Source organism: Lathyrus oleraceus, chromosome 4, assembly GCF_024323335.1.
Source record: "Lathyrus oleraceus cultivar Zhongwan6 chromosome 4, CAAS_Psat_ZW6_1.0, whole genome shotgun sequence".
NCBI lineage: Eukaryota > Viridiplantae > Streptophyta > Magnoliopsida > Fabales > Fabaceae > Lathyrus > Lathyrus oleraceus.
Genome location: NC_066582.1, coordinates 488,393,926 through 488,466,014, shown reverse-complemented (window position 1 = coordinate 488,466,014; position 72,089 = coordinate 488,393,926). Strand labels below are relative to the sequence as shown.

Genomic DNA, 72,089 nt, shown 5'->3' with positions numbered 1-72,089 from the left:
GATATGATGTTCCATGGAAACTTTGATGACATGTGACTAAAAGAAAGGATGGAGAACTCCTTCACAAACCATGAATGTACCACAAAACCCACTGATTCAATCTAGAACATAGTGGTTTCGTTTTCTGGAGCGGTAATCCAACCATCTTGTTGAATAACAAATGCAATGTACCCTCCCATGGCCAGAAAAAACTTGCACAATAAGTCTGAAAACAATTCATTGAACTGCATCCTTTGAAAGACGTCATCAATATCATGGTGAGTCCCTTCGCCGGAAGTTTGACCTTTTGAGGAAGACTCTTTGGTGGTGGATTTTTCATTTCCCGGCGACTGCTCGCCGTCGTCGGAACTTTTACCTTTTTGGCAGGCTTCTCCCTTTCCCGATGACTGCCTGTCGTAAAATTTCGTGTGTTGGGGAAGACTCTTTGGTGGTGGATTTTTCATTTCCCGGCGACTGCTTGTGGTCATCGAAACTTTTACCTTTTTGGCTGGCTTCTCCCTTTCCCGATGACTGCTCGGCGTCGAAAATTTCGTATGTTGGGAAATACTCTTTGGTGGTGGATTTTTCATTTCCCGGCAACTGCTTGCCTTCGTCGGAACTTTTACCTTTTTGGCTGGCTTCTACCTTTCCCGATGACTGCCCGGCGTCGAAAATTTCGTGTGTTGGGGAATACTGTGTGGTGGTGGATTTTTCATTTCCCGGCGATAGCTTGCCGTCGTCGGAACTTTTACCTTTTTGGCTCGCTTCTCCATTTCCAGATGACTGCCCGGCGTCAAAAATTTCGTGTGTTGGGGAATACTCTTTGGTGGTGGATTTTTCATTTCCCGGCGACAGCTTGCCGTCGTCAGAACTTTTACCTTTTTGCTGGCTTCTCCATTTCCCGATGACTGCCCGGCGTCGAAAATTTCATGTGTTGGGGAATACTCTTTGGTTGTGGATTTCTCATTTCCCGGCGACTGCTTACCTCGTCGAAACTTTTACCTTTTTGGCTGGCTTCTCCCTTTCCCGATGACTGCTCGGCGTCGAAAGTTTCGTGTGTTGGGGAATACTCTTTGGTGGTGGATTTTTCATTTCCCGGCGACTGCTTGTCTTCGTCGGAACTTTTACCTTTTTGGCTGGCTTCTCCCTTTCCCGATGACTGCCTGTCGTAAAATTTCGTGTGTTGGGGAAGACTCTTTGGTGATGGATTTTTCATTTTTCGGCGACTGCTTGCTGTCGTCGGAACTTTTACCTTTTTGGTTGGCATCTCCCTTTCCCGATGACTGCTCGGCGTCGAAAATTTCGTATGTTGGGAAATACTCTTTAGGGGTGGATTTTTCATTTCCCGGCGACTGCTTGTCTTCGTCGGAACTTTTACCTTTTTGGCTGGCTTCTACCTTTCCCGATGACTGCCCGGCATCGAAAATTTCGTGTGTTGGGGAAAACTGTGTGGTGGTGGATTTTTCATTTCCCGGCGATTGCTTGCCTTCGTCGGAACTTTTACCTTTTTGGCTCGCTTCTCCCTTTCCAGATGACTGCCCGGCGTCGAAAATTTCGTGTGTTGGGGAATACTCTTTGGTGGTGGATTTTTCATTTCCCGGCGACAGCTTGCCGTCGTCAGAACTTTTACCTTTTTGGCTGGCTTCTCCATTTCCCGATGACTGCCCGGCGTCGGAAATTTCATGTGTTGGGGAATACTCTTTGGTGGTGGATTTTTCATTTCCCGGCGACTGCTTACCTCGTCGGAACTTTTACCTTTTTGGCTCTCTTCTCCCTTTCCCGATGACTGCTCGGCGTCGAAAATTTCGTGTGTCGGGGAATACTCTTTGGTGGTGGATTTTTCATTTCCCGGCGACTACTTGTCTTCGTCGGAACTTTTACCTTTTTGGCTGGCTTCTCCCTTTCCCGATGACTGCTCGGCGTCGAAAATTTCGTGTGTTGGGGAATACTCTTTGGTGGTGGATTTTTTATTTCCCGGCGACTGCTTGCCGTCGTTGGAACTTTTACCTTTTTGGCTGGCTTCTCCCTTTCCCAACGACTGCCCGACATGGAAAATTCCGTGTGTTGGGGAATACTCTTTGGTGGTGGATTTTTCATTTCCCGACGACTGCTTGCCTTCGTCGGAACTTTTACCTTTTTGGCTGGCTTCTCCCTTTCCCAATGACTGCTCGGCGTCGAAAATTTCATGTGTTGGGGAATACTCTTTGGTGGTGGATTTTTCATTTCCCGGCGACTGCTTGCCGTCGTCGGAACTTTTTATCTTTTTGGCTAGCTTCTCCCTTTCCCGATGACTATCCGGCGTCGAAAATTTCATGTGTTGGGGAAGACTCTTTGGTGGTGGATTTTTCATTTCCCGGCAACTGCTTGCCGTCGTCGGAACTTTTACCTTTTTGGCTGGCTTCTCCCTTTCCCGATGACTGCTCGGCGTCGAAAATTTCGTGTGTTGCGGAATACTCTTTGGTGGTGGATTTTTCATTTCCCGGCGACTGCTTGTCTTCGTCGGAACTTTTACCTTTTTGGCTGGCTTCTCCCTTTCCCGATGACTGCTCGGCGTCGAAAATTTCGTGTGTTGTGGAATACTCTTTGGTGGTGGATTTTTCATTTCCCGGCGACTGCTTGTCTTCGTCGGAACTTTTACCTTTTTGGCTGACTTCTCCCTTTCCCGATGACTGCCTGTCGTAAAATTTCGTGTGTTGGGGAAGACTCTTTGGTGGTGGATTTTTCATTTCCCGGCGACAGCTTGCCGTCGTCAGAACTTTTACCTTTTTGGCTGGCTTCTCCATTTCCCGATGACTGCCCGGCGTCGAAAATTTCATGTGTTGGGGAATACTCTTTGGTGGTGGATTTTTCATTTCCCGGCGACTGCTTACCTCGTCGGAACTTTTACCTTTTTGGCTCTCTTCTCCCTTTCCCGATGACTGCTCGGCGTCGAAAATTTCGTGTGTTGGGGAATACTCTTTGGTGGTGGATTTTTCATTTCCCGACGACTACTTGTCTTCATCGGAACTTTTACCTTTTTGGCTGGCTTCTCCCTTTCCCGATGACTGCTCGGCGTCGAAAATTTCGTGTGTTGGGGAATACTCTTTGGTGGTGGATTTTTTATTTTCCGGCGACTGCTTGCCGTCGTTAGAACTTTTACCTTTTTGGCTGGCTTCTCTCTTTCCCAACGACTGCCCGACATGGAAAATTCCGTGTGTTGGGGAATACTCTTTGGTGGTGGATTTTTCATTTCCCGACGACTGCTTGCCGTCGTCGAAACTTTTACCTTTTTGGCTGGCTTCTCCCTTTCCCAATGATGCTGCGGCGTCGAAAATTTCATGTGTTGGGGAATACTCTTTGGTGGTGGATTTTTCATTTCCCGGCGACTGCTTGCCGTCGTTGGAACTTTTTATCTTTTTGGCTAGCTTCTCCCTTTCCCGATGACTATCCGGCGTCGAAAATTTCATGTGTTGGGGAAGACTCTTTGTTGGTGGATTTTTCATTTCCCGGCAACTGCTTGCTGTCGTCGGAACTTTTACCTTTTTGGCTGGCTTCTCCCTTTCCCGATAACTGCTCGGCGTCGAAAATTTCGTGTGTTGGGGAATACTCTTTGGTGGTGGATTTTTCATTTCCCGACGACTGCTTGTCGTCGTCGGAACTTTTACCTTTTTGGCTGCCTTCTCCCTTTCCCAATTACTGCTCGGCGTCGGAAATTTCGTCTGTTGGGGAATACTCTTTGGTGGTGGATTTTTGATTTCCCGGCGACTGCTTGCCGTCGTTGGAACTTTTACCTTTTTGGCTGGACTGCTTGCCAGAAGTTTCACCTTTTCCCGATGACTGCCCGGCGTCGAAAATTCCGTCTGTTGAGGAAGACTCTTTTCTGGTGGGCGATGACTGTTCGGCGTCTTTTCCCAATGACTCATCTAAAGGCCACGGTCAGTCTTAGCAAAAACTGGGAATTTTGAATTTTGTTGGGATTCGCCAGTGCCATGGATGGGATTCCAATGTTTATTCTTTGATGGGTATTTCTTTAGATTGTGAATGTTGGGATGTTTCTGCGTGTGACTCGGTTCTTTTTCTTGACATTGACTTCTTGTCAATGCTGAAACCTTCTACCGGTGACTCCTCTGTGGGTCTTTCATTAGCCGCTATCTGCTCGGTTCTTTTTCTTGGCATTGACTTCTTGTCAATGCTGAAACCTTCTACCGGAGACTCCTCTGTGGGTCTTTCTTTTGCCGCTATCTGCTCGCCAGTGCCAGTGTTCAGGGTATGGGAGCTACGTGGGGAAGAGGGTGGATGGGAGCTGCGTGGGGAAGAGGGTGGGGAAAAGGGTGAGGAAGAGGGTGGATGGGAGCTACGTGGGGAAGAGGGTGGATGAGAGCTACGTGGGGAAAAGGGTGGGGAAGAGGGTGCGGTAACAGGAAGAAGAGGATCCGTGCTTTGCAAAATGCAATTTTGTTGAAAGAAAGAAGAAGAAAATTCAGAAAAGGCTAAACTAAGTAGTAGTCATAATATATACAGCTTTGCTAATTTGACACCAATTTTCAATACACCGTATGATACACCGTATATATTATCAAACCCTAAGATTGATCACGCTTTAATAACTTTATACCTGCCACTGTATATACATAAAGAAGATAAAAAGCCCTGCCCACTCAGCACCAATCAGACCTGCAAAGAAATTGCCGGAAAACATTTTCCCCGCAAATGCGGCAATAACACAGCAAAAGACCATGTTGGATATGATGTTGCAAAAGACCATGTTGGATATGATGTTGCAAAAGACCATGTTGGATATGATGTTCCATGGAAACTTTGATGACATGTGACTAAAAGAAAGGATGGAGTACTCCTTCACGAACCATGAATGTACCACAAAACCCACTGATTCAATCCAGAACATAGTGGTTTCGTTTTCTAGAGCGGTAATCCAACCATCTTGTTGAATAACAAATGCAATGTACCCTCCCATGGCCAGAAAAAACTTGCACGTTAAGTCTGAAAACAATTCATTGAACTGCATCCTTTTAAAGACGTCATCAATATCATGGTGAGTCCCTTCGCCGGAAGTTTGACCTTTTGAGGAAGACTCTTTGGTGGTGGATTTTTCATTTTCCGGCGACTGCTCGCCGTCGTCGGAACTTTTACCTTTTTGGCTGGCTTCTCCCTTTCCCGATGACTGCCTGTCGTAAAATTTCGGGTGTTGGGGAAGACTTTTTAGTGGTGGATTTTTCATTTTCCGGCGACTACTTGCCGTCGTTGGAACTTTTACCTTTTTGGCAGGCTTCTCCCTTTCCCGATGACTGCCTGTCGTAAAATTTCGTGTGTTGGGGAAGACTTTTTGGTGGTGGATTTTTCATTTTCCGGCGACTGCTTGCCGTCGTCGGAACTTTTACCTTTTTGGCTGGCTTCTCCCTTTCCCGATGACTGCTCGGCGTCGAAAATTTCGTATGTTGGGGAATACTCTTTGGTGGTGGATTTTTCATTTCCCGGCGACTGCTTGCCTTCGTCGGAACTTTTACCTTTTTGGCTGGCTTCTACCTTTCCCGATGATTGCTCGACGTCGAAAATTTTGTGTGTTGGGGAATACTCTGTGGAGGTGGATTTTTCATTTCCCGGCGATTGCTTGCCGCCGTCGGAACTTTTACCTTTTTGGCTGGCTTCTCCCTTTCCCGATGACTGCCCGGCGTCGAAAATTTCGTGTGTTGGGGAATACTCTTTGGTGGTGGATTTTTCATTTCCCGGCGACTGCTTACCGTCGTCGGAACTTTTACCTTTTTGGCTGGCTTCTCCCTTTCCCGATGACTGCCCGACATGGAAAATTTCGTATGTTGGGGAATACTCTTTGGTGTTGGATTTTTCATTTTTCGACGACTGCTTGCCTTCGTCGGAAGTTTTACCTTTTTGGTTGGCTTCTCCCTTTCTCAATGACTGCTCGGCGTCGAAAATTTCATGTGTTGGGGAATACTCTTTGGTGGTGGATTTTTCATTTCCCGGCGACTGCTTGCCGTCGTCGGAACTTTTACCTTTTTGGCTGGCTTCTCCTTTTCCCGATGACTACCCAGCGTCGAAAATCTCATGTGTTGGGGAAGACTCTTTGGTGGTGGATTTTTCATTTCCCGGCGACTGCTTGCCGTCGTCGGAACTTTTACCTTTTTGGCTGGCTTCTCCCTTTCCCAATGACTACTCGGTGTCGAAAATTTCGTGTGTATGGGAATACTCTTTGGTGGTGGATGTTTCATTTCCAAGCGACTGCTTTCCTTCGTCGGAACTTTTACCTTTTTGGCTGGCTTCTCCCTTTTTCGATGACTGCTCAGCGTCGAAAATTTCGTGTGTTGGGGAATACTCTTTGGTGGTGGATTTTTCATTTCCCGGCGACTGCTTGTCGTCGTCGGAACTTTTACCTTTTTGGCTGGCTTCTCCCTTTGATGGGTATTTCTTTAGATTGTGAATGGTGGGATGTTTCTGCGTGTGACTCGGTTCTTTTTCTTGACATTGACTTCTTGTCAATGCTGAAACCTTCTATCGGTGACTCCTCTGTGGGTCTTTCATTAGCCGCTATCTGGTCGGTTCTTTTTCTTGGCATTGACTTCTTGTCAATGCTGAACCGTTCTACCGGAGACTCCTCTGTGGGTCTTTATTTTACCGCTATCTGCTCGCCAGTGCCAGTGTTCAGGGTATGGGAGCTTTGTGGGGAAGAGGTGGATGGGAGCTGCTTGGGGAAGAGGGTGGGGAAAAGGGTGAGGAAGAGGGTGGATGGGAGCTACGTGGGGAAGAGGGTGGATGGGAGCTACATGGGGAAGAGGGTGCGGTAACAGGAAGAAGAGGATCCGTGATTTGCAAAATGAAATTTTATTGAAAGAAAGAAGAAGAAAATTCAGAAAAGACTAGACCAAACAGTAGTCATAATATATACAGCTTTGCTAATTTGACACCAATTTTCAATACACCGTATGATACATCGTATATATTATCAAACCCCAAGATTGATCACGCTTTAATAGCTTTATACCCTCCACTGTATATACATAAAGAAGATAAAAAGCCCTGCCCACTCAGCACCAACCACACCTGCAAAGAAATTGCCGGAGAATATTTTCCCCGCAAATGCGGCAATAACATAGCAAAAGACCATGTTGGATATGATGTTGCAAAAGACCATGTTGGATATGATGTTCCATGGAAACTTTGATGACATGTGACTAAAATAAAGGATGGAGTACTCCTTCACGAACCATGAATGTACCACAAAACCCATTGATTCAATCCAGAACATAGTGGTTTCGTTTTCTAGAGCGGTAATCCAACCATCTTGTTGAATAACAAATGCAATGTACCCTCCCATGGCCAGAAAAAACTTGCACGTTAAGTCTGAAAGCAATTCATTGAACTGCATCCTTTTAAAGACGTCATCAATATCATGGTGAGTCCCTTCGCCGGAAGTTTGACCTTTTGAAGAAGACTCTTTGGTGGTGGATTTTTCATTTCCCGACGACTGCTCGCCGTCGTCGGAACTTTTACCTTTTTGGCAGGCTTCTCCCTTTCCCGATGACTGCCTGTCGTAAAATTTCGTGTGTTGGGGAAAACTCTTTGGTGGTGGATTTTTCATTTTCCGGCGACTGCTTGCCGTCGTCGGAACATTTACCTTTTTGGCTGGCTTCTCCCTTTCCCGATGACTGCTCGGCGTCGAAAATTTCGTATGTTGGGGAATACTCTTTGGTGGTGGATTTTTCATTTCCCGACGACTGCTTGCCTTCGTCGGAACTTTTACCTTTTTGGCTGGCTTCTACCTTTCCCGATGATTGCCCGACGTCGAAAATTTCGTGTGTTGGGGAATACTCTTTGGTGGTGGATTTTTCATTTCCCGGCGATTGCTTGCCGTCGTCGGAACTTTTACCTTTTTGGCTAGCTTCTCCCTTTCCCGATGACTGCCCGGCGTCGAAAATTCGTGTGTTGGGAAATACTCTTTGGTGGTGGATTTTTCATTTCCCGACGACAGCTTGCCGTCGTCGGAACTTTTACTTTTTTGGCTGGCGTCTCCCTTTCCCGATGACGGCCCGGCGTCGAAAATTTCGTGTGTTGGGGAATACTCTTTGTTGGTGGTTTTTTCATTTCCCGGCGACTGCTTACCGTCGTCAGAACTTTTACCTTTTTGGCTGGCTTCTCCCTTTCCCGATGATTGCCCGGCGTCGAAAATTTTGGTTGGGGAATACTCTTTGGTGTTGGATTTTTTATTTCCCGGCGACTGCTTGCCGTCATCGGAACTTTTACCTTTTTGGTTGGCTTCTCCCTTTCTCGATGACAACCCGGCGTCAAAAAATTTGTGTGTTGTGGAATACTCTTTGGTGGTGGATTTTTCATTTCCCGACGACTGCTTGCCGTAGTCGGAACTTTTACCTTTTTGGCTGGCTTCTCCCTTTCCCGATGACTGCCCGACATGGAAAATTTCGTGTGTTGGGGAATACTCTTTGGTGGTGGATTTTTCATTTTTCGACGACTGCTTGTCGTCGTCGGAACTTTTACCTTTTTGGCTGGCTTCTCCCTTTCCCAATGACTGCTCGGCGTCGAAAATTTCATGTGTTGGGGAATACTCTTTGGTGTTGGATTTTTCATTTCCCGGCGACTGCTTGCCGTCGTCGGAACTGTTACCTTTTTGGCTGGCTTCTCCTTTTCCCGATGACTACCCGGCGTCGAAAATTTCATGTGTTGGGGAAGACTCTTTGGTTGTGGATGTTTCATTTCCAGGCGACTGCTTTCCTTCGTCGGAACTTTTACCTTTTTGGCTGGCTTCTCCCTTTTTCGATGACTGCTCGGCGTCGAAAATTTCGTGTGTTGGGGAATACTCTTTGGTGGTGGATTTTTCATTTCCCGGCGACTGCTTGTCGTCGTCGGAACTTTTACCTTTTTGGCTGGCTTCTCCCTTTGATGGGTATTTCTTTAGATTGTGAATGTTGGGATGTTTCTGCGTGTGACTCGGTTCTTTTTCTTGACATTGACTTCTTGTCAATGCTGAAACCTTCTATCGGTGACTCCTCTGTGGGGCTTTCATTAGCCGCTATCTGCTCGGTTCTTTTTCTTGGCATTGACTTCTTGTCAATGCTGAACCGTTCTACCGGAGACTCCTCTGTGGGTCTTTCTTTTACCGCTATCTCTGCTCGCCAGTGCCAGTGTTCAGGGTATGGGAGCTTTGTGGGGAAGGTGGATGGGAGCTGCTTGGGGAAGAGGGTGGGGAAAAGGGTGAGGAAGAGGGTGGATGGGAGCTACGTGGGGAAGAGGGTGGATGGAGCTACATGGGGAAGAGGGGGGGAAGAGGTGCGGTAACAGGAAGAAGAGGATCCGTGATTTGCAAAATGAATTTTTATTGAAAGAAAGAAGAAGAAAATTCAGAAAAGACTAGACCAAACAGTAGTCATAATATATACAGCTTTGCTAATTTGACACCAATTTTCAATACACCGTATGATACATCGTATATATTATCAAACCCCAAGATTGATCACGCTTTAATAGCTTTATACCCTCCACTGTATATACATAAAGAAGATAAAAAGCCCTGCCCACTCAGCACCAACCACACCTGCAAAGAAATTGCCGGAGAATATTTTCCCCGCAAATGCGGCAATAACATAGCAAAAGACCATGTTGGATATGATGTTGCAAAAGACCATGTTGGATATGATGTTCCATGGAAACTTTGATGACATGTGACTAAAAGAAAGGATGGAGTACTCCTTCACGAACCATGAATGTACCACAAAACCCATTGATTCAATCCAGAACATAGTGGTTTCGTTTTCTAGAGCGGTAATCCAACCATCTTGTTGAATAACAAATGCAATGTACCCTCCCATGGCCAGAAAAAACTTGCACGTTAAGTCTGAAAGCAATTCATTGAACTGCATCCTTTTAAAGACGTCATCAATATCATGTTGAGTCCCTTCGCCGGAAGTTTGACCTTTTGAAGAAGACTCTTTGGTGGTGGATTTTTCATTTCCCGGCGACTGCTCGCCGTCGTCGGAACTTTTACCTTTTTGGCAGGCTTCTCCCTTTCCCGATGACTGCCTGTCGTAAAATTTCGTGTGTTGGGGAAAACTCTTTGGTGGTGGATTTTTCATTTTCCGGCGACTGCTTGCCGTCGTCGGAACATTTACCTTTTTGGCTGCCTTCTCCCTTTCCCGATGACTGCTCGGCGTCGAAAATTTCGTATGTTGGGGAATACTCTTTGGTGGTGGATTTTTCATTTCCCGACGACTGCTTGCCTTCGTCGGAACTTTTACCTTTTTGGCTGGCTTCTACCTTTCCCGATGATTGCCCGACGTCGAAAATTTCGTGTGTTGGGGAATACTCTTTGGTGGTGGATTTTTCATTTCCCGGCGATTGCTTGCCGTCGTCGGAACTTTTACCTTTTTGGCTAGCTTCTCCCTTTCCCGATGACTGCCCGGCGTCGAAAATTTCGTGTGTTGGGGAATACTCTTTGGTGGTGGATTTTTCATTTCCCGGCGACTGCTTACCGTCGTCAGAACTTTTACCTTTTTGGCTGGCTTCTCCCTTTCCCATGATTGCCCGGCGTCGAAAATTTCGGTTGGGGAATACTCTTTGGTGTTGGATTTTTCATTTCCCGGCGACTGCTTGCCGTCATCGGAACTTTTACCTTTTTGGTTGGCTTCTCCCTTTCTCGATGACAACCCGGCGTCAAAAAATTTGTGTGTTGGGGAATACTCTTTGGTGGTGGATTTTTCATTTCCCGACGACTGCTTGCCGTAGTCGGAACTTTTACCTTTTTGGCTGGCTTCTCCTTTCCCGATGACTGCCCGACATGGAAAATTTCGTGTGTTGGGGAATACTCTTTGGTGGTGGATTTTTCATTTTTCGACGACTGCTTGTCGTCGTCGGAACTTTTACCTTTTTGGCTGGCTTCTCCCTTTCCCAATGACTGCTCGGCGTCGAAAATTTCATGTGTTGGGGAATACTCTTTGGTGGTGGATTTTTCATTTCCCGGCGACTGCTTGCCGTCGTCGGAACTGTTACCTTTTGGCTGGCTTCTCCTTTCCCGATGACTACCCGGCGTCGAAAATTTCATGTGTTGGGGAGACTCTTTGGGGTGGATTTTTCATTTCCCGGTGACTGCTTGTTGTCGTCGGAACTTTTACCTTTTTGGCTGGCTTCTCCCTTTCCCGATGACTGCTCGGCGTTGAAAATTTCGTGTGTTGGGGAATACTCTTTGGTGGTGGATTTTTGATTTCCCGGCGACTGCTTGCCGTCGTTGAAACTTTTACCTTTTTGGCTGGACTGCTTGCCAGAAGTTTCACCTTTTCCCGATGATTGCCCGGCGTCGAAAATTCCGTCTGTTGAGGAAGACTCTTTTCTGGTGGGCGATGACTGCTCGGCGTCTTTTCCCAATGACTCATCTAAAGGCCACGGTGAGTCTTCGCAAATACTAGGAATTTTGAATTTTGTTGGGATTCGCCAGTGCCATGGATGGGATTCCAATGTTGATTCTTTGATGGGTATTTCTTTAGATTGTGAATGTTGGGACGTTTCTACGTGTGACTCGGTTCTTTTTCTTGACATTGACTTCTTACCAATGCTGAAACCTTCTACCGGTGACTCCTCTGTGGGTCTTTCATTAGTCGCTATCTGCTCGGTTCTTTTTCTTGGCATTAACTTCTTGTCAATGCTGAAACCTTCTACCGGAGACTCCTCTGTTGGTCTTTCTTTTGCCGCTATCTGCTCGCCAGTGCCAGTGTTCAGGGTATAGGAGCTACGTGGGGAAGAGGGTGGATGGGAGCTGCGTGGGGAAGAGGGTGGGGAAAAGGGTGAGGAAGAGGGTAGATGGGAGCTACGTGGGGAAGAGGGTGGGGAAGAGGGTGCGGTAACAGGAAGAAGAGGATCCGTGATTTGCAAAATGAAATTTTGTTGAAAGAAAGAAGAAGAAAATTCAGAAAAGACTAGACTAAACAGTAGTCATAATATATCAATATCATGGTGAGTCCCTTCGCCGGAAGTTTGACCTTTTGAGGAAGACTCTTTGGTGGTGGATTTTTCATTTTCCGGCGACTGCTCGCCATCGTCGGAACTTTTACCTTTTTGGCTGGCTTCTACCTCTCCCGATGATTGCCCGGCGTCGAAAATTTCGTGTGTTGGGGAACACTCTTTGGTGGTGGATTTTTCATTTCCCGGCGATTGCTTGCCGTTGTCGGAACTTTTACCTTTTTGGCTAGCTTCTCCCTTTCCCGATGACTGCCCGGAGTCGAAAATTTCGTGTGTTGGAGAATACTCTTTAGTGGTGGATTTTTCATTTCCCGGCAACAGCTTGCCGTCGTCGGAACTTTTACCTTTTTGGCTGGCTTCTCCCTTTCCCGATGACTGCTCGGCGTCGAAAATTTCGTGTATTGGGGAATACTCTTTGGTGGTGGATTTTTCATTTCCCGGCGACTGCTTGTCGTCGTCGGAACTTTTACCTTTTTGGCTGGCTTCTCCATTTCCCGATGACTGCTCGGCGTCGAAAATTTCGTGTGTTGGGGAATACTCTTTGGTGGTGGATTTTTGATTTCCCGGCGACTGCTTGCCGTCGTTGGAACTTTTACCTTTTTGGCTGGACTGCTTGCCAGAAGTTTCACCTTTTCCCGATGACTGCCCGGCGTCGAAAATTCCGTCTGTTGAGGAAGACTCTTTTCTGGTGGGCGATGACTGCTCGGCGTCTTTTCCCAATGACTCATCTAAAGGCCACGGTGAGTCTTCGCAAATACTGGGAATTTTGAATTTTGTTGGATTCGCTAGTGCCATGGATGGGATTCCAATGTTGATTCTTTGATGGGTATTCTTTAGATTGTGAATGCTGGGACATTTCTGCGTGTGACTCGGTTTTTTTTTTTGACATTGACTTCTTGCCAATGCTGAAACCTTCTACCGGTGACTCCTCTGTGGGTCTTTCATTAGTCGCTATCTGCTCGGTTCTTTTTCTTGGCATTGACTTCTTGTCAATGCTGAAACCTTCTACCGGAGACTCCTCTGTTGGTCTTTCTTTTGCCGCTATCTGCTCGCCAGTGCCAGTGTTCAGGGAATGGGAGCTACGTGGGGAAGATGGTGGATGGGAGCTGCGTGGGGAAGAGGGTGGGGAAAAGGGTGAGGAAGAGGGTGGATGGGAGCTACGTGGGGAAGAGGGTGGGGAAGAGGGTGTGGTAACAGGAAGAAGAGGATCCGTGATTTGCAAAATGAAATTTTGTTGAAAGAAAGAAGAAGAAAATTCAGAAAAGACTAGACTAAACAGTAGTCATAATATATCAATATCATGGTGAGTCCCTTCGCCGGAAGTTTGACCTTTTGAGGAAGACTCTTTGGTGGTGGATTTTTCATTTTCCGGCGATTGCTCGCCGTCGTCGGAACTCTTACCTTTTTGGCAGGCTTCTCCCTTTCCCGATGACTGCCTGTCGTAAAATTTCGTGTGTTGGGGAAGACTCTTTGGTGGTGGATTTTTCATTTTCCGGCGACTGCTTGCCGTCGTCGGAACTTTTACCTTTTTGGCTGGCTTCTACCTTTCCCGATGATTGCCCGGCGTCGAAAATTTCGTGTGTTGGGGAATACTCTTTGGTGGTGGATTTTTCATTTCCCGACGATTGATTGCCGTCGTCGGAACTTTTCCCTTTTTGGCTGGCTTCTCCAATTCCCGATGACTACCCGGCGTCGAAAATTTCGTGTGTTGGGAAATACTCTTTGGTGGTGGATTTTTCATTTCCCGACGACTGCTTGCCGTCGTCGGAACTTTTACCTTTTTGGCTGGCTTCTCCCTTTCCCGATGACTGCTCGGCGTCGAAAATTTCGTGAATTGGGGAATACTCTTTGGTGGTGGATTTTTCATTTCCCGGCGACTGCTTGTCGTCGTCGGAACTTTTACCTTTTTGGCTGGCTTCTCCATTTCCCGATGACTGCTCGGCGTCGAAAATTTCGTGTGTTGGGGAATACTCTTTGGTGGTGGATTTTTGATTTCCCGGCGACTGCTTGCCGTCGTTGGAACTTTTACCTTTTTGGCTGGACTGCTTGCCAGAAGTTTCACCTTTTCCCGATGACTGCCCGGCGTCGAAAATTCCGTCTGTTGAGGAAGACTCTTTTCTGGTGGGCGATGACTGCTCGGCGTCTTTTCCCAATGACTCATCTAAAGGCCACGGTGAGTCTTCGCAAATACTGGGAATTTTGAATTTTGTTGGGATTCGCTAGTGCCATGGATGGGATTCCAATGTTGATTCTTTGATGGGTATTTCTTTAGATTGTGAATGCTGGGACATTTCTGCGTGTGACTCGGTTCTTTTTTTTGACATTGACTTCTTGCCAATGCTGAAACCTTCTACCGGTGACTCCTCTGTGGGTCTTTCATTAGTCGCTATCTGCTCGGTTCTTTTTCTTGGCATTGACTTCTTGTCAATGCTGAAACCTTCTACCGGAGACTCCTCTGTTGGTCTTTCTTTTGCCGCTATCTGCTCGCCAGTGCCAGTGTTCAGGGAATGGGAGCTACGTGGGGAAGATGGTGGATGGGAGCTGCGTGGGGAAGAGGGTGGGGAAAAGGGTGAGGAAGAGGGTGGATGGGAGCTACGTGGGGAAGAGGGTGGGGAAGAGGGTGTGGTAACAGGAAGAAGAGGATCCGTGATTTGCAAAATGAAATTTTGTTGAAAGAAAGAAGAAGAAAATTCAGAAAAGACTAGACTAAACAGTAGTCATAATATATCAATATCATGGTGAGTCCCTTCGCCGGAAGTTTGACCTTTTGAGGAAGACTCTTTGGTGGTGGATTTTTCATTTTCCGGCGACTGCTCGCCGTCGTCGGAACTCTTACCTTTTTGGCAGGCTTCTCCCTTTCCCGATGACTGCCTGTCGTAAAATTTCGTGTGTTGGGGAAGACTCTTTGGTGGTGGATTTTTCATTTTCCGGCGACTGCTTGCCGTCGTTGGAACTTTTACCTTTTTGGCTGGCTTCTACCTTTCCCGATGATTGCCCGGCGTCGAAAATTTCGTGTGTTGGGGAATACTCTTTGGTGGTGGATTTTTCATTTCCCGACGATTGATTGCCGTCGTCGGAACTTTTCCCTTTTTGGCTGGCTTCTCCAAATCCCGATGACTACCCGGCGTCGAAAATTTCGTGTGTTGGGAAATACTCTTTGGTGGTGGATTTTTCATTTCCCGACGACTGCTTGCCATCGTCGGAACTTTTACCTTTTTGGCTGTCTTCTCCCTTTCCCGATGACTGCTCGGCGTCGAAAAATTTGTGTGTTTGGGATGATCTTTGGTGGTGGATTTTTCATTTCTCGGCGACTGCTTGCCGTCGTCGGAACTTTTACCTTTTTGGCTGTCTTCTCCCTTTCCCGATGACTGCTCGGCGTCGAAAATTTCGTGAGTTGCGGAATACTCTTTGGTGGTGGATTTTTCATTTCCCGACGACTGCTTGCCGTCGTAGGAACTTTTACCTTTTTGGCTGTCTTCTCCCTTTCGCGATGACTGCTCGGCGTCGAAAATTTCGTGTGTTTGGGAATACTCTTTGGTGGTAGATTTTTCATTTCCCGGCGACTGCTTGCCGTCGTCGGAACTTTTACCTTTTTGTCTGGCTTCTCCCTTTCCATATGACTGCTCGGCGTTGAAAATTTCGTGTGTTGGGGAATACTCTATGATGGTGGATTTTTCATTTCCCGACGACTGCTTGCTGTCGTCGGAACTTTTACCTTTTTGGCTAGCTTCTCCCTTTCCCGATGACTGCCCGGCGTCGAAAGATTCGTGTGTTGGGGAATACTCTTTGGTGGTGGATTTTTCATTTCCCGGCGACAGCTTGCCGTCGTCGGAACTTTTACCTTTTTGGCTGGCTTCTCCCTTTCCCGATGACGGCCCGGCGTCGAAAATTTCGTGTGTTGGGGAATACTCTTTGATGGTGGTTTTTTCATTTCCCGGCGACTGCTTACCGTCGTCAGAACTTTTACCTTTTTGGTTGGCTTCTCCCTTTCCCGATGATTGCCCGGCGTCGAAAATTTCGGTTGGGGAATACTCTTTGGTGTTGGATTTTACATTTCCCGGCGACTGCTTGCCGTCATCGGAACTTTTACCTTTTTGGCTGGACTGCTTGCTAAAAGTTTCACCTTTTCCCGATGACTGCCCGACGTCGAAAATTCCGTCTGTTGGGGATGACTCTTTTCTAATGGGCGATGACTGCTCGACGTCTTTTCCCAATGACTCATCTAAAGGCCACGGTGAGTCTTCGCAAATACTGGGAATTTTGAAATTTGTTGGGATTCACCAGTGCCATGGATGGGATTCCAATGTTGATTCTTTGATGGGTATTTCTTTAGATTGTGAATGCTGGGATGTTTCTGCGTGTGACTCGGTTCTTTTTCTTGACATTGACTTCCCTTCAATGCTGAAACCTTCTACAGGTGACTCCTCTGTGGGTCTTTCAATAGCCGCTATCTGCTCGGTTCTTTTTCTTGGCATTGACTTCTTGTCAATGCTGAAACCTTCTACCGGAGACTCCTTTGTGGGTCTTTCTTTTGCCGCTATCTGCTCGCCAGTGCCAGTGTTTAGGGTATGGGAGCTACGTGGGGAAGAGGGTGGATGGGAGCTGCGTGGGGAAGAGGGTGCGGAAAAGGGTGAGGAAGAGGGTGGATGGGAGCTACGTGGGGAAGAGGGTGGATGGGAGCTACATGGGGAAGAGGGTGCGGTAACAGTAGTCATAATATATACAACTTTGCTAATTTGACACCAATTTTCAATACACCGTATATATTATCAAACCCTAAGATTGATCACGCTTTAATAACTTTATACCTGCCACTGTATATACATAAAGAAGATAAAAAGCCCTGCCCACTCAGCACCAATCAGACCTGCAAAGAAATTGCCGGAAAACATTTTCCCCGCAAATGCGGCAATAACACAGCAAAAGACCATGTTGGATATGATGTTGCAAAAGACCATGTTGGATATGATGTTGCAAAAGACCATGTTGGATATGATGTTCCATGGAAACTTTGATGACATGTGACTAAAAGAAAGGATGGAGTACTCCTTCACGAACCATGAATGTACCACAAAACCCACTGATTCAATCCAGAACATTGTGGTTTCGTTTTCTGGAGCGGTAATCCAACCATCTTGTTGAATAACAAATGCAATGTACCCTCCCATGGCCAGAAAAAACTTGCATGTTAAGTCTGAAAACAATTCATTGAACTGCATCCTTTTAAAGACGTCATCAATATCATGGTAGGTCCCTTCGCCGGAAGTTTGACCTTTTGAGGAAGACTCTTTGTTGGTGGATTTTTCATTTCCCGGCAACTGCTCGCCGTCGTCGGAACTTTTACCTTTTTTGCAAGCTTCTCACTTTCCCGATGACTGCCTGTCGTAAAATTTCGTGTGTTGGGGAAGACTCTTTGGTGGTGGATTTTTCATTTTCCGGCGACTGCTTGCCGTCGTCGAAACTTTTACCTTTTTGGCTGGCTTCTCCCTTTCCCGATGATTGCTCGGCGTCGAAAATTTCGTATGTTGGGGAATACTCTTTGGTGGTGGATTTTTCATTTCCTGGCGACTGCTTGCCTTCTTCGGAACTTTTACCTTTTTGGTTGGCTTCTACCTTTCCCGATGACTGCCCGGCATCGAAAATTTCGTGTGTTAGGGAATTCTCTTTGGTTGTGGATTTTTCATTTCCCGGCGATTGCTTGCCGTTGTCGGAACTTTTACCTTTTTGGCTGGCTTCTCCCTTTCCCGATGACTCCCCGGCGTCGAAAATTTCGTGTGTTGGGGAATACTCTTTGGTGGTGGATTTTTCATTTCCTGGCGACAGCTTGCCGTCGTCGAAACTTTTACCTCTTTCGTTGGCTTCTCCCTTTCCCGATGACTGCCCGGCGTCGAAAATTTCGTGTGTTGGGGAATACTCTTTGGAGGTGGATTTTTCATTTCCCGACGACTGCTTACCGTCGTCGGATTTTTTACCTTTTTGGCTGGCTTCTCCCTTTCCCGATGACTGCCCAGCGTCGAAAATTTCGGTTGGGGAATACTCTTTGGTGTTGGATTTTTCATTTCCCGGCGACTGCTTGCCGTCATCGGAACTTTTACCTTTTTGGCTGGCTTCTCCCTTTCTCGATGACAGCCCGTCGTCAAAAATTTTGTGTGTTAGGGAATACTCTTTGGTGGTGGATTTTTCATTTCCCGGTGACTGCTTGCCGTAGTCGGAACTTTTACCTTTTTGGCTGGCTTTTCCCTTTCCCGATGACTGCCCGACATGGAAAATTTCATGTGTTCGGGAATACTCTTTGGTTGTGGATTTTTCATTTCCCGGCGACTGCTTGCCGTCTTCGTAACTTTTACCTTTTTGGCTGGCTTCTCCCTTTCCCAATGACTGCCCGGCGTCGAAAATTTCATGTGTTGGGGAATACTCTTTGGTGGTGGATTTTTCATTTCCCGGCGACTGCTTGCTGTCGTCGGATCTTTTACCTTTTTGGCTGGCTTCTCCCTTTCCCGATGACTACCCGGCGTCGAAAATTTCATGTGTTGGGGAAGACTCTTTAGTGGTGGATTTTTCATTTCCCGGCGACTGGTTGCTGTCGTCGGAACTTTTACCTTTTTGGCTGGCTTCTCCCTTTCCCGATGACTGTTCGGCATCGAAAATTTCGTGTGTTGGGGAATACTCTTTGGTGGTGGATTTTTCATTTCCCGGCGACAGCTTGTCGTTGTCGGAACTTTTACATTTTTGACTGGCTTCTCCCTTTCCCGATGACTGCACGGCGTCGAAAATTTTGTGTGTTGGGGAATACTCTTTGGTGGTGGATTTTTCATTTCCCGGCGACTGCTTGCTGTCGTCGGAACTTTTACCTTTTTGGCCGGCTTCTCCCTTTCCCGATGACTGCCCGGCGTCGAAAATTTCGTGTATTGGGGAATACTCTTTGGTGGTGGATTTTTCATTTCCCGGCGACTGCTTACCTTCGTCGGAACTTTTACCTTTTTGGCTGGCTTCTCCCTTTCCCGATGACTGCACGGCATCGAAAATTTCATGTGTTGGGTAAGACTCTTTAGTGGTGGATTTTTCATTTCCCGGCGACTGCTTGCTGTCGTCGGAACTTTTACCTTTTTGGCTGGCTTCTCCCTTTCCCGATGACTGCTCGGCATCGAAAATTTCGTGTGTTGGGGAATACTCTTTGGTGGTGGATTTTTCATTTCCCGACGACTGCTTGCCGTCGTCGGAACTTTTACCTTTTTGATTGGCTTCTCCCATTCCCGATGACTGCACGGCGTCGAAAATTTCGTGTGTTTGGGAATACTCTTTGGTGGTGGATTTTTCATTTCCCGGCGACTGCTTGCTGTCGTCTGAACTTTTACCTTTTTGGCCGGCTTCTCCCTTTCCAGATTACTGCCCGGCATCGAAAATTTTGTGTGTTGGGGAATACTCTTTGGTGGTGGATTTTTCATTTCCCGGCGACTGCTTGCCTTCGTCGGAACTTTTACCTTTTTGGTTGGCTTCTCCCTTTCCCGATGACTGCACGGCATCGAGAATTTCGTGTGTTGGGGAATACTCTTTGGTGGTGGATTTTTCATTTCCCAGCGACTGCTTGCCGTCGTCAGAACGTTTACCTTTTTGGCTGGCTTATCCATTTCGTGATGACTACCCGGCGTCGAAAATTTCTTGTGTTGGGGAATACTCTTTGGGGGTGGATTTTTCATTTCCAGACGACTGCTTGCCGTCGTCGGAACTTTTACCTTTTTGGCTGGCTTCTCCCTTCCCCAATGACTGCTCGGCGTCGAAAATTTCGTGTGTTGGGGAATATTCTTTTGTGGTGGATTTTTCATTTCCCGGCGACTGCTTGCCGTCGTCGGAACTTTTACCTTTTTGGCTGTCTTCTCCCTTTCCCGATGACTGCTCGGCGTCGAAAATTTCGTGTGTTTGGGAATACTCTTTGGTGGTGGATTTTTCATTTCCCGGCGACTGCTTGCCGTCGTCGGAACTTTTACCTTTTTGGTTGTCTTCTCCCTTCCCGATGACTGCTCGGCGTCGAAAATTTCGTGTGTTGGGGAATACTCTTTGGTGGTGGATTTTTCATTTCCCGACGACTGCTTGCCGTCGTCGGAACTTTTACCTTTTTGGCTGTCTTCTCCCTTTCCCGATGACTGCTCGGCATCGAAAATTTCGTGTGTTTGGGAATACTCTTTGGTGGTGGATTTTTTATTTCCCGGCGACTGCTTGCCGTCGTCGGAACATTTACCTTTTTGGCTGGCTTCTCCCTTTCCCGATGACTGCTCGGAGTCGAAAATTTTGTGTGTTGGGGAATACTCTATGTTGGTGGATTTTTCATTTCCCGACGACTGCTTGCTGTCGTCGGAACTTTTACCTTTTTGGCTTGCTTCTCCCTTTCCCGATGAATGCTCGGCGTCAAAAATTTCGTGTGTTAGGGAATACTCTTTGGTGGTGGATATCATTTCCCGACGACTGCTTACCGTCGTCGGAACTTTTACCTTTTTGGCTGGCTTCTCCCTTTCCCGATGACTGCCCAGCGTCGAAAATTTCGTATGTTGGGGAATACTCTTTGGTGGTGGATTTTTCATTTCCCGGCGACTGCTTGTCGTCGTCGGAACTTTTACCTTTTTGGTCGGCTTCTCCCTTTCCCGATGACTGCTCGGCATCGAAAATTTCGTGTGTTGGGGAATACTCTTTGGTGGTGGATTTTTCATTTCCCGGTGACTGCTTGCCGTCGTCGGAACTTTTACCTTTTTGGCTGGCTTCTCCCTTTCCCGATGACTGCTCGGCTTCGAAAATTTCGTGTGTTGGGGAATACTCTTTGGTGGTGGATTTTTCATTTCCCGGCGACTGTTTGCCGTCGTCGTAACTTTTACCTTTTTGGCTGGCTTCTCCCTTTCCCGATGACTGCTCGGCGTCGAAAGTTTCGTATGTTGGGGAATACTCTTTGGTGGTGGATTTTTCATTTCCTGGCGACTGCTTGCCGTCGTCGGAACTTTTACCTTTTTGGTTGGCTTCTCCCTTTCCCGATGACTGCTCGACGTCGAAAATTTCGTGTGTTGGGGAAGACTCTTTCGTGGTGGGCGATGACTGCTCGACATCTTTTCCTAATGACTCATCTAAAGGCCACGGTGAGTCTTCGCCAATACTGGGAATTTTGAATTTTGTTGGGATTCGCCAGTGCCAGGGATGGGATTCCAGTGTTGATTCTTTGATGGGTATTTCTTTAGATTGTGAATGATGGGATGTTTCTGCGTGTGACTCGGTTCTTTTTCTTGACATTGACTTCTTGTCAATGCTGAAACCTTCTACCGGTGACTCCTCTGTGGGTCTTTCATTAGCCGTTATCTGCTCGGTTCTTTTTCTTGGCATTGACTTCTTGTCAATGCTGAAACCTTCTACCGGAGACTCCTCTGTGGGTCTTTCTTTTGCCGCTATCTGCTCGCCAGTGCGAGTGTTCAGGGTATGGGAGCTACGTGGGAAAGAGGATGGATGGGAGCTGCGTGGGGAAAAGGGTGAGGAAGAGGGTGGATGGGAGCTACGTGGGGAAGAGGGTGGACGGGAGCTACGTGGGGAAGAGGGTGCGGAAGAGGGTGCGGTAACAGGAAGAAGAGGATCCGTGATTTGCAAAATGAAATTTTGTTGAAAGAAAGAAGAAGAAAATTCAGAAAAGACTAGACTAAACAGTAGTCATAATATATACAGCTTTGGTAATTTGACACCAATTTTCAATACACCGTATGATACACCGTATATATTATCAAAAGAAATTTTTCTTGCACACAAATCAATGTAAAACAAATTATTAAAAAACAAAATTAGTATGTATTGTATAGTCAATTACGGTGTAGGTGTTAAAAATGGATGTAAACCTATCTTTTCTCTAATATATAATAAAACTTCCTCAACCTGTTCGCTTTCCGTTCGTGAGGGTATTTTAAATTGGGCCGTAATTAAACCGGTCTTTTTAGCGTGATCCCTTGCTGTAAATTACAGAGTTATGTTCGTGATATAATTCAAAAATAAAAGAAAAATGTATTTAGATGAATATTTGTTAAAAAATTTCTTCAGTTATGTACCTCATAATATTTCTGACAAAGTTATGGTATATCAGTATTGTTTTATAACTCAAACTATTTTGTCATCACAACTTAGAACTAAACTTTAACAAAATTGAGAAATTTAAATTATTGTTGTGTTAAAAGGTAAATGAGAAATTTAACAACATATTGTACTTCATAGCACCAACACGTGCATAGATCAAGTTAAAAAATCATTAGTAAGAACAAAACATTAAATAATATTTGTATATTGTGAAGTACTTAATCCTCTCTCTAAAATATAAAATACACAAAGATGCACAAATTCAACTAGGCATGAAGATTGAAGACCTTGTTATGTTTCACATGATTTATTGTTGGTAGTTGTTATTGATAAATCTTTTTCCATATTCTCTATTATTCGTGTATGTTGTTATTATGTTGATGTTATTGTTATGTATGTTGATAATTTTTTGTTTGATTATAATGTACCGCTAGTTTATGTTAACATGTTTTTTTATATGGTGTTTTTAGGATTACAATTGATTTGTGTTGCTATGAAGAAAAAATGCAAGAGAGAATGAAGTTGAAGTGAAATATGCAAACTTGTGTGATCGACCTAAAATGACATACATTCAAATTTAACACAAGTTTGCAATTTTCTACTCAATTCCATCCTCCTTTCGATTTACAAGTTTGTCTTAATTTTCTAGGAACGGTTAGTCATCATGTTCTCCCAATCTATGTTAATTAATTGAATTTTTTGTTGATAAATGTTGTTAGTGAGTTTGCTATATCATATACAATTACTTGTTTCACTAACCCCTCATTGAACTTGTATTCATTTAAATAGATTTTTGAGATAATAATCTGAAACATTAAATTATCTTTCTGAAGGCATTAAAAGCTTGACAAACTTTTGCGCCGAAAGTATTTGTTTTTCTCGACAAACATGATCATGTATTAAATCTCTGCAAAATAAAGGCAGGACATAATGTCAAATATGATAAATAACTAGTTCCTGTGACGAACATATTCTAAGCTTTTTAGAGACATTCAGAATTAGTATCGCTAATGAAATAATGTTTCAGTCTTACTTGAGCAATAGGGCTAGGTTTGCCGGTTCGCAGGATTGAAAGAGTGCTTCGGGAATAATGGCTGAATTCAAAAGAATATTGGGAAGTGACATGTATTGTATCTTGGCTTTGTACCTAATAAACCATTCAGTCAAAATATGGGCACGGTATGCCACAACACAAGGTAAACGTGCAAGTTGCAGCTCCACAGCAACTGTCCCGGATGTGGACTTGGCTAAACAAACATGTGGACTTGGCTAACTTATTGATCAAGTAACTAATTAAAATACATTTGAAATTCGAATAATTAACTAACTCTAATACTCCCCCTCAAATTTGGAGGTTGATGATTATTATTTGTTTGCTTCTTGTTGTTTGTATTGATATTTATGAGATATGAAATGACACCTTGCCAACTGAACCTACTTGGCTGTGTTGCAACCCTTTATACCATAATCAACATGTTGCTTGAGTAAAACAAAAGGTTATACAAACTTTGCCCATGACCAAGAACTCATAATTAAAGTTCAATCCTCCAAACTTATCACATTAACTAATCTGCCATTTTTTTAATAACCCCGACTAGTCTTGTTAGTGTTGTTATCTTTCCAGAGGAGGATGCAGATCAACAAATATATAATATAGATGCAATTACAGCACTATCTTGCATGTATGCATTAAACAAATTACTTTTCTGTGCCCCAAATATTAGACAAATATATATTTTAAATCCACAACAGAAACATTATCAAATATGTTATAACAAACGCATAAATCCACTAGAGTTCACTATTTTATAAACTGTAACATAAGAAGTAATGTAACCATCAAAACTGAAAATCAAAGTCATACATACTACAATAACAGAAAACAAACAAGGGTCTATATAAAGGAGTACTGGAAAATGAACCTAATATGAGATCTCCTATAAGGCTAACAACATAACTTCCGAATCCAAATACAAACCTTCCTCCCTACATATCATCTAATAGTTTTGTGAATAATCAAAGCTCAAAGGTTGACCAAATGGAGCCTGCAAAGAAAAATAAAGGTATCTTAGCAGTTGCATTATAGAACATCTAAAATCAGAGAATTTAAAAAGGAAGTGAAAAAACTATTCCATGCCCGGGAGGCAAATTCATACACAGAAAAATTAATCATCCATAAAGTGATTCCTTTAATTGGACAAGTTATTCAACTTTGTTCGAAAAGAAAGTGTTGATAGAAAGGGAAAATAACAATACAAGCCGATTCTTTATTAAATGCATATGCTTCCCCTTACAGATAACCACCAGATCATATCAAAAAATCACTAATATTTGTGATTAGAAGATAGTTAAATAAATATTTCAATTGTTTGTTTTTTTTATTAATAAAGCAAAGGTCACTAGGGGATCATCGGGTGCCCTTTTTAGGGAGTACACGCCTTAGATAGAGCGCTTGTTGTGAATATTGGCACTATGGTGGGATGATAAATCCTAATTTTCTGCATTTTGAAGCAGCGGTGGCAGCAAATCACAGTCAAATAGCAGCACAATTGCCCTTTAGAAAGGCTGTTCTGTCCTTTTCCAATTTAAATTCATGTTGCCCTACCTCTCTTCCTAGTGATTCACCAAAAACAAAGACATGGAAGAGACAACTCTATTCTACTCTGCATTTCTATAACTGGAAAGATCAAAAGTAGCATAAAAACTGTCTCTGGCGACGGTGGAGGCATTTTCTGGCATGTTCAAGTTCAGGTTCTCTACACTTTCTCGGCTTGGTTTATAGGTTCTTACATTGTTTTTGACATTTGTGAATGCCAAATGCAAAGACCAACCAGCACCCAACCAACACAATAGACACACTGCTCTGATAGTGATTTTAAAGACTCACTTGTTATTTCAAATGTTATATTGGGCTATGATTTTGAATGTAAGGGAAAAATTATAAGGTAAATTATAAGTATTGAGTATGACTACTGTTTCAATCAAAATGGTCAACCCAAAACACACAGGTAATTTAAGAAATTATTAGATTTATTGCAAGCATGTCATGGTATTTGCAGCTAATAATACAGAAATCACTCAGCAAACTCAACATGGTAAAAACATTAAGTGAAATAAATGTGGTTTACCTGGTAAACAGCATGTCTAAATTGGTCCTATGAATGTGCATACATCATTGTAGGACTTGTGCCATTTGACCCAACTGATTAAAAGTAATGTCATACTGAGCAAATGAAGGTTGAGCTTTTGGCAAATTAAAGGGCACCAAATTAACTGCGGAGGCTGAGAGACTCCTTGTATACCTGAACCAATAATTAAATTCAATCTAATTAGTAAGCCAACTAATATATTTAGACCCTTTTTGGAATCAACAACTTAAATAAGTGCTTATTTAGACCCTTAATTAAATTCAATCTAATTAGTAAGTCAAACAGTTCCCATACAAGTTATAAGTTGCTTTCATAAGCAATCGTGAAAGCTTGTGGGTGTGTCATTCGTTGTTCCCATAAGCTATCCCTATAATGCACTGACACAAACACACACACAAGACACGACACTAACACAACTACACCCGATAACAATTTAAGAAAATGAATTGATTGAATGCAACATGTGTCACTGTCGTATCTGACACCAAACACACCTTCAATCACTTGCATACAAGTTATAAGTTGTTTTCAAAGAAATCATGAGAGCTTGTGGGTGTCTCATAAGTTGTTTCCATAAGTTATCCCTATAATGCACCGACACAAACACGCACACAAGACACGAGACTAACACATCTACACTGATAATAATTAAAGAACCAAACCCTAAGATTGATCACGCTTTAATAGCTTTATACCTGCCACTGTTTATACATAAAGAAGATAAAAAGCCCTGCCCACTCAGCAGCAACCAGACCTGCAAAGAAATTGCAGGAGAATATTTTCCCCGCAAATGCGGCAATAACACAGCAAAAGACCATGTTGGATATGATGTTGCAAAAGACCATGTTGGATATGATGTTCCATGGAAACTTTGATGACATGTCACTAAAAGAAAGGATGGAGTACTCCTTCACGAACCATGAATGTACCACAAAACCCACTGATTCAATCCAGAACATAGTGGTTTCGTTTTCTGGAGCGGTAATCCAACCATCTTGTTGAATAGCAAATGCAATGTACCCTCCCATGGCCAGAAAAAACTTGCACGTTAAGTCTGAAAACAATTCATTGAACTGCATCCTTTTTAAGACGTCATCAATATCATGGTGGGTCCCTTCGCCGGAAGTTTAACCTTTTGAGAAAGACTCTTTGGTGGTGGATTTTTCATTTCCTGGCGACTGCTTGCCGTCGTCGGAACTTTTACCTTTTTGGCTGGCTTCTCCCTTACCCGATGACTGCCCGGCGTCGAAAATTTCGTGTGTTGGGGAAGACTCTTTGGTGGTGGATTTTTCATTTCCCGGCGACTGCTTGCCGTCGTCGGAACTTTTACCTTTTTGGCTGGCTTCTCCCTTTCCCGATGACTGCTCGGCGTCGAAAATTTCGTGTGTTGGGGAATACTCTTTGGTGGTGGATTTTTCATTTCCCGGCGACTGCTTGCCGTCGTCGGAACTTTTACCTTTTTGGCTGGCTTCTCCCTTTTCCCGATGACTGCTCGGCTTCGAAAATTTCGTGTGTTGGGGAATACTCTTTGGTGGTGGATTTTTCATTTTCCGGCGACTGCTTTCCGTCGTCAGAACTTTTACCTTTTTGGCTGGCTTCTCCCTTTCCCGATGACTGCCCGGCGTCGAAAATTTCGTGTGTCGGGGAAGACTCTTTGGTGGTGGATTTTTCATTTCCCGGCGACTGCATGCCGTCGTCGGAACTTTTACGTTTTTGGTTGGCTTCTCCCTTTCCCGATGACTGCTCGGCATCAAAAATTTCGTGTGTTGGGGAATACTCTTTGGTGGTGGATTTTTCATTTCCCGGCGACTGCTTGCCCTCATCGGAACTTTTACCTTTTTGGCTGGCTTCTCCCTTTCCCGATGACTGCTGGCGTCGAAAATTTCGTGTGATGGAGAATACTCTTTGGTGGTGGATTTTTCATTTCCCGGCGACTGCTTGCCGTCGTCGGAACTTTTACCTTTTTGGCTGGCTTCTCCCTTTTCCCGATGACTGCTCGGCTTCGAAAATTTCGTGTGTTGGGGAATACTCTTTGGTGGTGGATTTTTCATTTTCCGGCGACTGCTTTCCGTCGTCAGAACTTTTACCTTTTTGCTGGCTTCTCCCTTTCCCGATGACTGCCCGGCGTCGAAAATTTCGTGTGTCGGGGAAGACTCTATGGTGGTGGATTTTTCATTTCCCGGCGACTGCATGCCGTCGTCGGAACTTTTACCTTTTTGGTTGGCTTCTCCCTTTCCCGATGACTGCTCGGCATCAAAAATTTCGTGTGTTGGGGAATACTCTTTGGTGGTGGATTTTTCATTTCCCGGCGACTGCTTGCCCTCATCGGAACTTTTACCTTTTTGGCTGGCTTCTCCCTTTCCCGATGACTGCTGGCGTCGAAAATTTCGTGTGATGGAGAATACTCTTTGGTGGTGGATTTTCCATTTCCTGGCGACTGTTTGCCTTCGTCGGAACTTTTCCCTTTTTGGCTGGCTTCTCCCTTTCCCGATGACTGCTCGGCGTCGAAAATTTCGTGTGTTTGGGAATACTCTTTGGTGGTGGATTTTTCATTTCCCGGCGACTGCTTTCCGTCGTCGGAACTTTTACCTTTTTGGCTGGCTTCTCCCTTTCCCGATGACTGCTCGGCATCAAAAATTTCGTGTTTTGGGGAATACTCTTTGGTGGTGGATTTTTCATTTCCCGGCGACTGCTCGCCGTCGTCGGAACTTTTACCTTTTTGGATGGACTGCTTGCCTGAAGTTTCACCTTTTCCCGATGACTGCCCGGCGTCAAAAATTTCGTCTGTTGGGGAAGACTCTTTTCTGGTGGGCGATGATTGCTCGACATCTTTTCCCAATGACTCATCTAAAGGCCACGGTGAGTCTTCCCGAATACTGGGAATTTTTAATTTTGTTGGGATTCGCCAATGCCAGGGATGGGATTCCAGTGTTGATTCTTTGAAAGGTATTTCTTTAGATTGTGAATGCTGGGATGTTTCTGCGTGTGACTCGGTTCTTTTTCTAGACATTGACTTCTTGTCAATGCTGAAACCTTCTACCGGTGACTCCTCTGTGGGTCTTTCTTTAGCCGATATCTGTTCGGAATTTGACCTTTTGAGGAAGTCTCTTTGGTGGTGGATTTTTCATTTCCAGGCGTCTGCTCGCCGTCGTCGGAACTTTTACCTTTTTGGCTGGCTTCTCCCTTTCCCGATGACTGACCGTCGAAAATTTCGTGTGTTGGGGAAGACTCTTTGGTGGTGGATTTTTCATTTTCCGGCGACTGCTTGCCGTCGTCGGAACTTTTACCTTTTTGGCAGGCTTCTCCCTTTCCCGATTATTGCCCGGCGTCAAAAATTCCGTGTGTTGGGGAAGACTCTTTGGTGGTGGATATTTCATTTCGCGGTGACTGCTCGCCGTCGTTGGAACTTTTACCTTTTTGGCTGGCTTCTCCCTTTCCCGATGACTGTCCGTTGAAAATTTCGTGTGTTGGGGAATACTCTTTGGTGGTGGATTTTTCATTTTCCGGCGACTACTTGCCGTCGTCGGAACTTTTACCTTTTTGGCTGTCTTCTCCCTTTCCCGATGACTGCCCGACGTCGAAAATTTCGTTTGTTGGGGAAGACTCCTTGGTGATGGATTTTTCATTTCTCGGCGACTGCTTGTCGTCGTTGGAACTTTTACCTTTTTGGCTGACTTCTCCCTTTCCCGATGACTGCCCGACATCGAAAATTTCGTGTGTTTGGGAATATTCTTTAGTGGTGGATTTTTCATTTCCCGACGACGTCTTGCCGTCGTCAGAACTTTTACCTTTTTGGCTGGCTTCTCCCTTTCCCGATGACTCCCTGTTAGATACCCAAAAGTGCTTATTTGAGCTATCAATTAAGGGTATCTTTCACTCTATTTCCTTGCTAAATTGTCAAAACCACCTTTGTTTTAGATGAAATGCATTACATTGATAAACGATCTTGGTGCCTTTGATTTGTGTGTTATTGTGCAGGAAGAAGGCATGAAATAATTGAAAATGAAGACACAAGAAAGTTGGCAAAGGAACCAAAGAAAACAAGCATTCATCAGCCTGCTCGCTAGGCGAGGGCTGTGGCGAAGCACTCGCTAGGCGAGCGCCCAGCGAAAAGCTCCAGTAAAATGTCAATAAATTCGCTAGGCGAGCTGCTAGCGAAGGTGGTAGCGAGTTCGTTCAGTTTTGGTGAAAAGCGCAGCCAGCACTCACTCGCTAGGCGAGGCTCTAGCGAGTTCCCAGCGAGGATTCCAGTAGCCAAACCTTTCAACCTCGCTGGGGCGAAGGTTGAAGCGTGTCCTTCGCTAGGTGAAGTTTTGTTCGCTAGGCGAACATGACAGTCTGAGATAGACTGTGTCTCTGGGTGCAGGTGCCTCAGGTGCCTCAATGAGACCCTCGCTAGGCGAGCCATTCTGCTCGCCTAGCGAGCATGACAGCCCAGTACAGCTCTATAAGTAGCAAGTGCCACTTTTTAGAGCCATACCTTAGTTTTACCTAATTTTTGCACTTTTGTACTTTCTTAGAGATATTTTACAGCATTGTTCTTGGGAGATTTTATGCCCTAGATTTCATTTCTCTTCATCTTGTAACCATCTTCTACAAAAAGAAGGTGGATTCCCATCCAATCTCGATTATCCGACTTGGATGTTGATCAACCTTCTTCCGAAACTTGCCGACCAAGCTACCATGAAAATGAGTAGCTAAGTCATCCATTTGTCAAGGTTAGATGTAGGTGATTACTAGCTTTGTGTGTAAATGTAAGGATCTTCATGTGTAAACTCTTTAATGGTGAATATATGATGAAAACTTTGTTTCTATTTAAAACTCTTTGTGTTGGTTTATGATCGAGAGATGTTTACCAACTCTTGACCTAGGTTTTCATCCAATCTTGTTTGTTAGCTAGAGATAGTAATGAATGATTTTGTTCACCATAAGGTTGAACCAAAAAGTTATCATTTTGATAGATTGTGTTCGAGAGAAACAATGGATCAAAATGGGAAAACTCACAATGTGTGTTCGAGAGAAACATATTGGGAGGACTTTGTGAAATGATTTATCATCTAAAGGAGTTTATAAGATTGTTGACCGAACAAATACATGCAAAGTGATCATCGAACCCTAACTGTGGCAATATTTCTCATTTATTCAAACCAAAACCTTTACCGCAATTTATTACCTTTTTATGCAAGATAACGTGACAACCAACCAAAACCCTATTGTTACATTGAGTTAGAATTAATACAACCATCGAACGGCGGTGATATCTTACAATCCCTGTGGATACGATAACAAAAACCCACACGTAAATTTACAACTAACAAAATGGCGCCGTTGCCGGGGATTGTAAATTGATATTGCGAGCATCGCAATGGTTGTTTAAGTTTTAGCTTGTGAATTTTTGACTTGTGCTTGTAATTTGTTTGGTTTAGTGTGCAGCTTACGTTTTATGCGAGGGCAAATCCCTGTGGACGAACTTCTTTTTGATCCCGAGATCGAGAGAACCGCAAGGAGGCTCAATAGCAAAACGAGACGTAAGAGGCAACAGGCTAGACAACGCCAAGAGCAAGGAGAAAGTTCTTCGACCACAAATCCACCACAATTCATACCAAACATGGAGCAGCCACCACCACCACCTATTTCTACTCCATGCATAAATAGTCCACGGAACACCGCTCAGTTTGCCAACCACACAGGAAGGCAAACTGAGATGAAAACGGGAACTCTAAATTTATTATATGGAAGTCCATTCACCGGAATGGACCATGAAGACCCATTTGCTTTTCTCACAAAATTTTATGAGATAGCATTGGCTGCCGGAGTGGATCAGGCTCAGGAGCTTCCGTTGTTCAGACGATTATTTCCCCACGCTTTGCTCGGTAAAGCAAAGGATTGGTACTTAGATCAAACACCAGCCGTAATGACAGACTGGAACGTGTTAGAAGAGAAATTCATCGAAAGACTTTTCTCCCATAACCGATTCATGGAATCCAAGACGGCCATCTCGGTGTTTTCACAAGGAACCAGTGAATCCTTAAATGAAGCGTGGGAAAGATTCAAGTCCATGCTTCGGAAATGTAAAGGGCATGGATTTGATGAATTGACTCAAATCCATATCTTCAAAAATGGACTTCAACCAAACTGCAAAACGTTGTTGGATGCTACCTCGGGTGGCTCTTTATTGTCAAAAAGTGCTGAAGAAGCCACAAACATCATAAATCGAATGGCTTTAAATGATCTTCAGAGTCAAAGTCGAGGAAACTCTTTGAAGAAGTCGGGAGTGCTTGAGCTAGGGACGAACGATGCCATCCTTTCCCAAAACAAGCTCATCTCACAACAAGTGGAACTCTTAACGCAACAAATCAAAGAGTTAAGAGAACTGTCAAAAGCTAAACAAATAGCTTGTTGTGAACTTTGTAAAGGTGAACATGACACCGGATTTTGTCCACCTCCCGGTTTTGACGAAGTAAACTACATGGCCAATCAACGGGACTATCAACCGAGACAACAACAACAACAACAACAACAACAACCTTATCAACCGCACCCTCAAAATCAACAGCAACAATTCCAAGGGAACCAAGGGTTCCAACCTAGAAGTAACTATTATCATAACCAAGGTTATGGAGGTGGTTCTTCTAGCCGTCAAAACCCTCCCCAAAATCCTTATCAATCTCAACAACCGCCGGTCGTCAATTCTAAGTTAGAAGAGACATTGACGCAATTCATGCAAATGTCAATGGCCAATCAAAAGAGCAATGAAGCGGCTATAAAAAATCTCGAGACTCAAGTTGGGCAACTTGCTAAGCAACTCGCGGAACAACAAACCGGTCCTTCCTTTTCGGCAAACACGCAAACAAATCCTAAGGAGCATTGTAAGGCGATCATGACGAGAAGTGGGAGGGAGTTGGGTAGTGAGAATAAAAAAAGAGTTGAGAGTGAACAAAGAGAGAAAGAGAAAGAAATTGAGGAGGAAATAGTTGAGGAAAATATTGATGGTGAAGTGGGGGAGTGGAGTGAAGAGGAAGAAGTTGAAAAGAACAAAAATAATGGTGAAGTTGAAAAGAAAAAAGGTGTGGAGATTGAGAAAAATACAAGTGATGAGGTAATAAGGGAGGTAGTGAAAAAGCCTAGATGGAAGAGTGCTAGAGTTGCAAAGGGAAAGGAGGTAGTGAGCGCTACGCCAATCCAAAACCTTCCTTATCCTCATGCCCCGTCCAAAAGGGAGAATGAACGGAATTACGCCCGGTTCATGGATATTTTTAAACAGTTGCAAATCAACATTCCGTTTGCCGAAGCCTTGGAGCAAATGCCCAAGTATGCCAAATTCATGAAGGACATACTAACAAAAAAGCGGAGGTATACGGAACCGGAGACCATCGTCCTTGATGCGAGCTGTAGTGCCATTATTCAAAGGACGCTTCCTAAGAAAGAGGTTGATCCGGGAAGAGTTACATTGCCGGTTAAAATTGGTGACGTCTATGTCGGGAAAGGACTTATTGACTTGGGGTCGAGCATTAATCTTATACCTTTGTCAATTATCAAGAGACTTGGCAACATTGAGATTAAGTCCATCCGGATGACGTTGCAATTGGCGGATAAGTCGACGACCCATCCTCATGGCGTAGCCCAAGATGTTTTGGTGAAGGTCAGCAAATTCTTTTTCCCGGTCGATTTTATTGTTATTGATATGGAGGAAGATGATGATGCTCCGCTCATCTTGGGCCGACCGTTCATGAAGACCGCGCGAATGATGATAGATGTTGATGACGGTTTAATGAAGGTGAGAGTTCAAAATGAGGAAGTTACATTCGATCTATTCGAGGCAATGAAGCATTCAAAAGATAGAAATGATAGCTTTCGCATCGATGTGATCGAAGACGCTATTATGGAGGTTTCAAAGCATATTCATGAGATATCTCCTATGGAGTTAGCTCTTGACGACTCATTGGAGGTTTTCACTGTTGAAGAAGAGCTAGCTCTTGAGGAATGCTTAAAGGAACTTGATAGTTTAGACGACCTACAACCATGGGAAGTAGAGGAGGAAAACTTGAAGAAGGAGGTTATTGACGAAAAAGCGCCAATTGAATTGAAAGTGCTACCCTCTACTTTGAAGTATGTATTCCTAGATGAGACCGAGGCAAAGCCGGTCATCATAAGCAACCTTTTGACAAATGAAGAAGAAGCCCGTCTAATCATTGTGCTAAAAACAAATCAAGAAGCCATGGGTTGGACTCTTTCCGATCTAAAAGGAATTAGTCCATCCTATTGTATGCACAAGATTTTGATGGAGGAGGATTTTAAGCCGGTGGCTCAACCACAACGCCGCTTAAATCCTACCATGAAGGAGGTTGTTCGAAAGGAAGTTGTAAAGCTATTGGATGCGGGAATGATTTACCCGATCTCGGATAGTCCATGGGTTAGTCCCGTGCACGTTGTTCCGAAGAAGGGTGGAATTACTGTAATCCGGAATGACAAGGACGAATTGATCCCCACTAAAGTTGCAACGGGGTGGAGAATGTGTATTGATTATAGGCGGTTGAATACCGCGACTCGAAAGGACCATTTTCCACTCCCATTCATGGATCAAATGCTCGAAAGACTCTCGGGCCAACAATACTATTGTTTTTTGGACGGCTACTCCGGGTACAACCAAATTGCGGTTGACTCGACCGATCATGAGAAGACGGCTTTCACGTGTCCGTTTGGAGTGTTCGCATACCGAAAAATGCCCTTTGGGATGTGCAATGCACCGGCGACTTTCCAACGATGTGTGCAAGCCATTTTTGCCGATCTGATAGAGAAAACAATGGAAGTCTTCATGGATGACTTCTCGGTATTTGGTGGGTCTTTTAGTCTATGCTCAATGCACCGGCGACTTTCCAACGATGTGTGCAAGCCATTTTTGCCGATCTGATAGAGAAAACAATGGAAGTCTTCATGGATGACTTCTCGGTATTTGGTGGGTCTTTTAGTCTATGCTTGGCGAACTTGAAAACGGTGTTGGAAAGATGTGTGAAGACCAATTTGGTGCTTAATTGGGAGAAGTGTCACTTCATGGTGACCGAGGGGATCGTGCTAGGCCACAAAGTCTCTAGAAGGGGGCTTGAAGTGGATAGAGCTAAGGTTGAAGTGATAGAAAAATTACCTCCTCCGGTGAATGTGAAGGGAATCCGTAGCTTTTTGGGGCACGCCGGGTTCTATCGGCGCTTTATCAAGGACTTCTCAAAGGTGGCTAAGCCTTTGAGCAATTTGCTCGCTAAGGATCAGGTATTTCTCTTAACCGATGATTGTTTGCAAGCTTTCGAAACTTTAAAAGAAAAATTGGTTACCGCTCCAATAATAGTCGCTCCCAATTGGAATGAAAATTTTGAACTAATGTGTGATGCGAGCGACTACGCAGTTGGAGCGGTACTTGGCCAAAGAAAAGACAAAATTTTCATGCGATACATTATGCGAGTAAGGTTCTTAACGAGGCTCAAATAAACTATGCCACCACGGAAAAAGAACTACTTGCAATAGTGTATGCGCTAGAAAAGTTTCGGTCTTATCTTATAGGGTCTAAAGTCGTTGTGTACACCGACCACGCGGCGATTAAATATCTGCTAACCAAACCGGATTCGAAGCAAAGGCTCATCCGTTGGATCCTCTTGTTACAAGAATTTGATGTGGAAATAAAAGACAAGAAGGGGTCGGAAAACTTGGTAGCGGATCATTTATCCCGCTTGGTGAATGTGGAGGTTACCGCGTCTGAAAAGGAAATCCGGGAAGAATTTCCTGATGAAAAACTGTTTAAAGTTCAAGTTAGGCCGTGGTTTGCAGACTTTGCGAACCACAAGGCTAGTGGTTTTGTGCCTTCCGACTTAACTTCGAACCAAAAAAGGAAGTTCCTTTCGGATGCGAAGTATTATGTTTGGGATGACCCATACTTGTTTAAGTTGGGTAGTGATAACCTATTAAGGAGATGCGTTACTGGCGATGAAGTGCAGAGCATCCTTTGGCATTGTCACAACTCGCCTTACGGCGGACACTATAATGGGGTTAGAACGGCCACTAAAATTCTTCAATCGGGATTTTATTGGCCCACTATTTTCAAAGACGCACATACCCATGCACAAAATTGTGACAGTTGCCAGAGAAGCGGAGGGATTGGTAAGAGAGATATGAGATGCCTCTCCAAAATATCCAAGAAATCGAAGTATTCGATTGTTGGGGCATAGATTTCGTAGGACCATTCCCACCCTCTTATGGGAACGAGTACATGCTTGTCGCAGTCGATTATGTCTCTAAGTGGGTTGAGGCGATTGCCTCACCTCGGGCGGATGTGAAAACGGTGATAAATTTTTTGAAGAAAAAACATATTTTCCCGTTTCGGAACCCCCCGAGTGTTGATAAGTGACGGAGGGTCACACTTTTGTAATGCACCTTTGGAAACTATTTTAAAACATTACGGTGTATCGCATAGGGTGACAACTCCGTATCACCTACAGGCTAACGGGCAAGCTGAGGTCTCTAATCGTGAGATTAAGAGAATCCTCGAAAAAACCGTGTCTAATTCAAAAAAGGAGTGGTCCCAAAAATTGGACGAAGCATTATGGGCCTACCGTACGGCCTTTAAAGCTCCAATTGGGCTAACTCCCTTTCAATTGGTATTTGGTAAAACTTGCCACTTGCCGGTTGAATTGGAGCACAAAGCCTTGTGGGCCCTAAAAAATTTAAATTTCGAAAATGAGTTGGCCGGTGACAAAAGGAAGGTGCAACTACTTGAGTTGGAAGAGATGCGCAATGCCGCATACCACTCAAGTTGGTTGTACAAGGAAAAGGCAAAAAAGTATCACGACAAGAAGCTCCGTAACAAAGAATTTGTGCCCGGACAATTGGTCCTATTGTTCAACTCCAGGTTGAAATTGTTTCCCGGGAAGTTGAAATCAAAATGGTTTGGGCCATTTCGGGTGAAAGAGGTGAAGGAGTACGGGGCTATTGTCATTGAAGACATAGACAAGAAAGATAGTTGGACCGTGAATGGCCAACGGTTGAAAGTTTATCTCAGCGGTCATGTGGATCGCGAGAGCTGTGCTATACCGCTTGATGCTCCTCTGTGAGCATCGCACCGTCGAGCTTAGCCGACGTTAAACAAGCGCTAGTTGGGAGGCACCCCAACATTGTAAGTATTTACTGTTTTTTTTGTGTTGTGTTGTCTTGGGTTTCCTAGTGCTAACCATGCTGTCTGAACATGAATTGCTGCCTTTAAAAAGGCATTTGCTGTCATACTCGCTCGCTGCTCGCTAGGCGAGGCAGTAGCGAGCAGACTCGCTAGCTGCTCGCTAGGCGAAGCAGCAGCGAGCGCTGCATGACAGCACTTATTTAAAATCTCAGCAGGGCACTCATTTTTGCCCTAACACAACTTTGCTATTTTGCAACCCTGCTGAGAAAATTTTTACAGAGCTCTCCACACTCTCTCATTTGCATCACTCTCACTAACACTCCATCTCTATTCGGTCCATTGCAAACCCTGCTCACTTCATTTCAATCAAATCACTGTAACTAAGGTTTGCCCTACTACATTTTCTTTTTGTTTGAACTTTATATTTCCAATTTGAATGTCAATTAGGATGAGTTGTGGTATGGGAGACCTTGGGTTTGCAATTTGGGATTTTAGGTTTTGGAATTGGGGATTTTAGGTTTTGAATGTAAATATGTAATCCCCAATAGCATAGAACGGTTATTTAATTGATAAATCATTAGGTTATGATGTTGGAACCATTAGAGTATGGGTTTTGGGAAATATTCTTTGAACATGCTGAAAACCCCAAAAACCCGTAAGGTTCGCTAGCACTCGCTAGGCGACCCTGGGGCGAGCGTTCGCTGCCACTTCGCTAGGCGAAGCAGCAGCGAGCATGACAGTTCTTTACATGTTGGTTTTGCTGTCTAATCTGTTTGGTGTGTGTTGTTTCCTTTTATATTTTGCAGATGGAATCAAGGTCTGGAGTGTCAAAGAAAAGAAAGGGAGGAAACACTTCCCGGTCTGTACCTATCCAGTTTGATAACGACAAATTTGTCGGCCCGAAGCAGGCTGCCAGGTACATTTCTCTGGAGAAACGGAAAATTCTTCCGGAGAAGCGATTCCTCATCAACCCTCAGGGAACGAACAGAACTTTTGCCGGGTTGATTGACACAAAGAAATGGGATCGGTTGATTAATCCCCTAGAGCATTATGACATAGCAACGGTGCGTGAATTTTATGCAAACGCACTGCCTGATGACGACGAGCCCTTTACTTGGATATCTAGAGTGGTCGGGCGTCCAGTTGCATTTGATCGGGATGCCGTCAACCGAGTCCTTGGGGAACCGCTCCAGCTGGGAGCTGAAGAGAGGGACACATACCACACTGACCTACGGCTTCACCGGGATGTTCCGGCCATTTCTGCCGCCCTGCTTTTAAGCGAGAAGTCTGTTGAGCTGAACCCATCTGGGGTTCCAATGAGGTATCACAGGGAGGACATGACTCCCATAGCTCAACTGATACTGCTTTTGGTTTTAACAAACATCCAGCCAAAGTCCCACACCTCTACAGTGCCGATCCCAGTGGCACATTTGGTCCATTCTATCCTCACCAACGTCTAGATCGATGTGGCGAGGATCATTGCTAATGAGCTTAAGTCCGTGATCGAGAGCGGGCTAAAGTCGGGGGCTCGTGTGAATTGTCCCTTAGCTTTCCCGTGCTTGATCATGAGTTTGTGCATTCAGGCAAGGGTGAGACTTCCGTCTCGGGGTCAGGTAAGGATCCCGCCACCTATCGATGACCGGTACGTGGCCAAATATTGTAGAGCCAAGAATGCCAGAGGCAGTGCAGCTACAGAGAGTACTCGGGCTTCTGATGGTCCTGGTACTTCTACTCCTGGACTTGATCCCTACCTGCGAGTTGTGTGCGATTACAGTTTTGAATGGATGGCGGCATCCCAGAGAGCCATGTTAGATATGCACGACTCTATGCAGCGGTTATAGCTGCACGGAAGTGGTGCTCATGCCTTGATGACGCGTGAGCAGTTTCTGCTTAACGCCAACTGGCCTGTGGACAGGCCTGTGTATGGTGAGGGGGCGGGCACTGGTGCGTCTTCGGGTGTTGCAGCTGATGATGATGATGATGCTGAGGATGATGAGGCTACCGGTTCTGAAGCCGGTAGCGAGGAGGATTCTGAGCCCTTAGAGGGTTAAGTTATTGTATTTTTCAGTTTTTAGGTTTATTTCTATTTGTATTTTCGGATTATGTATTTTGACTTTGTTTTTGTACTTTTGGGGTGTTTTGTCCCCCATGAACAAATTTATATTTTTAGTTAATGTTATTTATTTATGTTTTTAATTTTGTTTGTTTAATAAATTTTTGGTTGATTGAGTGACAAACCTTCTAGATTGGTTGCTCCTCAAAGAAGTACCCAATGAAGGTGCATCCGAGCTTGGATGGCAATGATAAGAATAAACAAGTGAATGAGGCTAAGGTACATGGTTACCTCCGGCTAGAATTTTAGAATGCATTAAGAACTTTACTCTTTTTGGTAAATTGAATATTGTCTTTTTGCAACATAATTGAATGAATGTTTCATCTAGGACTTAAAACCACAAATTGTGAGGAAACCTCCATTGTACACTTAAATGCTGGATTCTAATAAGTTTTGTTGATTCATTTGATTCATGCTTTGTCTTTTATTATTTTGAATATGTGGAAGCAATTAGAAATGATCAAGGCACTTGTTTTCTATCGAGAACAACTACATCCAAAAACAACTTACCTGTGAGCAGAGAGAGTATTCGTTAACCCCTTTGAGCTTAAACAGTTGAATCTCTGCTTGAAATAAAGCGAGATTTCAAAAATCTTTTTTTTACAACCCGGAAAATCTTGATTATTGTTCTTTTGCCGTAAAAAGTTAAGAGCATTCACTTAGGGTGGGTAAGAAATAAGTTGGGGAGAATCGGTAAGTACCACAACTCTTGAAAAAAAAAATGAAAAACCGAGCAAGCATTGAAAATAAAAATGTAGAAAAGAAACATCTGTTTTGTAATTATGATGTGAAAGAAAAGAACAAAAATAGAAAGAATGAAAATGAATGCTTGCTTGGAAGAAAAATAGTGAAAAATAAAAATTGAGTTGTGGAATATGAGTTGTGAAGGTTTCAAATAAGAAACAAATGAAACAAAGTCGAGATGTGTGAATAATATACTGTGAATGTCTCTTTTGCATCGGCACTTTCGTTTCAATGGCCTTAGAAATGACCCTTGTTTGTTAACCTAACCAAGCTTCAACCGAAAAGCCCTTAGTGATCTTTATGCTTCCACATTACCATTTATGATTGTTAGACATTGTATGAATCTATTTGATTTCTTCATTGTTTGTTAGACAGTGAGATTATTCCCGCGGTTGCAAACGCGTAAATTCTTCATTCCTTATTCGAAGAGGAGAGATAGGGTGATTCATTCAGAATAATATTGTTGTAGATAGATAAATATTTCGCATAAGCTATTAAGTTTTAGTTCTTGTGTATTATTTTATTCGAACCGTTGGACACCTGTATATGCTGATTCGCTTGTGTTTGAGCCGTTTTATCCAACTTCGGAGAAACCTTTTTCTTAATGCAAATCCTCTTGTCATTCAAGAGGCATACTTTGCTTGAGGACAAGCAAGAATCTAGTTGGGGAGAGTTGTTAGATACCCAAAAGTGCTTATTTGAGCTATCAATTAAGGGTATCTTTCACTCTATTTCCTTGCTAAATTGTCAAAACCACCTTTGTTTTAGATGAAATGCATTACATTGATAAACGATCTTGGTGCCTTTGATTTGTGTGTTATTGTGCAGGAAGAAGGCATGAAATAATTGAAAATGAAGACACAAGAAAGTTGGCAAAGGAACCAAAGAAAACAAGCATTCATCAGCCTGCTCACTAGGCGAGGGCTGTGGCGAAGCACTCGCTAGGCGAGCGCCCAGCGAAAAGCTCCAGTAAAATGTCAATAAATTCGCTAGGCGAGCTGCTAGCGAAGGTGGTAGCGAGTTCGTTCAGTTTTGGTGAAAAGCGCAGCCAGCACTCACTCGCTAGGCGAGGCTCTAGCGAGTTCCCAGCGAGGATTCCAGTAGCCAAACCTTTCAACCTCGCTGGGGCGAAGGTTGAAGCGTGTCCTTCGCTAGGTGAAGTTTTGTTCGCTAGGCGAACATGACAGTCTGAGATAGACTGTGTCTCTGGGTGCAGGTGCCTCAGGTGCCTCAATTAGACCCTCGCTAGGCGAGCCATTCTGCTCGCCTAGCGAGCATGACAGCCCAGTACAGCTCTATAAGTAGCAAGTGCCACTTTTTAGAGCCATACCTTAGTTTTACCTAATTTTTGCACTTTTGTACTTTCTTAGAGATATTTTACAGCATTGTTCTTGGGAGATTTTATGCCCTAGATTTCATTTCTCTTCATCTTGTAACCATCTTCTACAAAAAGAAGGTGGATTCCCATCCAATCTCGATTATCCGACTTGGATGTTGATCAACCTTCTTCCGAAACTTGTCGACCAAGCTACCATGAAAATGAGTAGCTAAGTCATCCATTTGTCAAGGTTAGATGTAGGTGATTACTAGCTTTGTGTGTAAATGTAAGGATCTTCATGTGTAAACTCTTTAATGGTGAATATATGATGAAAACTTTGTTTCTATTTAAAACTCTTTGTGTTGGTTTATGATCGAGAGATGTTTACCAACTCTTGACCTAGGTTTACATCCAATCTTGTTTGTTAGCTAGAGATAGTAATGAATGATTTTGTTCACCATAAGGTTGAACCAAAAAGTTATCATTTTGATAGATTGTGTTCGAGAGAAACAATGGATCAAAATGGGAAAACTCACAATGTGTGTTCGAGAGAAACATATTGGGAGGACTTTGTGAAATGATTTATCATCTAAAGGAGTTTATAAGATTGTTGACCGAACAAATACATGCAAAGTGATCATCCAACCCTAACTGTGGCAATATTTCTCATTTATTCAAACCAAAACCTTTACCGCAATTTATTACCTTTTTATGCAAGATAACGTGACAACCAACCAAAACCCTATTGTTACATTGAGTTAGAATTAATACAACCATCGAACGGCGGTGATATCTTACAATCCCTGTGGATACGATAACAAAAACCCGACACGTAAATTTACAACTAACACTCCCCGGCGTCGAAAATTTCGAGTGTTGGGGAATACTCTTTGGTGGTGGATTTTTCATTTCGCGACAACTCCTTGCCGTCGTCGGAACTTTTACCTTTTTGGCTGGCTTCTCCCTTTCCCGATGACTGCTCGGCGTCGAAAATTTCGTGTGTTGGGGAATACTCGTTGGTGGTGGATTTTTCATTTCCCGGCGACTGCTTGCCATCGTCGGAACTATTACCTTTTTGGTTGGCTTCTCCCTTTCCCGATGACTGTCCGGCGTCGAAAATTTCTTGTGTTGGGGAATACTCTTTGGTGGTAGATTTTTCATTTCCCGACGACTACTCGCCGTCGTCGGAACATTTACCTTTTTGGATGGCTTCTCCCTTTCCCGATGACTGCCCGTCGAAAATTTTGTGTGTTGGGGAATACTCTTAGGTGGTGGATTTTTCATTTTCCGACGACTGCTTGCCATCGTCGGAACTTTTACCTTTTTGGCTGGCTTCTCCCTTTCCAGATGACTGCCCGGCGACGAAAATTTCTTGTGTTGGGGAATACTCTTTGGTGGTGGATTTTTCATTTCCCGGCGACTGCTCGCCGTTGTCGGAACTCTTACCTTTTTGGCTGGCTTCTCCCTTTCCCGATGACTGCACGTCGAAAAATTTCGTGTGTTAGGGAAGACTTTTTGGTGGTGGACTTCTCATTTTCCGACGACTGCTTGCCGTCGTCGAAATTTTTACCTTTTTGGATGGCTTCTCCCTTTCCCGATGACTGCTCGGCGTCGAAAATTTCGTGTGTTGGGGAATACTCTTTGGTGGTGGATTTTTCATTTCCCGGCGACTGCTTGCCGTCGTCGGAACTTTTACCTTTTTGGCTGGCTTCTCCCTTTCCCGATGACTGCTCGGCGTCGAAAATTTCGTGTGTTGGGGAATACTCTTTGGTGGTGGATTTTTCATTTTCCGGCTACTGCTTGCCGTGGTCGGAACTTTTACCTTTTTGACTGGCTTCTCCCTTTCCCGATGACTGCTCGGCGTCGAAAATTTCGTGTATTGGGGAATACTCTTTGGTGGTTGATTTTTCATTTTCCGGCTACTGCTTGCCGTCGTCGGAACTTTTACCTTTTTGACTGGCTTCTCCCTTTCCCGATGACTGCTCGGCGTCGAAAATTTTGTGTGTTGGGGAATACTCTTTGGTGGTGGATTTTTCATTTTCCGGCGACTGCTTGCCATCGTCGGAACTTTTACCTTTTTGGTTGGCTTCTCCCTTTCCCGATGACTGTCCGGCGTCGAAAATTTCTTGTGTTGGGGAATACTCTTTGGTGGTGGATTTTTCATTTTCCGGCGTCGGGCTTTGGGTGGAGACCGGGGGCGAGTAAAAAAAGAAAATCGTTCCATTTTCCTTTCCCTTCCGGTCGAGGCAACCAATGTCGAGCATACGACGATGTCGCCCGTTTTCATTTCGTGGAAGTCCCCGGTAGAGGAAAGGGCTGTAGCGTCGTCGGAACTTTTACCTTTTTGGATGGCTTCTCCCTTTCCCGATGATTGCCCGTCGAAAATTTCGTGTGTTGGGGAAGACTCTTTGGTGGTGGATTTTTCATTTTCCGGCGACTGCTTGCCATCGTCGGAACTTTTACCTTTTTGGCTGGCTTCTCCCTTTCCCGATGACTGCCCGGCGTCGCAAATTTCTTGTGTTGGGGAATACTCTTTGGTGGTGGATTTTTCATTTCCCAGCGACTGCTCGCCGTCGTCGGAACTTTTACCTTTTTGGTTGGCTTCTCCCTTTCCCGATGACTGCCTGGCGTCGAAAATTTCTTGTGTTGGGGAATAATCTTTGGTGGTGGATTTTTCATTTCCCGGCGACTGATTGCCGTCGTCGGAACTTTTACCTTTTTGGCTTGATTGCTTGCCTGAAGTTTCACCTTTTCCAGATGACTGCCCGACGCCGAAAATTCCGTCTGTTGGGGAGGACTCTTTTATGGTGGGCGATGACTGCTAATGAAATAATGTTTCAGTCTTACTTGAGCAATAGGGCTAGGGTTACCGGTTCGCAGGATTGAAAGAGTGCTTCGGGAATAATGGCTGAATTCAAAAGAATATTGGGAAGTGACATGTATTGTATCTTGGCTTTGTACCTAATAAACCATTCAGTCAAAATATGGGCACGGTATGCCACAACACAAGGTAAACGTGCAAGCTGCAGCTCCACAGCAACTGTCCCGGATGTGCACAATGCAACTTTACTAGCCTGCGATGCTGAAAAATATTAGATCGTTTAAGTTGTTTTTCAAGAAGAATTTAATTTTTCTAATTATTATCTCAAAAATATATTTAAATGGTTGTATATAGTTAATGAGGGGCATGAAAAAACAAGTAATCTTATATTTTATAATAAACTCTTACACATATCATCACGGTTGGATTAAGTAACGGTGAGGAAATGTTAAAACGTAAGAATGATGTTCCTAGGATTTAAATCAAAGACCTATAAATTATTTCCTAACATTTGTCTTTTTTACCTGTTGTTATAAGTGGTCATTCGCCTGTTGTGAAAACCAACATACATACAATCACACGCTACCTAACAACGGACGCGAAACCGTCATTATATATGTTTCGCAACCGTCATTATATGTGTTTTTCATTATAGTAGTAGTACTTCATGGATCTAAGATTTTGATGATTTAAACATATTACTCTGGAGAAATGTAATACATTCATAATGTATTAAGGCAAACCAACCAAAGATTGTGATTAGAATGACAACTAATAGTTTTTGTTGCAAATATCATTCTAATCATGCAAGCTAAATCGACTCTACACTTTTGAAAGCTATTCTCACTAGTTATGTATCAACAGAAAATGTTTCTTCTGACAATAACAAGTAACTGATTTGCAGCTATAAATGCTTCAAACCTTAAATCTTAGTAGTAATAAATTCAATGCCACATAAACTTGTTTATTAGTCATGAATCACAGGCTTCCCATAGTTTAATATAGTCAACGCTGCAACAGCACTTGGACTGTAATCAGGATATTTTCCCGTCAAACTTTGCTTTGCAAGGTTCTGGTTTATTCTTTCGGAAGGCATTAAAAGCTTGACAAACTTTTGCGCTGAAAGTATTTGTTTTTCTTGACAAACATGATCATGTATTAAATCTCTGCAAAATAAAGGCAGGACATAATGTCAAATATGAGAAATAACTACTTCCTGTGACGAACATATTCTAAGCTTTTTAGAGACATTCAGAATTAGTATCGCTAATCAAATAATGTTTCAGTCTTACTTGAGCAATAGGGCTAGGTTTGCCGGTTCGCAGGATTGAAAGAGTGCTTCAGGAATAATGGCTGAATTCAAAAGAATATTGGGAAGTGACATGTATTGTATCTTTGCTTTGTACCTAATAAACCATTCAGTCAAAATATGGGCACGGTATGCCACAACACAAGGTAAACGTGCAAGCTGCAGCTCCACAGCAACTGTCCCGGATGTGCACAATGCAACTTTACTAGCTTGCGATGCTGATTCAAATTAACTAGCCACAAAATGCAACCTTCATGTAAGATATGTAAGAATTTAAACAGTTCTAATCAGCAATAATGGAAGCTTCAGTCAAAATAAACACAGATATACCTAGTTGATGGTTTATTGTATCTAACATAACCTCGTGGAAGAAAAACAAGGTACTTTGGTCCTACCTAACCTAACATGCCCGCCGATTTAAAATAATATGGTATAGACATCTATTGATTTGAGTAAAGATCAACATAAAAATACCTACATTGTTGGTTTATTGTGTCTAATGTAACTCCAATGGAAGAAAAACAAGGTACTTTGGTCCTACCTAACCTAACATGCCCGCCGATTTAAAATAATGTGGTATAGACATCTATTGATTTGAGTAAGATCAACATAAAATAAAGATTAAACTAAGATATTAACAATTATTTTGATATTATTAAAGTTTAGATTCATGTATTCAATTAAGCGCCCACTAGAAGTTGATAAAGCTAGAGTCTGGTCATGGTACGAAGCAGATACATGGATCAACTTTTGCTATAATGTTCTATTCAGAACCATGCTTCTATCCAGATCGTTAATCTCAATATCTTTCTTAATATTCTCTTATATAAATAACTTATGATATATACATAAACAATTTTCAGCTAATTTTGATAGTCTATCGAAGAAACCATACGCAAAACAAGTTAATGCAGTTTATCCCTTCAGTTTGTGGATTTTGGAAAACAACTTATTAATTAAACTCTTATTTACATGACTAAATTAAGCCGGTAAGTAATCACTCAAACACCCCATAATTCCAAAACAAAAAACAATTAATTATATTTCTTATTCTTAACAATGTAGTTATCATATTCTATGAAGCAAAGATACACAGATATTGACAGAGCGACACCGACACTGACAATAATTCTAATAAATTAAACATAATCAGAAGTGTCAGTGACATAAATAAATACACATTTTTTCAGAGGTGTTGGTGTTTCATTCAGAACTCACTTTGAATGTATACAAATGTGGCAATAGTTCCCAAATTCCCATTACTGAGATATCTTCAATGGGAAACAAAGATTGCAATCCTTCACTTCTCATCTTAGAGCTGAAATAGATTAAACATTCAAATTACATCAATGAATACAATTTCTCAACAATCTTCAAAGTTTTATGAATGGGAGAAAAAAAGTTTACCCTCCAATGCCAGAAAATCGAACAGGGAAAGGAGAAAGAAGCTTAAGGGAAGCCATGAGACGAGAAGCGATGGAATCACCGGAAACTTCACCCGCAACAAGAAAAACCCTAAGTTCGCCATCTATAGCAGCCATATCCATAGGAGCTTTGAACTTCACGTGTTGTGAAGAGGAAGAAAAGCTCAAAACAGTGTTTGGTGGTTTCAATTTCCATTTCCTTGTCAACAAAATCAAAGCTTTTGCACCAAACATTTCGACTCAGTTGATCACTGCAATTTCTTCAACGTGTATCCCGAATGGCAAATTTCCATAATTCTTTAACACTGTAAAATTATTTGTGAAATTAATAAAATAAATAAATTCAATTTGATTCAATTTAATGTAATTTAATTTAGATTGGTTTTTAAATTTTTAAATTATAAATTATATTTATTATTGTTATTATTATTAATTATTATTATTATATTAATAAATTGAATTTGATGGTGGGAACGATATTCTTATTTATTTTTTTGCATTTGTTGACTCGTGTAAGCTTGTGCGTTATATAGTTTTCACCCAGCAAATTTTAGACGTCGTATGTTAATAAAATTTTGATTTTTGTATTTTTTTTTTTGTGTGTGAATAAGGCATTAGAGTTTTGACGCTTTCTATCTCATGGTGAGACGATAGGTTTATGTCTGTGTGCATATTAGTGACTCTAGTATAAAGAAGAGTTCCTAAGCCAAAGAAATCACTTAGATTATTAAGGAGATTTCAAATTATTTGTCATTTACTAGGAAGTCCTCTGAATGCTCTTGTTTTTTTTTTAATTTTGAAAGATACTTTGAAAAGTCATTTGAACTAAACTTTAAAGAAGTGGCACTGGACAAGGAAGGAGTCATGGTAGAATATGACATTATTGGCATTGCGAATGATAGAGCAAGAAACAAAAAGGAATTGTGTTATGTTTGATCCCAATGACATGAATACAAGGATTATAATACCAAATATCCACATTTGCACTTGAGACAATTATTGGAAGTAACTAGTAACTTCAAAATACCTGAAGTTACTGATGATGCTTTCAAAATTAGACTTTTTTCCATACTCTCTAAAGGACAGGGCCAAAAGTTGGTTGAACTCTTTAGAGCCCAATTCCATAGCCACATGAAATGTTTTAGCTAAAAATTATTTAGTTAAGTACTTTCCTTTTGTCAAGAATGCCAAAATGAGAAAAGATATTACTTCATTTAAACAATGAGATGATGAGTCTCTGTTTAATGTTTGAGAAAGATTCAATGAGTTGTTAAGGAAATGTCCTCACCATGGAATATCAATCTGCATTCAATTGGAAACATTCTACAATAGATTGATATCATCCTCAAGAAACATGTTAGATACATCCTCTAGTGGAGTTTTGTTATCTAAATAAATTGATTGAAATCATTACTGCTAACACCTACCACTAGCCAATTACAAGAGTTGATGTTGTTTCCACTCAAAAGAAGTCTTTTGGTGTCCAAGAAGTCAATGAGACCGCAAACCTTGCTTCTCAAGTGGCACAGATTCACCAAATAATGAACATGATGACGAGTATTGACGTGCCATCAGTCAAACATATCAAAGTTGTAATTGACAGATCTAAAGTTGCATGTGTTTAATGTGTGGGAGCTCGTTTATTTGAAGAATGCTCATCTAATCCAATTTCTATGTGGGCACCAACAAGTACAACAACCCCTACAACAAAACTTACAATTCTAGGTGGCATAATCATATGAACTTCTCATTGAGCAACATAAAAAACCAACTCAAGCCTCAAGCACCTCAAATTTTGCCTAGTTTTTATGCACCCGATCTTGCTATGACAATCAAGGGAGTAACTAATTGGAAAATATCTTCAAAAAGTTTTTCATAAAAGAAATGAAGAACCAATTTTAAACTTATGGAGTAAGCATTAAAATTTTGGAGAACCAAGTAGGGCGGATTGCTTCTGCACTCAGTTCTAGAACTTTTGGAGCACTTACATGCTCCACTGAAGAAACGAGAACAAGAGTCGGATTCTCGTTCGGATGCAGGTAATAAGGATTAGCAGAGTTGATAGCGAAATCCGTAAAACTCTGTGCAGGAAACAAGAAGGAAGAAATGTGAAGAACAATGGCAACCAGAGCTGAGATAGCTCTGATACCATATCAATAGAACATATGTTCATCATGAATGGGAGATGAAAACAGTTAGGTATGCATCAAAAAGAAGAAGAAGAAGGTAGTTACATTCAAGAAGAAGAAGGAAAGGAAAATACTGTTTCATTCATTGATTAATAATGATTTACAATATGGTTTATATATACAAGAAGGTGTGGTAGTGTAAGCTAAGGTGGAAACTTTGTACAATATAAAGTGTTAGTTCTAATAAAGATCAATGATTTGAAAATACTAAAAAAAGATATGTTATATATGAATCTAAGACAACTACAAGATTATGAGTTTTTTTTATGAAACGTGATTAGAGATAAATATGGACTTAATTGATATTATTATGTATGTTAGACTTAACTATTATAGATTTTAATATCATTAGTTGTTTTTATGTATTTTGAACTGAATTATTATGTATGTTGGACTTAATTGATATTTTTATGTATGTTGACCCGTTATTCAAACTCAATTTTATTCAAAGTAGCAATTAGCCAAACTAATTTTTAGTCAAAATAGTTGTTAGTTAAACTATCCATTAACCAAACTAGTTGTTAGTTAAACTAGATGTTATTCAAAGTAAATATTATACCATGCAAACTAAATTTCACAATCATTCCTAACTTCTATCTTTCTTCACTCATTATCAAACTCCACTTAACATGAATCCCTCCAATCCTTCCCATATTCCAAAAATATTCATGGATTATATGAATGATGACATGGATGAAGAATTTATGAGGATTTACTTTGAAAGTCAAACACAAGAAGATTTTTTAAGCTAAAGTAGGCCTATACCCCAAAGTAGGAATGTAGAGAGGAATAGTGAAAAGAGACATGAGCAGTTGTTCAATGATTATTTTTCAGAAGCTTCGGTATACATCGATAAGTAGTTTCGTCAAAGGTACCAAATGCATAAACATGTCTTCCTTCACATCCTTAAAGCTCTACTCTAGGTCATCATTATGAATATTTTCAGCTAAAGGTTAATCTAATTGGTAGGCTAGATATTTCATCGCTACAAAAATGCAATATTATTATTCGTATGTTGACATATAGAACGTCTGCAAATAATATGGATGAGTATTTGAGAATTGGTGAAACCACGACACTAAAATGTGTTTAGAAGGGTGTGGTAAATGTATTTTGGCCATAATATTTGCGAAAGCCAGTGACCGAAGACATTGAATGTCTATTTATATTTTTTCTCCGTCTTATAAAAATTGTCTAATTTGAACAATGCACGATTTTTAAGAAAGTGATTAAATGTGTTAATTTTTATGATAAAATTAATATTCCCTCCGTTCCTTTTTAATTGTCTCTTTTTAATTTTTTCCGCATACCAATAAAACTAATAATTTTTACTACTTTTAAAGTAATGATTATCTCTTTACCTATAATATTCTTGATTATTTGTTAACTCATTTGACTTTTTCTCTCTCTTTAATAAATAATTAGGGATAGTTTTGACAAATCAACATTTAATGTTACCTTGAACTTTGAAAACGACAAATAAAAAGAAACAAAATTTTTACTCAAAAACGATAGTTAAAAAGGAACGCAGGGAGTATTATTTATTAGAATACATTTATTAATCATAATTAGTATAATGGTTGAATAAAGTAAAAATTAATAAATAAAGATATAATAATGGAAAAATAATAATGAATTTTATATTAATATTATAAATAGATAATTATTTTAAAATAAAAAAATATAAATAAGACACTTTTTATTAAAGCAATGAAATATATTTGGATGAGATTAATATTGGTCCTTCTCTTACATTTGTTGCACCAAGAGTGTAACAATGCAAGTGATTAGAGGTTGTTTTCTGCAATTTGTACGGCTATAATTGATGGCATCACGGAAATCTTTGATTTCCATTCTGCCTTGGTATTAGTGTTGTTGCAGGTGCTAAGATGTTCATGTGCTGGATGATTAGATGCCACACTAATCAATAAGATGTGATACGACAACTATATGAAGCAATACGATGACAATACAAAGTAATATGGTGGAGATATCATAGGTATTGAGTGATTCGATAGAGAGACAATAGAAAGGAGACACATATAAATAGCGACAATGGAATGATAAGATGGTCGAAAGGACAATACAAAAAAAAACAATTAAGGGCAATAGAGGGAGTGGGCATGCAAGGTCAGAGAGAAAAATGTGCATATAAAACATATAAATAAAGAATTAAATAGTAAAATAAAAAAGAAATACATCATGAAAAAGAGAAAGAAATAATCTCTTCTCTAAGCTAATTCTTAGATACAAATGTGTTATTCCTTGCCAGAGATTACAAGATCTTTTAGAAAATAATAAGATTATGTTCATCTCAAACTCCGACGATTCATAATTATTCTCATTATGATACTCAATTTCCAATATTCATAGTGTTTCCAAGACTCGATCATCTCATTATGAAAAACAATAATTTCTTATTTGTAAGCTTCAACTTTCATATGTGTCAATTATTGGGGAGTGTGTGGAGAGTTGTAAGTAAAAATTGGTTAAAAGTTCAAGATTCAAGAGATCTTGATAGCACATATTTATTAAAATTTTAAAATAATGAGAGCATGAGACATTTCTCTTATATATCCAATATTTTCTCTACTTCTAATTAATGTGACACTTAACAATTCACACTTAAATTTTCAACACCAACGTATGCAAATAAACTATAGAAGGGTGTGAATGAACCTAGTATTCTTTTGTCTCATCCTCTTCTCCTAATCACTTAAAAGATACATTTTAAAAAGTAAAAAAAATATTAAATAACTTTTTAAAGAATTTGAAACTTCTAACTTTTAATATTGAAAGACGAAAGATCTAGGAATTCGCAAAGACCTATTTGAATTATTTAGATCTTTGGTCATTTTTAGGTTATGAGTTTTGAAGGAAAACCAAAGTTTTTTAAGTTGAAGGGTACTTTCAAAAGCTTAAGTAATTCAGAGAGGTATTAGTCTAATATAGAGATATGGAGTAATTTTTTTTTTACAGAAGATGCCTTAAAGTTGAAGAATTTACCCAGAATCTCATGATTTCACCTCGTACCCCACACTTTGAACGAAAAGACCATATTATCTCCTTGATAAAAAAATATGAAACAATAAACTAAATTCACCTTTTCAAAATTATTAAAACGTTGGTAAAATTTCAAACTTCTCCGAACTTGGATGAATAAGTCTTTTCTTTTCTTGCATTTATACAAGATATTTAATTTTTTTATAACAAATTAAGTACAAATATAACAATTGTTTGATTATACTAGATGAACAATACAACCAATATGAAATGTTTGATTTTTGACTACATGTTTGGTAGAATTCGTCTTATATGGGGTAACACCAGGTTTTTAGAAGATGTGGTAAAAATGCATGAGTTTCTACCAGATTTTTATGTTAAATCATGTTTAAATACAAAAAGGATACCAAATTTTCTAAAAACTCGGTATAATATTTTCAATACCGCTGAACTTAGGGAACAATTTGGCATGGATCGGGGTGACACCAAATTTGTATAAAATATGGTAGGCTTATTTTTTTAATTATTACTAATTTGATTGATTAGTTTATTATTGAGACAAAAAGGATGAGACAGTCGTATCATCCTCGGGTTGAGTGGCAGACCAATCAATGTTGCTATTGAGAGATTTTCCGATGATACAAAAGATCTTGATTATTTCCTTTTGCATACTATGATAGGTAGGATATCCCCCACCGATTCTCATCGTAGGAGGACCAAAGAGATTCATGGACCACAAACTATTTGACACTGAGGGGGTAGAGATGGACCTTTAAAGGCGATGATGATAACACACATGCATAGGCGCTTGACCCCGATCATGTTGATATAGAGGAACATGTTGAGGTGTCTAATCTTGATCGTGTTGATACAAAGACATATCCTAAGGTTTCCGATCATATAGTTGAAATTCTGGTGTAGTCAGAGTTCAGATGTTCTACTCCAAGTCATGACATCTGATCCAACATTGTTACTAATACAGCAAGACAGTTATACAAATTAAATCCCAACACTAATTTGCACACATTCACAGATGTCACGACATCTGCTACTATATCACCATAGAATGGAAGAACACCCAGTTATGTCCATCTGGTACAAAGTCACAGCAGAGATCAAACATACCACTTACTTCTATTGATCTTGCCCAGCTATTAGCATGATGTCTCAACATTTATTTGAACATCATTTGTTCCAGTATTACAGTTTGTTGTACTGTAAAAGACCAACCATTCAACACTTCAGTACCAACTGTCAATGATGAATATCATAACATTCTGTTTTGGCATTCAGACAGTAGGCTATGTGTCAGGTCAGTTATTCCCTTGATAAACAGACTAAAATACATACTGAGTTATAATTGACAGGATGGTAACGTGCAGAAGGTAAAAACACAAGTAATTATTAACCCAGTTCGGTACAACCTTACCTACTCTGGGGGCATACCAAGCTAGGAAGAAGATCCACTATCAGCAGTATTAATTCAGAGTTAAACTCCCCCGTTTACAACTCTTCACTTAATCCCTACCCAATGCAATCTATACCTAGGAACTCCTAGATAGAAACCTCCAGTTTCCATTCCTATCACTACAATTACAATGTAATGCTAAATGTCTTGAACATGCTTCACAGCTTTGTTCAAGACCATAACAACTCTTACCTACAGGCTTTGAGTTATAAATAATCTCATGCTTCCTGGCACTGAGAAACACCTGGTAACCTTCCCACGGGTTGGGAGGTTTACCACGCACACACCCCTAATTTTTACATTATTTGAGGCTTGAAAAACCTAGGTTACAATCTGCTATTTATAACCTAAACACCCAACTGGATTTGAGCCTTCAGAAATCGCAACAAACTTCTCCTTTTCTGTTATACAGCTAGCAGAAAACATCTGCTTCAATCAAGGTCTTCAATCTTTTAGTTCCTAAAATATCCTAAAATATCTCCATATTTAGAAATTGTATATTCACCAAATCTTCTGATTGAGTCTTTAAGATCTCCACAAATAACTCCACATATGATTCTGACTAATCCCAGAATATTAAATTAGTTAACACATACCAGAATTAACTAATTCAGTTCTATACACATGCGCGATGTCACAGTCACGATGTCGTGACATCTTACATGACATGTTGATCCAGATGTTGAACTTCTTCAACCCAACATATTAAAACAACAGAGGTGATTACTTTATTTGTTTTACAAAATTAATGCCAATCCTAAGGTACTAACAATATCCCCCTTTAGCAAATTTTAGCTAAAACAAATAAACATTACTCTAGGAACCACATCCCAATATGGGTCTGTACTTCCTCTTTGTCATTGTCAGCACCATCACCCACCCCAACTTTGGTGTACATGAGGAAGAAGTTGTACATGAATCAGTTGCATTGCAACCCTTCCCCTTAACACTAGAGCTCCCTGAAGAATATGTAATGCTGAGTACATAGATAATGTAACTCAGATCACAAGACACAACTGTCCTCTTAACTCAGATCACAAGATACAAGTGATATACCCAGTTAGTGACTTTTGTGCCTGAACCCAACTTCTCCTTGCTTCCCCATTTTGCTTGCTTCTGGTACACCCTCAGGACAATGTTTCTCTCCCCCTTTTTAGCTAAACATTTATAAATGAACCCTTCACAAAACCAGATCCAGGCACAGTATGCCCAAATCTTAACAAACCCCCATGGTTTAGAAGGAATGGAATGTCGCTTTTGTGAGAAGAGGAGTGTTGATACATCCTTTAAATAGGCCAGACCGTGCTTAGGAATTAACGGTAGGAGTAAATACTTGGTCAAGATCCATTAATATTTGCTGAGAATCAGTCAGAGAATCACCACCAGTATCCCAAACTATCTTTGAATACCTTTTATAGCTCTTGACTGTTTCTTTTCAGCAACAGCAGTTTCAATGCGTGTAGATTATTTCATAAATGCTGTCAGACACGTTGCAAGTGATGTCTTAACATTCGATATGGCTTTTGTCTGCATTCTTCATGTATTCTCCCTTTCACCATTTCCTAAAACCACTTTCTCACCTCCAGTGGTAGCTTGACATCTAACACCATGCATGAACATGTTTTTGAACTCCAACAAGTACATATCATATCAGAAGCCATGGCTTTGTCTGTGGCATTCTGAAACAATCCTGCATGCACATGTACTTTTTAAGACATCACATATGACATCTTGTGAACATTCTTTGTTTTTCCAAGATTGCTTGCTGCCTACACTTAGACTCAACAAAACTCCCCCTTTGGCCAATTTTGGCTAAAACATATATCTGTCCTTTTTGTTCACAAGGTCAGCTATCAGCAGTTTAAACAACATAGCAGTTGTTTGATCAGCAGCAGAAGCAAAAACAATTACTAGATATAACTACTAGTAATACACACATGCACAAGGGTACTTCTCCTCCCCTTAAATCTGTGCAACAACAACAGAATTACTAGTTATGGATGCAACTAGTAAGACACACAAATGCACAATGCACAAGGGTACTTCTTCTCCCCCTTGTCATGAACAACCAACTCTCCTCTTGAAACTTGGAGATCACATATGAACATATCCAACACCCCAAAGTTGGACCTTTCATATACTTCCTGATTCAAAGAGAACCCAGACAACTTGATGAATGGAAAACGTAAGACGCATCTTCATGTCTTCAAGAGCACACCCTCTGTTCAACCCTCTTGGCTGAGCACATCCACACTCTGTGTCAATCCCTCTTCTAACCAGAACAGAAAACCACTTTACCAAATGTTCTAACATAAGTTAGGACATCCTTCACAACATAACTAAAAACACCATCTGATAATCTTCAGATATTACTAAGTCACCACAAGCAGACACAAATTGGGACATATACACTCTCATCCCATTACAAGAGATAATCTTCCATAGATAGCTCAGAACTTCTACCACAAGCTCCAAGAGATGAATAGAAAACACTTCCTACTTTTCTTCTCAAAAGTAATTTGTCTCAGACTTTCCTCAAGAATAATCAGCTGTCATATGTTGATTATCTTGATTCTTCGACCTCACTTCTGAGATGGACCAAATGCCATTGGTTGATTACCTCCTTCATGAATCCTTATATGAAAAAGTCAAATGCCACTTTTTGACCTCTCCACGTTTATCAGACTTCTCCCAAAGGTATTATGACCTTCCAAGTGAGACTAGAACTTCAAGCTACATGTTAGATTCTCTAAGACATGGAACTGTAGCATCCTCTCCATCCAGCAACTCCCACGAACTGTAATGAGAACGATTTTTTTGAAGTACCCAATCTATAACTCTGTAGACCCTTCTATCTCAAGTTGATGTGCCACTTCACCAACTAAGATTCTGATGTTGAACCAAATGTCACAACATTATGTTTTAACATCTGGCTGTTGAATTCAACTCCTTCTTCTACCACTTGAAGGAACTTCCTCCCTTCTCAGGATAAGAGTTCAACGTTCTCATGGACTTGATTGTGGAACCAAGTTTGAGTAAACGACCTCCATCCTGCAGATTTGCAGTTAAGTCATCCAAGCTCATACCTTAATGAATCCATGCTTCTTCTCCAAAGACATCAGACACTCTGATGCATGAGTCTTCAGAAGGACCAGTTAGAAACTAACCCCTTCAGCCATACCAAGACTTCCACTTCCTAAAGCGAGGTTGTTTCCATGATGTCAAGAATGCTGCCACTTGTTCTTAACTCCACAGTGTGCATTAGCCAATGCACTTCCTTTCCTAGATCAGAAATAAACTGATCCAAGTAACCACCATCAAGACTATGATGTCTTCTTCTTCTTGTACACATCAAGGCTGAACATGTTTCTTGCCAGGTGTCACATACGCGAAAAACAACCGGCAGGAAAAGACACAGAGCCGCCACCGTGCGTTATTTATCCCAAAGGAGGGAAAGGAAACGCTCGAAGTAAACCTGAAAAAGGGAAAGGAATGGTCTTACGACCAGAGATCGCAAGGTACGGGAGTCGGTTACGCAAGGGGAAGGTATTAGCACCCCTCACGTCTGTCGTACTCAACGGGATCCACGCTAGAAAAGAATAGGAAAAGGTTGCTGATAAAAACTGCTCAAAGAATGCACACACACTAGAATAAACAGGTGAAAGAAAATGGAAGAAGCGGACTCGGCAGGATGTCGCATCCTGGGCCTACGTAGTTTGTCAGAAACAAACATCAGAGTCAACGTAGTTCGGGGGAAATGGGAAGCGGGCTCGCTAGGATATCACATTCTATGCCTACGTATCTCATCTGGAATGAGAATCAGAGCTACCATAGTTCGGCTAACGCACGCCGAAACAAACACCGAAGAGGGACGCTGAGACGTCAAACGAACGCACAACAGGAAACGGAATACCAATCAATGGTCTTACATCCAACTCCGAACAAACAAACGCAAACAGGAAACAGACGGCCAATAAATGGACTTACATCTGACTCCGAACAAACAAACGCAAATAGGAAACAGACTGCCAATAAATGGACTTAGGTCCGACTCCTAATGAACTCCGAACAAACAAACGACAACAGGAAACGGAATGCCAATAGCTGGTCTTACATCCGACTCCGAACAAACAAACGACAACAGGAAACGGAATGTCAATAGCTGGTCTTACATCCGACTCCAAACAAACACACACGAAAAGAAGAAGGGTCTCGATTGCAACTAGGGCAAGAGAAAAGGAAGGTCTCGATCGCAATGAGGGCGAGAGAAAAGAATCGCAACAAGGGCGAAAACCAGCAAGGATTAAATGTTAGTCGTCAGTCAAACTCAACAAGACATCGCATCTCGTGCCTACGTGTAGCACCTCAAATTTGCACCTATCATTATACATACCATCTCATATTAGGTCATAGCATATCATGATACATTGCATAGCATTTGCATTGTTCCTCAGTTGCCTCAAGAGCAAGCAAGTCAAGAATTAGGTCAAACTGATCAGGAGATCAGTCAACCAATCAAGCAAAGGTGTTTCTCAAGGGATCAAAGCCCTAGGGTTTGTCCAACAAGTTCACATGACTTGGAGGTCTATTTGAAGTGTTCAAGTCAAGGGTTGAAGGCTCAGAGGTCAACAGTCAATGCATAGCCAGGCAAAAACCCTAGACAGTCAACAATCAGTCAAAGCAGTGGATGGTGGCCATTCTTGTGGAATTTGGGCACCATGGTCAATCATCAAGAGTCCATACAACTTAGGACATCATTTGAAATCGAGGTCTCAAGGAATTAGGGTTTGGAATTCATCAGTCAGTGCACAGTCAAGTCCAAAACCCTAGAAAGTCAAAGTTGGTCAACTGTGGTTGATTCTTTGGATTTGATGGATGGAAATGGTTTGAAGGAGCTTATTCATGTCCTAATAGGCCTCATGTGTCATGTCCAACCTCATCATGGAAGAAAATCAAGCCAATCAGAAATTTTCCAAAAATAGAAACTGGACCTGTAATTTCAACTGCCAAAAATAGAAACTTCTTGATCCTCAACTTACATCATAATACAAGCTTCAAATGAATTTTTGCCCAACATGAAAGTTGAAGATCTTGTCTTCCCATTTCCAAAAAGTCCAAGAACTCTTAAATCCCATGCATGGTTGTCAAGATATGATCAATTCAATTTCAAAAATTTGTGAACTTCAAAGAGGCATATCTCTCAAACCATAAGGCCAAATTTGGTGGGGTTTTTTCCTACAAACCACATTTTTCATCCTCTTTCCAAAAATATAAATTTCATTCATCAAAACCTCACCATTCAAAATGGCATTTTTGGACCTATTCCTTTAAAAACCAAAGTTTGACTCAAAGTTGACTTTTTGCTTCTTTGACTTTTTTTTTGATTTGGCCAATTGGGAAATGTTTTAAACCATATTTGAGACATGTTCCAATTCCAAAATCATGATCATATCACCATTACACCACCATTTGGGATTAAAATGCAAAACTTGGAAATATGCAAATAACCTCATTTGAGCAAATCAAGTACAACATTCTGCAGCAGACCACAAAACAGCACAAGCAAATGTCATGTACAACCATTTCACAAGCCCACTCGAGCAGCAATCCACACCTCCACTTCCACACTTTCCAAATTAGCAAATATGCATATTGGTGCATTTAAGTTAATGTGGTTTAGCATTTGATTAACTAACAGTAAACAGATGATATAAAGGCATTATTCTGTCATTTGCAACCCTAGGGGAAACACAGCAGCCACACAGAAATACACATATTCTCCTTCTTGCATTTTTGGCATTTCGAAAAATTCTGATCAAACCCTCAAAGCACACAAGAAACCCTTGCTTTCTCCATCATCTAAACCTCATTTGAGAGGGTTTTCGAGCATCAAAATCTTGACTGTGGTGCATTTCCTCGGTCTGTTTTCTTCAAGCCATAGTAATGGAAAATCGTGAGTTGGATAATTAAGAGCATCATTGAGCTAGCATACTTCAAGAATCCTCCATTATAAAGCACAAGGGCCATTTGTTTGAGCAAATTCCATCAAGTAACCACTGTTCCATTGGATTCTTCAAACCAAGTAAGTTTTTCGACCCTCTATTTTTTCTCATCCATGCTATGCCATGTGTAGCCTTCGACTTAATGATGCCAATGAACTTTAAATCATTCAAAATGATCCACTGTGTTGAGAGAAATATGGTTTTAAAGTTCTATGCTCAAACTCATTTGTGTGGATTTCTTTGCTATGTGCTCGAGTTAATGATGATTAATACCACATTCTTGTTGCCTGATGCTTAATGATGCTATTAGAGTGTTCAATTTTTAATGTCGATTTTCTGAGCTGCATGAAGGTGATGAATATTTGCTTCTGTTATGTTGAACCCTATTTGTTTTTCCAGCACGTTTACACGGGTTGTGTTTGGATTATTTGTTTGTCTGTTGTTGAATGATAATCATTGTCTCATTGCCATGATGATTTGAATGTCGACTGTTGTTGAAACATGAGTTTGAACCATTGCCTTGCTGTTCCTAAAACCCTAGTGGCTGCCCAGATTTTCGAATGCCTGTGCTTGTTGCTCTGTTGCATGATATTGTATGGACCTATTGCTTGCAATGCCATGCTGTATATGTGTTGCTATTGGATTTCATTGTATTTAATTGCTTGATGATGATGACTGATGTTGAAAACCTTGTCCTGTCCAGGAATTTTGTTTTGAATGTTGTATTGGTGTGTTGCTGAATGATGTTGCTATACCAATACAATGTTGTTTGTGTGGTTTGGTCGAGTCATTTTGTTTTGATGTTGGTGACAACATGAATGTGCCCTGCTATTAAACTTTAAGCTGCCCAGAAAAGCTCATGAATATGCTTATGCTGTTGTTGGTTGATGATGCATAAACCCTGCTACAGTTTTGAAACTCCTTGAACATTGCCCATGAAAATCCATTCGAATATGTTGTATGCTGTTGCTTGTTTTGTTTGGTTCGATGATATTAATGAACCAAGTTTCAAAACCATGTTGCTAAACCATGCCATGACAAACCCTGTTATTTTTTTTAGAAAATCCAGCTCATGTATGTTTTGGTTGCTGTTTGATTATTGTATGAGCATCATGAGTGTGTTATCATGTGGTTACCATGCTGTTGTCTGATTTTGATCTGTTAATGAACATGAAGATAATGCCATGCTGTTACTATGCTATTGAAATATCAATTGATTGATTACATGATGATGATGGTTGTATGTTGTTTTTTTTAAAAAAAACCATAGAACAGAACCCTCCCCAGAATTTCCCATGAGTGTTCGTTCTAATGTTGGTTGACATTGCATGATGATGATGTTTCGTGCCATGATTCACTTTGATGCTGTTTGTTGATTGTTGTCCATGAATATGAGTTCATATGCCTTAACCATGCTGATAAACCCTAAGGGTTTATGAAAACCCAGAACTTGAAAGCTCATTGGCTCGGTCACTATTCCCTTGGCTGAGAGCCAATCAGAATATTTCATTGCCATGCCTAAAACTGTGTCGTTTGGTTTAGTGGAAAGCATATTTACACAAATGCCACGCTGTTGACTTTGTTTGACTTGTTGCCATGTTAACTTGTTCATGCTTATTCCGATTATTTCCTCATCTTCAAAAATTAATTTCTCACTCAATTTTCATCCAAAAATTCTGATTCTTTTTCCATTATATTCATGATTGAATCTAGTTTTTAATTATGATTTTAATGATTTTTCCATTGGCTGGATTTTTTATGGAAATTATTTTCCCAACATATGTGCATAAATGATACATCTCACCATTTCAATTGTGAAATATTCATGTTATATCCAATGCCTTTGAGATTTTTTTGTGGTGAAAATAGACTCCTTGACCTTCATTTCCATATAGACTTTGTGCATTTATCATTGGTGGATTGAGAGTTATGAATTTTTGAAGTTGTGTATTGCATTGGGTGTCATACCATGATCATGTATTTTCACAAATTTTGTTCACACACTTCCCCACATCCAAATGACTCCAAATTTTGCATGAATGATCCCTTGTATGTCTAATTGATGTATGAATTTTCTTGGAATTAATCTTGCTGTTTTCCATTTGATTGTGAATTTTCTTCCATACTTGGTCATTTGTTGACTTTTTGTGCTATGCCTTGCCAAATCCTTTGTGAAATTCTCATATCATATTGTATGTTCATGAAATTTCATATGTGATAACTAGACATCTCAAGCTTTGCATTGGTGTTAATCTCATTCATTTCTCATCTGTTTTCAATTTGATATGATTTTTTGAAGTTGACCCATGCTTGTTGACTTTCTTTGTACATGCTTGAACTTGGTTTGACTTCATGATTTTAATTGACTGCCTTCCTCTCATCCAAATGCCATGAAGTTTTACATGCATACCATGTTAGATGTTAGGATTGAGCATGATTTATTTGATGATTTTTGAAAATGCTTGGGTTGACTTTTGATGCAAGTCATTCTGTTGACTTTTGTATGCTCTCTTTTGCCTTACTTTGACTTCAAATGTTCATGAATTGATCATAATGCATGATTTGAATGTGGGCCCAACTGTGATAGCTTCTCAAATGTTTGACCTTGACTTTGGTTGACTTTTACTTGCTGCTTTGACTTTTTCTTCCATCCTTGACCCTAGGCTAGTCCTAGTGGTCTTCTGTGCTTACAATTGAGCTATTGTTTCAGGTTGAGCACCAATGCCTTGAGGATCATACAAATGTGATTGGTTTTGATTACATATCATGTACTAACCTTTGTTTTGTAGGTTTGACTCATGTGTTTGAGTCTTGCTTTGCACAGTTGACCTTCTGTGGTTGACTATTTATCCATTCCTTTTGCTTTGAACTGTTGACTTGTTTACTAATAAGTTTGACTTTTTCAGGTACACTTTAGTTGCTTTAGTTGCTTGCTTTGCTTTTTAGCAATTTGCTTGAGGTATAATCTCTTTTACTTCATGTAGTCTGGAGTCCCGGCTTGTTAATTTGGCCGGGCAAACTGTCTGAAGTCCTCCTTAAGAGGCAATGCCTGTGTTTGTTTAAAATTGTCCCAAGCAGGAAAAGTCCTTCAAGTAAGGCAATTGGTGGAAGGTAGGGATAAGCAATCTATCCCCCACTACTCTTGTTGTGTCATCCCTCTGCTCACACTGCTGTGTGTTGATGCATTGGGATACAAACCCAAGATCTTGTACAAAGTGTACAGTGTCAGAGTCTTCGAGTATAGAAGGGTTCCCACTTTCTGGACCCATGCTCATTTGTCTATTAGCTCTCCCTGGCCAGGGATAAGAGCTGTGAGGTCTCATCCTCACTTCATCCTTTCATCTGCTTCACCTTAGCCCCTCAATGGCAAGGTTAAGAGCAACCTTACCCTATTCCAGTTGGCCCTAGTGCCTAACCCTTTGCTTGAGCCTCTTGTATGCATATAGAGTGTGCTTCTTGTGATTGTGACTGCCTGTTTGCTTTGCCTCTTTAGGTTTAGCTTAGACTTGCCCTTGTGCAAGGTAGGTTGTGCTTGACTTGCTTCCTGTGCAAGTCAAGTCTGTGTGGCTTAACCCTTGTGTGAGCCATGTTTAGAGCTGTTTGGCCGAACTACGGCAACTCTGATTCTCACGTTCAGGTGAGATACGTAGGCACGAGATGCGATGTCTTGTCGAGTTTGACTAACAACTAATTCGTGCTTGTTTTCGCCCTCGTTGCGATCCTTTCTCTCGCCCTCGTTGCGATAGAGTCCTTTTTCCCTGCCGGCCGAACTACGGCAACTCTGATTCTCATGTTCAGATGAGATACGTAGGCACGAGACGCGATGTCTTGCCGAGTTTGACTAACTACTAATATCTAACTCTTTTCTTTCGCCCTCGTTGCGATCGAGACCTCCCCTTTCTCTTGCCCTAGTTGCAATCGAGACCCTTGCTTCCTGTGCAAGTCTTGCTTAGGATAGGTTGGCCCTTGTGCCATTTAGCTAGAAACCTTAACTTAGGGTTGACTTTGCATGACAACATCTAGGCTCGAGTCGTAGTCTCCCTAGAGTTGTGTCTCCCTCTGTTATCTGGTTAGGCTAGATCCTTGTCCCTGCGTAGGGGAACTACATCGCCCTGATCTTCACACCAGATGAAGTATGTAGGCAGGAGATTGAGCTGATCTCTCCGGGCGCCTTTCTTTTCTTTTTGTGTTTTGTTTGACAGTTATAGGCTGAGTCCCCGACTCCCTATCTATCTGTTGTGTGTTTTAGGTTCGGATGCCAATGTAAGTCCAGTGATTGGCATTTGGGCTCCATGTTTGCCTCTTTGCGTGTGTTTTAGGTTCGGATGCTGACATAAGTCCAGTGATTGGCAGTCGGGCTCCCCGTTTGCCTGTGTTTTGTTTTGTTTGCGTGCGTGTCAGCCGAGCTACGAATGCTCTGATTCTTCTCTCGTCCGAGAAGATACGTATGCATAGGATGCGATATCCTAGCGAGCATGTGTCGTTTCCCAGTCCGAACTACTTCGACTCTGATGTCTATGCCTGATAGACTAAGTAGGCCCAGGATGCGACATCCTGCCGAGTTCAGTTTCAGTCAGTCTCTTTCGCTTCTTTCAGCCAGTTGTGTGTGTGAGTTTTGAGCAGCGTTTAGCAACCAATATTCCTTCCTTTTGTGCGTGGATCCCGTAGAGTACTACGGATGCGTAGGGTGCCTAACACCTTCCCTTCGCATAACCGACTCCCGAACCCATCCTCTTTGGTCGCGAGACCATGTTCTTTCTTAGGTTTACTTCGAGCGTTTCCTTTCCCTCTTTTGGGATAAATAACGCACGGTGGCGGCTCTGTTGTTTCTTTCTTTTCCCGCCGGGTTTTCGCGCGATGCGACAGCTGGCGACTCTGCTGGGGATGTAAAGAAGTTGACCTGTGCTGGTCCATCTTCCCTGAGCGAGTCTCTCCTAGCGCTCTCTAGGATTAGGGTTTTGGTTGCTTTCTGCTTGTTGTATTTATTGCATTTGTTGTATATATGTACATTTATTGTTTGCATTGATTGTGTGCATTGATTGTTTGCATTCATTATTCTTTCTGCATGGCTGGTTGTCTGTTTTCCTTTGCGAGATGAGTTCTATACCCGAACTCGAGTGCACTCTAGGATAGGAGAATGGCATAGTCTTGTTGACTGGTGTGGAGTATTCCTTAGCCAGTTGACTTGCGAGACCATTCACTTGGTGGAGGTCATGTTGAACTAATAATGTCACACAAGTTATTTGTGGTTAGGCATTATTCTTTCAATCATGTGCCGCAGAAGCCAAGGACCTTAGTTTACCAAACCCATCTTGGCCTATTTTTTAGGACCGTAGTGCGGAGGTCGTTCAGATGTCAGTTCTGATGCGATTGTCACGCGATACTACACTCATAAGAGTTTCTCTTGAGAATATTCTTGGAATACGAGTATTCGTTCCTCCGATAATATTCGAAAGATGGAACGATGATTATGGGAACCTCTGGTAGAACATGTCTGGCAGGTTTAAACCCTAGTACACTCCCTTTGGGTGGTTCTTAACCAAGACTCCATGCTCGTGACTCTCAACAAACCCATGATTCGTGGTTGAGTCGTTCAAACATCGTTAATATCAATGGATCCCGGATCAGGGGTAAAACCTAAAATCCACCAAAGCGGCTGGTTGATATTAAGGATGTTTGAGCCGGTTCATGTACCGTTAATATCAATGGAACTTGGGTGTCGATAAGGTGAAAACCTAAATCCACCAAAATGGATGATTGATATTAGGGATACAATGAGCTTTCCCACGACCTTTGTTTGGCGTGCTTTGCTTGCTCCTTGAGCGTGTTTGTCGCATTCATGCATTCATGCATTCATCTGCATCCATATCATCAAAAGAAAAAAAGAAAATTTTCAAGGAACTCAAAGGAGTTTATTTGCAAAAATTTTCAAAATATGAAAAAACCGGGAAAATTTTTTCACCTGATATATCTGATGAGATATTCTCATATATGATCAAAATGCTTAAATATTTCAAAGTTTGCAAATAAAACCCTTGGGTCCCTTTGATATAAAAACAAGCATATGCATAAACACTTCATGCATCATTTGCATAACAGGTGTTCTTGTGCTGTCTTCTCACTCCGGTCCCTTTGTCAGGCAGGATAGCTGATCAAAGACCACACCGGTTTTCAACCAGGCTCAATCAACAGAGAGGTATGGATCAGGTTCAGACAGAGCTAGCCGAGATGAGGGCAAACATGGCCCAGTTCATGACAATGATGCAAGGGGTCGTTCAGGGGCAAGAGGAGCTGCGTGCCTTAGCCCAGAGACAGGAAGTTGTGATTCCAACATCCAACCGTGCTTCGCCTGTTACTGCACCCGCTCATGAGACTATCAACGTTGCTGCTCCCACTAACGACTACGCCGTCGGGGATGAACTTGGGGGTATCAGAATCAATGGACAGCCTCTTGCTGCAGAGGTCAATGTCAGAGCTACCCGGATTCCAGTTCATCGTCCTGCTTCACCTGTTGACAAACAAGAGGACACGTTTACTCTCCTCAGTGAGGACTATGACGTTGTGAAAACTGAAGAGAGGGATAGAAAAGTGGATGCCCTTGCTGAGAAAATCCGAGCCATGGAATGCCAGAACTCCCTTGGGTTTGATGTGACCGACATGGGTCTGGTGGAAGGGTTGAAGATCCCCTACAAGTTCAAGGCACCCTCATTCGACAAGTACAATGGCACTTCCTGTCCTCGCACCCATGTGCAGGCGTACTTCAGGAAGATCTCTGCTTACACTGACGATGAAAAGATGTGGATGTACTTCTTCCAAGACAGTCTGTCTGGGGCATCTTTGGATTGGTACATGGATCTGAAGCGAGAATCAGTCAGAAGCTGGAAAGATTTGGGTGAGGCCTTCCTAAGGCAATACAAGCACAACGTGGACATGGCGCCAAGCCGAACTCAGCTACAGAGCTTGTATCAGAAAGATAAGGAGAGTTTCAAAGAGTATGCCCAGAGGTGGCGTGAGCTAGCCGCTAGAGTGCAACCTCCTATGTTGGAGAGAGAGCTGACTGACATGTTCATTGGAACCCTGCAAGGTGTGTTCATGGATCGTTTGGGAAGTTGCCCGTTCAGTAGCTTTTCAGATGTTGTCGTCTGTGGAGAACGAACTGAGAGCCTTATCAAGGCAGGAAGGATACAAGATCCTGGCTCTGCAAACTCTTCCAATTCTAAGAAGCTATACTCTGGGGCACCCAGAAGGGGAGAGGGTGAAACAAATGTTGTACACTGTCGGAGGAGTGCAAATAGAGGACCATATCGGCAAGTTGCTGCTGTGACTATTCCAGCAACTCAAACTCAACAACAGCCGAGAAGACCAACTCAGCAATATCAGACTCCACAACGTCATCCTCAGCAGCAGGCTTATCAGCCTCCCATTGACAATCAAGCTGGTACGAGTAATGAGAGGAAGAAGATCATTTTTGATCCAATCCCCATGTCCTACGCCGAGCTGTATCCCACTCTGATAGAGCGGAACTTGATTACTCCCAGAGACCCGCCTCCCATACCTGTCAACCCTCGGTGGTGGTATAGGCCTGAACAGCATTGTGTCTATCACTCGGGTGCTCCTGGTCATGATGTGGACAGTTGTTTCCAGCTGAAGGTGAAGGTTCAAGACCTTGTGAGGTCAGGTATTCTGATTTTGGAAGACTTAGGTCCCCATGCTAATCAAGCCTGAAGATAACAAGTCATGGGCTGGCGCCGACTTTTCTTCAGGAGAGTTGTTCAGAAAGCCGAAGCTGCTGATGCAAAGGATATGGACAGTTGTCATCCCTGGGGGGATCTATCACAATTGGGTCACTGTGGGCTTTCCTACAGTTGTTCATAAGTCTTTGTAACAATCGCTTTGTTTTAAAAACCCTTCTCCCATGCCAAAAGGAGAAGTGATGACATTGTTGGCAACATTTTGTGCAATGATATTTTCATTCAAATAAATGCATGTTAAACATTTGTTTTTCCATTTGTTTTCCCTTTTCACTTTTGCATGAAATTGGTGATCACAAAAAAACCTTAAAAAACGAGAATAAAAGCAATCTTTTCATCTGCATAACGATTGTCTTGTTTGATTTTTTCAAAAAAGCTTTTCATATCAAAATCTTTATGCAGGTTGTTTCTCTCAAACCCATTGAACGTAATGATCGGACGTCATCTCCCAATTTTGAATTCCCTGTATTCGAAGCGGAAGAAGATGATGTTGAAGGGATTCCTGACGAGATTTCCCGACTTCTTGAGCAAGAAAAGAAGATCACACTCAGCTGCATCTCGAGAATCAGCAGAACAGCCAACTGGGGCATTATCAAAAAAAAAAAAAAAAAGAAGAGAAAAAAAAAGAGAAAAAAAAGAGAGGGTGCAAAATCAAAAAAAAAATCAAAAAAAAAAAAAAAAAAATCAAAAGCAAAATCAAAAGAAAAAAAAACAAAACAAACAAAAGAAAGATAGCACCCTCAAAGTCCCAAGTTGACTGATGCTGAATTCAAGCAAAAACAAAAGATCAACTGCCATGTTTTATGGTCAGAAAGCATTTGACAAGAAGGTCAAGCCTCGTGTGTTCCAAGGAACCTTGTGCTCAAGAAAGTCTTGCCTTTCGTGCCCAATTCCAGGGGCAAGTGAACTCCAAGCTAAGAACGCCCATACGTTTTCAAGAAAGCCTCTTCAGGCAGTGTTCTGACACTTACAACAATGGATGGAAGTTCACTCGTTCTGGGAACTCTGATGCAGTCAAGAAATACTTCGCCTAAAACAAAAGAAAAGCAAAAAGCTCGATAAGTCGAACACCCCAAAGGGCGACTTAGGCAAAAAGGAGCGTCTCGGTGGATTGAAAACCCGAAAGGGCGATCCAGGCAAAAGTTAGAGACATTAAAAAAGAAGAATTTGCATCCCGCTAGATTGAACACCCCACACTGGGGCAATCTAGGCAAAAATTAGGGATTTGGCAAGTAACTGCATCTTGACAAGACTGTGCTGTACATCTGTCATCCGTCAGGGATTCTCGATCCGTCGTCGACTGAAGCTTTGAATACATCGAAAATTCAGAATGGTAGAGGAAAGGTCATTATGTTCAATGTAGCCCTCTCCAATACATATCACCGATTTCAAACTTGTACAGATCTATGGAGTCTCGCCCTTTGCAGACTACCATTCCATCACATCAATTTGAGCTTTTAGCCAATTGTTTGCACTCTTATTTGTTTTAACTCAACAAATGTTTTGCATGTTTTAAATGATAAAGTATCATTGTTTTCAAAAATAAACAAATTTCTCAAAAAAATTGTTCTTAAACAAAGTGAACATTCACAATGATGGAAGGATACTTAGGAGACCCACAGTGCTCTCCCGGGGGTGGTATGATTACCAACAGGTAAGACATTTGTTCGTATCTCGAGCATGACTGTATCTTTGTCCTGCAGAACCTCGTATGGTCTCTCCTCAGTGAAGTTGCCCGATGCAGTGTCGTTTGAAGTTGTTCACCTTCATGTTCCCGGCAGTGCAGATTCTTCCTCCAAATCCCTGGTAGCTCTATTGTGGGGCATCCCTAGTAGAATGCTGTTTGAGCCCTATCGTGGGGCATCCCCAGCAAGTTTGTTGTTTCGGACATTATTGTGGGGCAGCTCCCCTAGCAGAGTGTTTACTGAAGACTTTAACTTTCGCCTTTCCAGCAGGCCAGTCTTCCTCTCCACCAGCATGTTTGTTTTTCTTTGAAGATTCAGTATTTGGTAGATCAACATCCCAGTACTATGTCATGCCCTCAGATGGATCCCCGAGCGGAGTTGTTGGCATGATGAGCTTTCTCAATGCCTGTCTATCCTCATCAGAGATCTGGTTGCTCCTTGGTATCTCTGATTTCCATCACGAGTTGTTGTGGTGCGTGCGCCTGTATGTTGAACTCTGTTCTCCGTTTGCGACTGACGATCCCTCCAGAAGTCTCCGGTGGCCTTCCTCCCCTGCAGGATAAGTGTTCCCTGATATCCCAGTCCCCAGTGGATTTTCTTTGCTCTCTGGTGACTTTGGTTTTCTCTCCAGATGGTTGATTCCTAGACCTGCGGGTTGAGCATGTCTGTTTGTCAACATTCATCATACATTCATCATGCATAATACATACATGCATAATCATAGCATTCAGGTACTCATGTTGCAGCTGTTGCCGGGTATCTGTTGATTGTTACCTCCTGCTATTCGGTAATACAAATCTCTCTAGTAGATTTTCCTCAAACAGATATGGGTGTGTCTGATCTCTCCATGTAGAGTCTACCCTTAAGCAGAAAGTGTCTATCCTTTCCTTCCATTCCCCCACTGAGATACGTCCTCGTGGATGACGGTTGCTTCCGTTCCCTCCCAACACATTGGGATGGGTTTTCCCTATTGAGTTCTTTCCTCATTAGGATGAGTCTTGTTTCAGTCTGCCTTTTTTGGATCGATCCTGAATTGGCTGTCTTTTGTGCCTCCCTGGGGCATAAATCCATCTTATCCTCAGCGGAATCTTCGTTGGCCTCTACCTACGAACCGGTAGTTGTAAGTCCTATCTTTGTGGTTTTCTACCCACTAGCTGGTAGTTGTAAAATCCCACATTCTTCCCCTTGTTGGAGTTAACCCTTTTGTGCTCATCCCGATGATGACTGGTTACTTTCCCGTGGTTTTCTGCCTACAAACCGGTAGATGTAATCCCCTCTTTGTGGTATTGATACTTTTTTCCCCTTTGGATACTTGCCTTGATCAAGCAGTATTGTCCCCATTGGGTCTTCACCTTCCTTTTTGGATATTTGCTCCGAGTTAGCAACTTTATCCTCTTTCGATTGGTCATCTTTTGCATACCTAGTCTGGTACCCAGATGCCTTTCTTTTCGGTCGTTTATCCATCTAACAACCTACAACCCGGTTATGGATAATCTTCCATGCGAGGTTATTATCTACGTTCTGACGGCTTTAGATAATATATCTCATGCACTCTTTGGTCAATCCTTCGATTGTTATCACCAGCAGAGTAAGATTCGTATTCCTTGTGGAATCGGATGTTCATCCTTTAACAAGTTTGCCTTTGCTCTCTTCAGGATGTTTTCGGTCGATTATCCATCTAACAACCTACAACCCGGTTATGGATAATCTTCCATGCGAGGTTATTATCTACGTTCTGACGGCTTTAGATAATATATCTCATGCACTCTTTGGTCAATCCTTCGATTGTTATCACCAGCAGAGTAAGATTCGTATTCCTTGTGGAATCGGATGTTCATCCTTTAACAAGTTTGCCTTCGCTCTCTTCAGGATGTTTTCGGTCGTTTATCCATCTAACAACCTACAACCCGGTTATGGATAATCTTCCATGCGAGGTTATTATCTACGTTCTGACGGCTTTAGATAATATATCTCATGCACTCTTTGGTCAATCCTTCGATTGTTATCACCAGCAGAGTAAGATTCGTATTCCTTGTGGAATCGGATGTTCATCCTTTAACAAGTTTGCCTTTGCTCTCTTCAGGATGTTTTCGGTCGATTATCCATCTAACAACCTACAACCCGGTTATGGATAATCTTCCATGCGAGGTTATTATCTACGTTCTGACGGCTTTAGATAATATATCTCATGCACTCTTTGGTCAATCCTTCGATTGTTATCACCAGCAGAGTAAGATTCGTATTCCTTGTGGAATCGGATGTTCATCCTTTAACAAGTTTGCCTTCGCTCTCTTCAGGATGTTTTCGGTCGTTTATCCATCTAACAACCTACAACCCGGTTATGGATAATCTTCCATGCGAGGTTTATTATCTACGTTTTGACGGCTATAGATAATATATCTCATGCGCTCTTTGGTCAATCCTTCGATTGTTATCACCAGCAGAGTAAGATTCGTATTCCTTGTGGAATCGGATGTTCATCCTTTAACAAGTTTGCCTTTGCTCTCTTCAGGATGTTTTCGGTCGATTATTCATTTAACAACCTACAACCCGGTTATGGATAATCTTCCATGCGAGTTTATTATCTACGTTTTGACGGCAATAGATAATATGTCTCATGCGCTCTTGGGTCGAAGTCGTCCTCCCCAGCCGAGTAAGATTCATTTTCCTTGTGGAATCGAATGTCCATCCTCTAACAAGACTGCTTTTCTAAGCCCTCTTCAGGATGTTGAGTGTTTTGGAACACAAACCAATTCACGCTTTGGCACTCAGGCCAACCTTCCGGTATTCAGACCGAAGAAGTTTTCGACGATCAGGTCGATATATTTGCGGCGCTCAAGCCATGGTTATCCCTGTGTTACCATTTATTTTGGTATCCAGGTCGACGTTTCTGTTTCGGTATTCAGGCCGATTTCTTTTTCCGTTCCAGACGGATTTTTCTCTCAAGACTGTTTCTTTGCCGATCCTGACAGGCATTCTTGTATTATATCCAGTCGGTGCAAATTTCTACGGTTCTTTTGTATTCAATCCCTGTTTACCCTGAAAGTCTGACAGCCACTGCTATCATCCGTTCGGGTTCCCAGCTGATTGAATAGGGGCAGCTGTAGCACCTCAAATTTGCACCTATCATTATACATACCATCTCATATTAGGTCATAGCATATCATGATACATTGCATAGCATTTGCATTGTTCCTCAGTTGCCTCAAGAGCAAGCAAGTCAAGAATTAGGTCAAACTGATCAGGAGATCAGTCAACCAATCAAGCAAAGGTGTTTCTCAAGGGATCAAAGCCCTAGGGTTTGTCCAACAAGTTCACATGACTTGGAGGTCTATTTGAAGTGTTCAAGTCAAGGGTTGAAGGCTCAGAGGTCAACAGTCAATGCATAGCCAGGCAAAAACCCTAGACAGTCAACAATCAGTCAAAGCAGTGGATGGTGGCCATTCTTGTGGAATTTGGGCACCATGGTCAATCATCAAGAGTCCATACAACTTAGGACATCATTTGAAATCGAGGTCTCAAGGAATTAGGGTTTGGAATTCATCAGTCAGTGCACAGTCAAGTCCAAAACCCTAGAAAGTCAAAGTTGGTCAACTGTGGTTGATTCTTTGGATTTGATGGATGGAAATGGTTTGAAGGAGCTTATTCATGTCCTAATAGGCCTCATGTGTCATGTCCAACCTCATCATGGAAGAAAATCAAGCCAATCAGAAATTTTCCAAAAATAGAAACTGGACCTGTAATTTCAACTGCCAAAAATAGAAACTTCTTGATCCTCAACTTACATCATAATACAAGCTTCAAATGAATTTTTTCCCAACATGAAAGTTGAAGATCTTGTCTTCCCATTTCCAAAAAGTCCAAGAACTCTTAAATCCCATGCATGGTTGTCAAGATATGATCAATTCAAT

The 72,089-nt window shown here is 42.0% G+C and overlaps 1 protein-coding gene and 1 non-coding gene across 2 annotated transcripts; both read right to left on the bottom strand.

Annotated features, from left to right (window-relative positions):
• Positions 1 to 44,224: 44,224 nt before the first annotated feature.
• LOC127138141 (probable lipid-A-disaccharide synthase, mitochondrial) lies at positions 44,225 to 46,386 on the bottom strand. Its single transcript, XM_051064539.1, has 4 exons — positions 46,064 to 46,386; positions 45,862 to 45,974; positions 44,640 to 44,874; positions 44,225 to 44,513 (listed from the first exon to the last, which is right to left on the bottom strand). The coding sequence occupies exons 1-4, from the start codon at positions 46,312 to 46,314 to the stop codon at positions 44,315 to 44,317; spliced, it is 798 nt and encodes a 265-aa protein (XP_050920496.1). The 5' UTR covers positions 46,315 to 46,386; the 3' UTR covers positions 44,225 to 44,314.
• Positions 46,387 to 47,269: 883 nt separating this feature from the next.
• On the bottom strand, positions 47,270 to 47,376 carry LOC127077060 (small nucleolar RNA R71). Its single transcript, XR_007787046.1, has one exon. It is a non-coding gene; the product is annotated as a small nucleolar RNA R71 (small nucleolar RNA).
• Between the last annotated feature and the right edge of the window lie 24,713 nt (positions 47,377 to 72,089).

Bases quoted from the DNA above. Each gene is read 5' to 3' on its own strand.
- LOC127138141 (XM_051064539.1), bottom strand. From the start codon at position 46,314: ATGTTTGGTGCAAAAGCTTTGATTTTGTTGACAAGGAAATGGAAATTG. The intron at 45,975-46,063 runs GTAAACTTTTTT...AATCTATTTCAG, and splicing joins CGATTTTCTGGCATTGGAGG to CTCTAAGATGAGAAGTGAAG. The intron at 44,514-44,639 runs GTAAGACTGAAA...TTTATTTTGCAG, and splicing joins AACCTAGCCCTATTGCTCAA to AGATTTAATACATGATCATG.